We start from the raw sequence: 60,948 nt of genomic DNA on the forward strand, positions 1-60,948 counted from the left end.
CAATAATTCATTCCAGGGATCCATCCTAACTTGAGTGTAAAAAAGTTGAGAACAATCTGCATTTTTTTTTAAACAATTCTTCACCAGAACGTTCCTTCTTGCCATTAATGAGTCAACTAAAAGCAAACATGTTTTTTTTTAGTTTTGGATGGAGTGGAGAGTAATTAGAACCCCTGTCAGGATTGTATTACTGTCTGTGCCCCCATTAAGGAGATTTGCACTCTCAATGCGTGCTGGTTACCGTTATCGTAAAAGAATAAAAAAAATAAAATCCAAATGTTAGGTTGTCCCCCAAAGAGCAATAGAGGGGATATGTTCCAATGGGGACACTAGTTCTGGTGACCCTGAGGACAACCATGGATTCCCGTTTTGGCTATGGGACCGGAAGTGAAGTCTCCTCAATGAAACACAGATGGCAAAAAAAAACAAAAAAAACACAGGAGTTGTAATCCTCCCTTGCTCTAGGCCAGCGATGGAGAACCTCGGCACCCCAGATGTTTTGGAACTACATTTCCCATGATGCTCAACTACACTGCAGAGTGCATGAGCATCATGGGACATGTAGTTCCAAAACATCTGGGGTGCCAAGGTTCGCCATCCCTGCTCTAGGCAAAAAAAAATAAAAAATGTTGCAGTTGCATCCTCTTAAAGTGACTATATTCTATCATCTTCCGCAGACAAGCGACGCCGTGTCAAAGCAGGACTGGACCTCAGCAAGAAGATACTCCAGCAAAGCGTTCTTGTTTAATTTTTTGTCTCTGATATTTGGAGTCGTATGTTACATTGTCATCATCGTACTCAGATTAAGTTAACCATCGTCCTCCTTATAAACCTAAAAAATGGTTTCTTAAAAATTCAGAGGACCCCCTAAAAAATGGCTAACTTGCATCCTTCCGACCTGCTGTATTGATATGACCTTCAAAATGAGAAAAATAAATCGATACAATTTCATTTCTTCAGTCGTTGCAAGAATTCAAGATTGGATTAAACATTAAATGGAGTCGGTTAGTAGTGGTTGTAAACTCTGTTACACCGCTTTTACCTACATCCATGTCTTTATGGACCTTGCTTTGTGAATATAGTGTATGCCGATGTATGGTATCCTCCATTATCGTCCTGACAAATTGTAAGACCTCCTGTACGCTGTGCTTATTTTTTCCTGTTTTCTCTGAACACTGTATTGCGCTAAAATCTTCTACACGCAAAGACTGAATAAATAAAAAGAATAAAGCGAAATGTCTGGGGTGTGCGCATATACTATTAACAGGGACTTTTGAGGTCTATGATATTGCTAATGTTTAGGTTGTGGAAATATTTACAGATTGCATTAGCTCGGCACATGGCCAGCGAATTCCCCTTTCACCACGCCTGCTCAGCATGGACGGGAGGCAGCGATAAGAGAGTACGGTATACACGGCAGACAAGAGGCAAGTATTCGGCATTGACAAGGTCATGGCAGAGTTTGCACTGTAAATCGAAGAAAAAAAAAAAAACAGGACACCGCTGAAGGAAAAAGGTCAGTTTGGAGAACTAAACACTACCCGAGTACAGTGCCAGGAAAAAGTATTCATACCCCTTGAAATTTTCCACATTTGGTCATGTTACAACTAAAAACGTAAATGTATTTTACTTGGATTTTATGTGATAGACCAACACAAAGTGGCACATAATGGTGAAGTGGAAGGAAAATGATAAAAATCTTCAAAGATTTGTGGAGAGCATGACTAAGGCCGCGTACACACGCGCGGACTGTTCGCCCAACTTTGTCCGTCAAACAGTTTCGGCAAACAGTCCGCTCAAACTTAGCATGGACGGACATGGCCACACACGACGGACGAACAGTTTGCTGAAACCGTGCGCGATGACGTGAACGGCACGTACGACGGGACGAAAAATACGACGTCCTATACACTGCATTATAGCTTTCGGCGTGAAAATCCTTTCTGAGCATGCGCGGAACTTAGTTTGACGAACAAGCCTACACACGAGCGGGCTGTTCGCTGAAACAAGGTTTCAGCGGACAGTTTTTCGGAAATTCCGAAAAACCTTGTCCGTCCAACTGTCCGCTGAAACTGTCCGCTGAAAGCCCACACACGAGCGGACTGTCCGCCCAAACACTGTTCAGCGGACAAAGTTGGGCGAACAGTTCGCCCGTGTGTACGCGGCCTAATAGTTGTCCTGTGGACAGATTCTCCCCCCCTGAGCTGTGGATCTCTGCAGCTCCTCCAGAGTTACCATGGACCTCTTGGCTGCTTCTCTGATGAATGCTCTCCTTGCCCGGCCGGGTCAGTTTAGGTGGACGGCCATGTCTTGGTAGGTTTGCAGTTGTGCCCATACTCTTTCCATTTTCCAATGATGGATTGAACAGAGCTCTGTGAGATGTTCAAAGCTTGGGAGATTTGTGTATAACCTCACCCTGCTTTATACTTCTCCACAACTTTATCCTTGACCTGTCTGGTGTGTTCCTTGGCCTTCACGATGCTGTTTGTTCACTAAGGTTCTCTAACACACCTCTGAGGGCTTCACAGAACAGCTGTATTTATACTGAGATTAAATTAGACACAGGTGGACTCTATTTACTAATTAGGTGACTTCTGAAGGTAATTGGTTCCACTAGATTTTAGTTAGGGGGTATCAGAGTAAAAGGGGCTGAATACAAATGCCCCCCCCCCCCACCCCACACACTTTTCACATATTTATTTGTATCATTTATTATTTTCCTTCCACTTCACAATTATGTGCCACTTTGTGTTGGTCTATCACATAAAATCCCAATAAATTACATTTACGTTTTTGGTTGTAACATGACAAAATGTAGAAAATTTCAAAGGGGTATGAATACTTTTTCAAGGCACTTTATCAACAGTGCAAAGTTCAAAAAAAAGTCTGAGTTCTGTATCTAGACAGGCGGCCTATATCCCGAATGGCCTTAAAAAAAAAATAATCATAATGCAGTTTTAACCGATTGCTGTGCTGGATTGTTGGGGAAGAACGGGGACATGTTTGCCGGTTGGATCCTTTGCCTTTTTGATGAGCTTTATAAGAATTGTTGGGCGCCTCGTTCATTCCTTTCATCTAATGTAGAAGGACGAAGCATCTGCCTTTGCTCACCTTTCATACCAGCGGTGGTGTCCGGAGTACACTAGACACGTGCGGTTCGTTTCGTACCGAATCGAAATTCAGACACATTTTTCATTCTTCGGATATTCAGATGTATCCAAATCTCTGAACTGGAACAAATTTAAACAAATCCGAATTAATGAAACAAAAAATTTTGTAACAAATTTGAATAGTTATCGAATTCAAATTTCAGAAGAGATTAAAACCCCTGATCAGGGGTAAAAAAAATTACATAATTGGTGTCAGTGGAAGGGCTAGTACCCTATGATTGATTTTAGTGTTAGAAGTGGTTCCGCATCTTTGGTGTCAGTGGGAGGAATAGTACCCCATTGTTGGTGTCAGTGGGAGGACTAGTACCCCATTGTTGGTGTCAGTGGGAGGAATAGTACCCCATTGTTGGTGTCAGTGGGAGGACTAGTACCCTATGATTGATTTTAGTGTTAGAAGTGGTTCCGAATCTTTGGTGTCAGGGGGAGGAATAGTACCCCATTGTTGGTGTCAGTGGGAGGGCTAACACCCTATGATTGATTTTAGTGGGAGAGGTGGTTCCCCATTGTTGGTGTCAGTGGGAGGAATAGTACCCCATTGTTGGTGTCAGTGGGAGGGCTAGTACCCTATGATTGATTTTAGTGGGAGAGGTGGTTCCCCATTGTTGGTGTCAGTGGGAGGAATAGTACCCCATTGCTGGTGTCAGTGGGAGGGCTAGTACCCTATGATTGATTTTAGTGGGAGAGGTGGTTCTCCATCTTTGGTGTCAGTGGGAGGAATAGTACCCCATTGTTGGTGTCAGTGGGAGGAATAGTACCCTATGATTGATTTAAGTGAGAGAAGTGGTTCCCCATCTTTAGTGTCACTGGGAGGAATAGTACCCCATTGTTGGTGTCAGTGGGAGGACTAGTACCCCATTGTTGGTGTCAGTGGGAGGAATAGTACCCCATTGTTGGTGTCAGTGGGAGGACTAGTACCCTATGATTGATTTTAGTGTTAGAAGTGGTTCCGAATCTTTGGTGTCAGGGGGAGGAATAGTACCCCATTGTTGGTGTCAGTGGGAGGGCTAGTACCCTATGATTGATTTTAGTGGGAGAGGTGGTTCCCCATTGTTGGTGTCAGTGGGAGGAATAGTACCCCATTGTTGGTGTCAGTGGGAGGGCTAGTACCCTATGATTGATTTTAGTGGGAGAGGTGGTTCCCCATTGTTGGTGTCAGTGGGAGGAATAGTACCCCATTGCTGGTGTCAGTGGGAGGGCTAGTACCCTATGATTGATTTTAGTGGGAGAGGTGGTTCTCCATCTTTGGTGTCAGTGGGAGGAATAGTACCCCATTGTTGGTGTCAGTGGGAGGAATAGTACCCTATGATTGATTTAAGTGGGAGAAGTGGTTCCCCATCTTTAGTGTCACTGGGAGGAATAGTACCCCATTGTTGGTGTCAGTGGGAGGACTAGTACCCTATGATTGATTTTAGTGGGAGAAGTGGTTCCCCATCTTTAGTGTCACTGGGAGGAATAGTACCCCATTGTTGGTGTCAGTGGGAGGAATAGTACCGTATGATTGATTTTAGTGGGAGAAGTGGTTCCCCATCTTTAGTGTCACTGGGAGGAATAGTACCCCATTGTTGGTGTCAGTGGGAGGAATAGTACCCTATGATTGATTTTAGTGGGAGAAGTGGTTCCCCGTCTTTGGTGTCACTGGGAGGAATAGTACCCCATTGTTGGTGTCAGTGGGAGGAATAGTACCCTATGATTGATTTTAGTGGGAGAAGTGGTTCCCCATCTTTAGTGTCACTGGGAGGAATAGTACCCCATTGTTGGTGTCAGTGGGAGGAATAGTGCCCTATGATTGATTTTAGTGGGAGAAGTGGTTCCCCATCTTTAGTGTCACTGGGAGGAATAGTACCCCATTGTTGGTGTCAGTGGGAGGAATAGTACAATATGATTGATTTTAGTGGGAGAAGTGGTTCCCCGTCTTTGGTGTCAGTGGGAGGAATTGTGGATTCTGGGGCTCCTAACACACGACTGGACTTTTCGACGGACTAGGTCGGACGGTCTTCCCGGCGGACATTCAGCGGAGTTCCGACGGACTTTGCGAACGAACGGACTTGGACACTCACAATCACAGCAAAGTCCGACGGATTTGAACGTGATGACGTACAACTGGACTAGAATAAGGAAGCTCATAGCCAGTAGCCAATAGCTGCCCTAGCGTCGGTTTTTGTCCGTCGGACCAGCATACAGAAGAACGGATTTCTCCATAGGAACTGGGTCCGGCGGAGTTCTGGCCCGAAAAATTTGAAACATGTTCTATTTCTAAAGTCCGTCAGATTTTTGGACAGCAAAGGTCCGATGGAGCCCCCACACAGGATCGAATTGTCCGACGGATTCATTCCGTCGGACCTTTGCTGTGGAAAAGTCCGGTCGCGTGTTCGCGGCACTCGGCTCATGTGACGGAACGCGGAGGCAACACTGCCGACATGATGTACCAATCAGTCTTTAGAAAGGTTTCGTTTGGCACAGGTTTCCTTTATCTGGACTTTGGGACTGTTATGCTGCTTAGGTTTTGTGTGTTCAGCGTAATCTTCTTATTTACTATCCTGGCACATCATCAACATTCAGCAAAGTCTGAGCATTGCTCCTGTTTTGCTAACGGATAAGTCCTTTAACCACTTACTTACTGGGCACTTAAACCCCCCTCCTGCCCAGACCAACTTTCAGCTTTCAGCGCTGATGCACTTTGAATGACAATTACGTGGTCATACAACACTGTACCCAAATGACATTTTTATCATTTTTTTCCCACAAATAGAGCTTTCTTTTGGGGGTATTTAACCCCTTCCCGCCGAGCGTACGCAGATCTGCGTACTCGGCTTCCGGGGGGTATACCGGGATGATGCCCGCACCTGCAGGCATCATCCCGGTACCGTTTTTTACAGCGGGCGATTGGCTTTCCAGCCATAACAACCGATGCGGCTAAAAGCCGCTCGGCTGTTATGCCGGAAGAGCGGGAGGGGACGTCCCCCCCTCCCGCCGCCTCTCGCCGCTGTTACCGGTGCTCCCGCTCGATCGGGAGCACCGATCAGTGGTCCGACGCCTCCGGCTGCTGCGGAGGAACTGGAACGAAGCCGTAATCGGCTTCGTTCCAGTCTCCTCATCGTAAACACGGAAGCGACGTCATGACGTCACTTCCCGTTTACTCGGCTGCCAATGGCGCCGGTTTAAAAAAAATATTCGGTATTCAGAATCGCCGTTTTCGGCGATCTGAATACATTGAAGTGTAAAGGAGGGGTGGGGGGTCTTTTAGACCCCCGATCCCTCCATAAAGAGTACCTGTCACCACCTATTACTGTCACAAGGGATGTTTACATTCCTTGTGACAGCAATAAAAGTGATCAAATTTTTATTTATTTTTTTAAAACAATTTAGTCGTTTTAAAATAAATAAAAAAAAAAAATAAATAAAAAAAAAAAATTTCAAAGCGCCCGCCGTCCCCGCGAGCTCGCGAAGCAAAGAAAACGCATACGGAAGTCGCGCCCGCGTATGTAAACAGTGTTCAAATCACACATGTGAGGTATCGCCGCGATCGTCAGAGCGAGAGCAATAATTATAGCACTAGACCTCCTCTGTAACGCTAACCTGGTAACCGTAAAAAATTTTTAAAGCGTCGCCTATTGAGATTTTTAGGTACCGTACTTTGTCGTCAATCTACAAGTGCGCGCAATTATAAAGTGTGACATGTTTGGTATCTATTTACTCGGCGTAACATTATCTTTCACATTACGCAAAAAAATTGGGCTAATTTTACTGTTTTGTTTTTTTTTTATTCATGAAAGTGTCCCTTTTCCCAAAAAGTTGCGTTTAAAACACCACTGCGCAAATACCGTGTGACATAAAATATTGCAACAATCGCCGTTTTATTCTCTAGAGCCTCTGCTAAAAAAATATATATAATGTTTGGGGGTTCCAAGTAATTTTCTAGCAAAAAATATGGATTTTAACTTGTAAACACCAAATTCCAAAAATAGGCTTAGTCATGAAAGGGTTAACTTGTAAACACCAAATTCCAAAAATAGGCTTAGTCATGAAAGGGTTCATTACAGCTGGGAGTTCTATTTATTGCTAAACAAACAAAAAAAGATGCAAAATAAAAAAAATAAAAAAATCACGTTTAATAGTTTGTTTTGCAAACAGGTAATTTTCCTCCTTCATTGAAATGCGCTGATGAGGCGGCGCTGATGGGCACTGATAGGCGGCGCTGGTGGGCACTGATAGGCACAGTTAAGGTGGCACTAATAGGCACAGATAAAGTGGCACGATAGGCACAAATAAGGAAGTACTGATGGGCACAGATAAGGCAGCACTGATGGGCAAAGATGGGCACAGATAAGATGGCACGGATGGGTGGCACGGATGGGTGGCACGGATGGGCACTGATAGGTACCACTGATAGATGGGACTGATGGGCACTGATAGGCGGCACTGATAGGTGGCTCTGATAGGTGGCACTGCTGGGCACTGATGGGCGTCACTGATGGGCACTGGTACATGACATTGATGGGCACGGATATGTGGCACTAAGGTGCAGCACTGTGTGTGCAAGGCAGATTGTGGGCACTGATAGGTGGCACTGTGGGCACTGAAAGGGTGACACTGTGGGCACTGATGGGTGGCACTATGGGCACTGATGGGAGGCACTTTTTGTCATAGTTTAGGTGGCACTGGCAGGGGGCAGGTGGGCACTGATGAGCTGTCCCCAGCTCGCCATGATCGGGACTGATGTCAGCGCGAGGAGGAAAAATAGCCAATTACCGGCTCTGTTGTGATCACATGATTAGCTGTCATTGGCTGACAGCTGTTCACGTGATAAGGGGTCGGGATCGAGCACGTGCTCCGATCTGTGATCAGGTGAGTCTCATAGACTCGCTGATCACAGAGCGCGCCGCGCGCGCCCCTCAGGGGGCGCGCAGGCTGCTCGTGCACGGGACGACGTCAGTAGACGTCGTCCCGGCAAAGCAGGTCTGCGCTGTAGCCGTCATTCAGCTATAGCGCGGATCTCAAGAAGTTAATAGTCTCGCTGAATCCATAACTGAGAAATACTGTTCCTGAAAGTGAATTTAAAATGTTGGCAACTAGCATTTCCCTGTACAAAAGGAATTCAGTCATTATATTGGAAAATAAACAGCACAATAAATAAATAAATACATAAATAAATTCTAAATGTTTGTTAATAAATTACAGAGTAACAAAAAAAATAATGAGAAAAAATAATGAAAACAAAAATGAAAGAAGCCCTAACACCTCACAGCCATGGCAGTGTTTAACTCCTGAGGGCAGTGCACAGCAACGGGAGCACCAACGGGCATTTGAGATTTTTAGGCTTGCTTTATCATCTAAAGAGGGGACCAATGTGATTGGAACACAAGGATTTCTTTTTTACAATGTGTACACACTTTAGCGCATATTTGCCAAACACAAGGCCGGCGTTTGACAAATATGCGCTAAAGGCCTTGCCATGTAGCCCTCACATCAAGTTTGCAGACAGAACATGGCGGGACTCCATTTCTCCACCTCCGGGCTCTCACCCTCTACCAGCTTTCCCCAATGTCACTTGTCAACACAGAAGCTTTGCTGTCAGCGGCTCCCGGATCTAACAGATCCCTGCACACACTCATGGGGGGTTAGGGTTGCACACTGTGCATAGCGCACACTCACCCCCTATCTTGAGAGGGCACCCATGAACTTTGCACTCTGTACATAGCATACTTCTGAACTCTGCATTCTCTGCATAACGCACTCCTGAACCCTGCACTTTCTACATAGGACACCCCTGGAACTGTACTCTGTACATAGGGGACCCCTGGAACTGCACGCTGTACCTAGGGCACCCCTGGAACTGCACTCTGGACATAGGGCACCCCTGGAACTGCACTCTGGACATAGGGCACCCCTGAACCCTGCATTCTGTATGTAACATACTCATGGACTCTGCACTCTGTTCATAATGCAGTCCTGAACCCTACACTCTGTACATAGGGCACCCCTGGAACTGCACCCTGTACATAGGGCACCCCTGGAACTGCACCCTGTACATATGGCACCCCTGGAAATGCACCCTGTACATAGGGCACCCCTGGAACTGCACCCTGTACATAGGGCACCCCTGGAACTGCACCCTGTACATAGGGCACCCCTGGAACTGCACCCTGTACATAGGGCACCCCTGGAACTGCACCCTGTACATAGGGCACCCCTGGAACTGCACCCTGTACATAGGGCACCCCTGGAAATGCACCCTGTACATAGGGCACCCCTGGAACTGCACCCTGTACATAGGGCACCCCTGGAACTGCACCCTGTACATAGGGCACTCCTAGAATTGCACTCTGTACATATGGCACCCCTGGAACTGCACGCTGTACATAGGGTACCTCTGAACCCTGCATTCTGTATGTAACATACTCATGAACTGTAGGAAGCGCACCACAAACACAACCAGCCGTCGAAGGGCAACCATACTTCCGATGCAGCCCGCGGTGAAATTGAGCTTGACACCCCTGCTTTAGAGGGTCAGTTAAGTTTAGGGCAGTTGTGGGTAGGTGGCATCTTAGATCATCCGCACTAGTTCCTGAGTTCCTGGCTCCATCCACTATAAACTGTTCACTTGTGTTACTGACCACGGCTTGGACATCTGACCACGATTCCACCTTCTGACCCTGCATTTTACAAACTCCGGTCTCTGCCTGGCCTTGAACTTTAATTCGACCCTGCCCCTATCTGCCTGGTTGCTGCTGAACATAGCTTGTGACCCGGCTCCATACCGCTGCCCAGGGGTGGACTGACCATTGGGCCACTCGGGCACTGCCCGAGGGCCCCATGCCTCTAGGGGGCCCCATCAGGGTTGCCATCCTCAGTAAAACCAGGCACAGTATGTAAAAATCTGTGTTTTTTTTACATCCGTCTCTGAAATGACCCTTACCGACACCCTTTTGCTCTAAAAATCCAGAGATTATAGCTGCCCCACCTCTCCAGTACCTTCTCAGCCAATAGAAACATGTCTGTGTATGCTGTGTGATTGTATACTGTGTGTGTGTGTGTGTTTGTGTACACTGTGTGGCCCCATAATCTCTGATTGTCTTGGGGCCCTATAATCTCCTATTGCCTGGGGGCCCCATGAGTTGTCAGTCCACCCCTGCCGCTGCCAGTGACAGAACTACCAGGATCGTAAAGGTAGCACTTGCAAGGGGGGGCCCTGGCGTTCTGCCATCACGGGGGAGGGCCTGTTGTGGGATCATAAGGCTCAGTACCCGCTGCTGCGCCCCCCCAAACCCATGCAACTTGCTTGCAATTTCCTTGCAACTTGATTGCGATTTCCTTACGACTTTTGTGATTTAACATTGCAGTCTTGGTCACACTCCCCACCCTGCAGGTCTAGTGAACTTCCATAAAGCTGTATGGGCCCCTCATTGAACATACAGAGCCAGGACCCCCTACAGAAGGAATGCTGCTTTCCCCCTTATCAGCAGCCCTGAGTGCACGGGAGTGCTGGGTGGCCTTTCATTTACCTTTTTTTGTGTTTGCTCTTCAAGATTACACTGTTACTGTTTTCATATAGAGCTCTGCCATGTGTCCCTGATACGTTTGTATCCAAAAGACATACTGTAGATGACATTTTCTTGCGTCTGCGATGTTGAATTTCACGAAACAGGAGGTCAGGAAATGGTGGGGGGGTTTGGGGGGGCAGAAGCCACAGAAGTTCAAATACGCAGTGCAACTACAGTCAGATATTTTCCATCACTGTACAGCAAGTTGGGTTTTATATGCCGTACAGTATAATTAGACAAGACAGTTACTGATATTTCCGTTTTGTGTAGAACCTTGTAGACTAAAACACGGTTTCTATACTAAAAAGGTCCACATTTTCTGACCATCACATCGATATGTGCTTGCCGAACCTCCTATTCCAAAACCATGGCCATTGATAAGGAGTTGCTCATTTGTGGAGCTTCCTGGACCATCACACCTATATTGGACAACCCACTCCAAAACCATGGCTCTTAATCAGAGGTGTAACTAGAACCTTCAGGGCCCCGGTGAAAGAAAATCTAAAGGGCCCCCCCCTTAGCGACCCCAAGGTTGCATTAGCGATGCCGGTTATTGGGACGCCTGCCTTTACACACACATGAACTTTAATGGTATCCCAGTCTTAGTCCGTAGGGTTCACTATTGAGTTGGCTCCGCCCTTTGCAGCTACAATAGCTTCAACTCTTCTGGGAAGGCCGTCCACAAGGTTTAGGAGTGTGTCTATGGGAATGTTTGACCATTCTTCCAGAAGCGCATGTTTGAGGTCAGGCACTGATGTTGGACAAGAAGGTCTCTGTTTTAATTTATACCAAAGTTGTTCTATTGGGTTGAGGTCAGGCCAGTCAAGTTCCTCCAACCCTAACTCACTCACCCATGTCTTTATGGTCCTTGTTTTGTGCACTGGTGGGCAGTTATCGTGGAACAGGAAGGGGCCGTCCCTAAACTGTTCCCACAAAGTTGGGAGCATGAAAATGACCAAAATGTCTTGGTATGCTGACGCCTTAGGAGTTCCCTTCACTGGAACCAAGGGGCCAATACCAACCCCTGAAAAACAACCCCCCACCATAAACCCCCCTCCTCCAAATGATTTGGGCCAGTGCACAAAGCAAGGTCCATAAAGACATGGATGAGCGAGTTTGGGGTGGAGGAACTTGACTGGCCTGCACAGAGTTCTGACCTCAACCCGATAAAACAACTTTTGTATGGCTTAGAGCGGAGACAGAGAGCCAGACCTTCTCATCAGTGCCTGACCTCACAAATGCGCTTCTGGAAGAATGGTCCAACATTCCCATAGACACACTCCTAAACCTTGTGGACGGCCTTCCCAGAAGAGTTGAAGCTGTTATAACTGCAAAGGGTGGGCCCGGTGCAAGAAGCTCTAAAGGGCCCCCCCCTCCCCCCGGTCACATTAGCGACCCCAAGGTTGCACTTCAGTTACATGAACTTTAATGGCATCCCAGTGACTGCAGTGTCACTCCTGTCAGAAGGAGCCTCCAGCAGCAGCTTTCTTCTCCCTTCAGCCTGCATGGTGTGGAAAAAAGCCGCCGAGGAGACAGAACTGTCCTCAGTCTCTGTGCTGCTCTGCTGAGGAAGACGGGCGGACTGTGTCCTTCTCCTCTTCCCCTGTCATGTGACTTTGGGACACTTGATGTAAGGGGCAAGTTGATGGAGACATCTGGTGTAAAGGGGGACTCTACTGGGGATACCTGGTGTAAAGGGGGACTCTACTAGGGACATCTGGTGTAAAGGGGGACTCTACTGGGGACACCTGGTGTAAAGGGGGACTCTACTGGGGACACCTGGTGTAAAGGGGGACTCTACTGGGGACACCTGGTGTTAAGGGGACTCTACTGGGGACACCTGGTGTAAAGGGGGACTCTACTGGGGACACCTGGTGTAAAGGGGGACTCTACTGGGGACACCTGGTGTAAAGGGGACTCTACTGGGGACACCAGGTGTAAAGGTGGACTCCTTAATCCTGATGTAAAGGAAAACTCTACTGGGGACACTTGATTTAATGGGGGGGCTCTACTAGGGACACCTGATGTAAAGGGGGCACTCTACTGAGGACACCTGATGTAAAGGGGGGAATCTGATGGGGACACCTGATGTAAAGGGGACACTCTGATGGGGACACCTGATGTAAAGGGGACACTCTGATGGGGACACCTGATGTAAAGGGGCACTCTAATAGGGACTCTACTGGGAACACCTGATGTACAAAGGGATTCTATTTGGGACACCTGATTTTAAGGGGGCACTCTGATGAGGAAACCTGGTGTAAAGGGGGCACTCTGATGGAGACACCTGGTGTAAAGGGGGCACTCTGATGGAGACACTACTGGGGACAACTGGTGTAAAGGGGGACTCTACTGGAGACACCTGGTGAAAAGGGGGACTCTACTGGGGACACCTGGTGTAACGGGACACTACTGGGGACACCTGGTGCAAAGGGGACTCTACTGGGGACACCTGGTGTAAAGGGGGCACTCTGATGGGGACACCTGGTGTAAAGGGGGCACTCTTATGGGGACACTACTGGGGACACTTGGTGTAAATGGGGACTCTACTGGGGACATCTGGTGTAAAGGGGGACTCTACTGGGGACACCTGTTGTAAAGTGGGACTCTACTGGGGACACCTGTTGTAAAGTGGGACTCTACTGGGGACACCTGGTGTAAAGTGGGACTCTACTGGGGACACCTGATATAAAGGGTGCACTCTGTTGCGGACACCTGATGTGAAGGAGGACTTTACTGGGGACACCTAATGGAAAGGGAATTCTACTGGGGACTCTACCTAGCAGGGATGCGAAATTTGCCAACTTTGTATGGGCGCTGATTGTCCTTCTCCCGGCACTGGGTGGGCATAGCTGCTCTGTGTGCTTCTCTCCTCTGCCAGCCTGGGGTGTATCCTCCGGGAGTGCAGTAAACCTACCATATATAAGTAATAGCGGTAAGTCCGGGAGGTGACATGCACCTAATTGGACTGAACTCGTAGTGTGTCTGCACTGTTTGCAAAGTTGCTGAATTGCTGGCATTCGGCTCTAGTTCTGAAATAGGTTTTTATTTTTTAAATGATGCAAGAAAATCAGAACAGGACAAGCAAGCCATTGCATACTCTGCTCTTTGCAAGACACTGCGATGGGGAGAGAACGCCTGCGGTCATGGTGAGCTGTGAATCTCTGTGGTTCCTCTCTTACACGCCGCCAGCTCTGGAAGGAAGCTTTGACCTAGGTCTTTTTTTTTTTTACAAAGTGCAGACATCTCCGTCACTTACAAAAAAACAACAACATTTTTTTGCGTTCAGGAGAAAACCACGAGAGCCGTATTTTTTACTAAACCCTCATAAAAAAAGGCAAAAGTACTAGATATCACCGTTTGCTTCTTCTAGCAGCTAAAAGGTGGAGCCAGTACCCGACACCATTCCAGACCATGTGCATGTGCCCACCCCCCCCCCCCCTTTCACATCGCTATTGGTCCAATTTAAGTATCCATATTGCATACTTGTGAAAGTGCAGAATTGCTGTAGTAGTCCCTACTTTTAGGGCAATAGCGGGAGTCATCCACAGGGCTGGACTGCATTTTCAGTGTCCCATCAGCACTCCCTTACATCAGAGTGTCCCATGAGCAGCCCCCGTATATCAGAGTGTCCCATCAGCAGCCCCCTTACATCAGAGTGTCCCATCAGAAGCCCCCTTACATCAGAGTGTCTCATCAGAAGCCCCCTTACATCAGAGTGTCCCATCACCAGCCCCATTACATCAGAGTGGCCCACTGAGTCATCGGCCCACTGGGAAACTCCCGGTAGTCCCGATGGCCAGTACATGCCTGGTCATCCAGTTTCGGTTGCCAATGGCTGCCTATATCCATAGTGAACAGGGGGGGGGGGGGGTTCTGCTGCCATTCACAGATTTTTTCAATGAATGCAAGGCGTTCACTGATTGGATAAGGGGGGAAAGGTGACGCGGCGAGGTCACAATCACTAGCTTGCATGTGGAAGTGCAGAATCGCTGTAGCAGTCGCTGCTGGCAATAGCGGCAGTCGTCCAGTTCCAGTGCCAAGCGGCCGCCTATCCGTATAGTGAAAACGATACTTTGTGGTTCGATTTGCGTCAATTCAAAATAAATAGGCACAAAATCTCACTGAAAATAATGTGATGCAATTCCTGTCCAAATCGCATGTGATTTCCCCCACCACTGACATCAATCACTTTGCCCTATATTCACAGGGTCCTCTAGCCCTGTAAGCACCTACAGCAGCTGCGATTTGCTGTCATCGGCGGACCGGGACACCTATGAAGATTTTGCATATGGCCAGATATGCACTGTGAGTTCTAACCTTTTTAATAAACCGGCCACTAGATGGCGCTTTTCCCTTTCTATCGGTGGCAGCAGGTGTTATTTTTTTTTTCACCTGCACCTCCCCGCCCTGGTCGGTCGGTCACCAGGCCGCAACACTTACTCCGGGCTTCCCTCCGGGCCAACTGCTTCCCCTGCATCTCCTCTCCTTGCGTCTCCTCCCTACTCCTTCTGGCGTCCAATGTCGTTCCTCCTTTTGGCCAATTGGGTAATGGGTCTTAGGACCCGCTTACTGTTTGGCTGGGAGGAGAATTAGTGTGACAATAGCGAATATTCATTCGCTATTGTCAGACAACTGGGTGGGCTTCGGGTGCAGTGCAATGCGCCCCGAGCCCACCCTATTTTGAAGCCTATTAGAGCTTCTGGTTCTAATCACGTGCTCAAAAAAAAATCCCCCATTGGAATCTATGCGTCCGGCGCCCTGCATGTAGATTAGGGGGCTGGATGCATGAATGGGGGGGGCAGTGTCGGTGCGCCCCCTAATGGACTGGCCGCCACTGCTTTCTATATATACATGCAGTGTGGGGAAAATCGCATGCGTTTCGGACAGGAATCGCACCGCTTTCCTGTTAAAATCGATTGTGATTCATTACAGTGTGATGTGACCTGGTGTAGGGGGCACTCTGATGAAGATTCCTGGTGTAAAGGGGGACTCTGATGGAGACACCTGATGTAAAGGGGGACTCTACTGGGGACACTTGATTTAATGGGGGTGGGGCACTACTGGGGACACCTGATGTAAAGGGGGACTCTACTAGACTCTACATCCGGGACTCTACATCTGGGACACCAGATGTAAAGGGGGGCTCTCTGATGGGGACACCTGATGTAAAAGGGGCACTCTGATGGGGACACCTGATGTAAAGTGGGCACTCTGATGGGTACAACTGATGTAGAGGGAGCACTCTGATGGGTATACCTGATGTAAAGGGGGAACTCTGATGGGTACACCTGATGTAGAGGGGGCACTCTGATGGGTACACCTGATGTAGAGGGGGCACTCTGATGGGTACATCTGATGTAGAGGGGGCACTCTGATGGGTACACCTGATGTAGAGGGGGCACTCTGATGGGTACACCTGATGTAGAGGGGGCACTCTGATGGGTACACCTGATGTAGAGGGGGCACTCTGGTGGGTACACCTGATGTAAAGGGGGCACTCTACTAGGGACACACCTGTCATTCACAGAATGCCTTTTCTTTATTCAACAGTATTTTCTGATTGGGCAAGCTGGAGATTTTGATATCACCACCCCTCCTTTCTAAATCATCCAATCAGACAGCGCCTTGCATTCAATGAAAAAAATTGATGTCCTGGGAATGGCAGCAGTACCCCCCCGGGAGTATTGGGAGCATTTGCGCAAGTACCGATACTCACGCAAATGTTTGGTATTGGCACCAATGCCAGTATCGTTGCATTCCTAGTGGATGCCGGTATCGGTGCATTCCTAACAATATCGGCGCATTCCTAGTGGATAGTGAGCATTGTGGAACACGGTGTGACAGCAATAGATACGAAGCCCTGACCCACGAGGTGTGGGGGAAGACCCCCTACTACTGCACCCAGGGCAGCCGCCACTCCTGTCCACCTCTTGTCCGGGCCCTGAGTACAATAGCTGGGTCTTTGTAGGTGTAGCCTGCTGGTAGCCAGTCATTGATCTTGAGAATGTGATGAGGGGGCGACCCCCACTACCACTGCACCTGGGGCAGCCGCCCCTCCTGCCCACCCAGGGTCTTTGCAGGTGTGGAGATCTTTGAAGCTGAGCTCCTGCCAGTTTTTTATTTCTACGCACTGCACATGTTAACCGCTCATTTTTGTCTAGGGGAGAGGAGAATGGAGATAGACTTACCTAATCCTCCCATCCTACCAGCGCAAGACAAGTCTGGTACCCCCACGCTCCAGCGGCCTTGAATAGTGGACTGTTCCTGACATCATCACACCCAGAGCAGGCTTCATAGATCAGGTACAGTCTACCTCTCGACTGTGGGTGAGCGCTGAAGATGAGGATCTAATGATAGGGTAAGTATAATCCTTCTGCACACCCCTAGACAAAGAGAGAAGTTGACCCAAGCAGGGTGGGCACAGCCCCACTGCATGAGGAAAGACATTGCCTGGAGTTCAGCTTTAAAGACATTCACACCTGCAAAGACCAGGGGTGGGCAGGAGGGGGCGTCTGCCCCAGGGGCAGTGGTAGCTGTAAACAAAATTGGTAATTGATGATACTTATGGAACACTGAACAGTTGTATCATTTTACAGTTTATTTTTGCTATATCACTGTTCTAAAAGTTCTGAGACGTAAAGTGCTGAGCTGACCCTGGAGTCAATACACCACCGGCCATGGAACGTGAGGCTGAAGGACAGAAGAAGGAGTCTGTAACCTGCTTGTCCTTGTTTTATCACACAGCAGAGATTGGATCTGCCTTACAGACGTAAAGGGGCAGAGAGTGGAAGATGGGGGTGGTTGATGCACTCTGTGCTTCGGGGAGGGTCCAACTCTTGGACTTTATAAGTTGACTCAGGCGCGTGCCAAGACTTGTTGGCATCAACCATCAACCTGAAGAAATTCCCCTGACCACCAAACAAGCAAAATGGGGAAGAAGGTGAGTGAGAAAAAAAAAAAAATATATATATATATCTAATGTTAATTCAACAGAAGAATATCTAAAGTAGAAGGAAGAGAACGCTCTGCTCCTGGTCCTCTCTCTGCCTTCTAAATTAGGATCAAGCAGGCCAGTCAAGAAAGAAAAATGGTTGCCACCATTGCTGGTCTTTACAGAGCTTTTTTATTCTAGTTCTCTGACTGTAGTTTTTGTGGGCTTCATTTGTTTGTAAGTCAACGCTCCTACTTCAAGAGACTTGCTGATAAGTGAAGCCATAGGATGAAGATGACGACCAAGGAAACCAGTGACCTCTAAAATAAAGGTCTACAGTGGTAGGTCCTGGTCCTCTCTCTGCATTCTAAATGAAGATCAACCAGGCCCAGAGCCGTCTTTAATATTGATTGGACCCTGGGCAAAAAACTTTTCTTGCCCCCCCCCCCCCCCCCATGCAGTGCAGTTTTGCTCTCCGTCTGCTCTGAGACATACAATAAATAGCAGCTAGACTCAAAATGAGTTTACTGTATCAGATCAGGAAGCTATTGCGATTGGTTGCCAGAGGTTACAGTGTATCATTACCGCTCACTAACTGGTTTATAGAGGTTACAGCACACATTATGGTTCACTGATTAGTTGCTAGAGGTTACAGTGTATCATTACCACTCACTAACTGGTTTATAGAGGTTACAGCACACATTACGGTTCACTGATTAGTTGCTAGAGGTTACAGTGTATCATTACCACTCACTAACTGGTTTATAGAGGTTACAGCACACATTACGGCTCACTGATTAGTTGCTAGAGGTTACAGTGTATCATTACCACTCACTAACTGGTTTATAGAGGTTACAGCACACATTACGGTTCACTGATTAGTTGCTAGAGGTTACAGTGTATCATTACCACTCACTAACTGGTTTATAGAGGTTACAGCACACATTACGGCTCACTGATTAGTTGCTAGAGGTTACAGTGTATCATTACCACTCACTAACTGGTTTATAGAGGTTACAGCACACATTACGGCTCACTGATTAGTTGCTAGAGGTTACAGTGTATCATTACCACTCACTAACTGGTTTATAGAGGTTACAGCACACATTACGGATCACTGATTAGTTGCTAGAGGTTACAGTGTATCATTACCACTCACTAACTAGTTTATAGAGGTTACAGCACACATTACGGATCACTGATTAGTTGCTAGAGGTTACAGTGTATCATTACCACTCACTAACTGGTTTATAGAGGTTACAGCACACATTACGGCTCACTGATTAGTTGCTAGAGGTTACAGCACATGATTTCTGCTTGTTGATTGGTTGCTAGAGATTACTGTGGATATGACCTTAGGGGGGGGGGGCATGATATACATATCCATGCCGCCGGCCACCCCTATTTACATATGAATGCTGGTAATTTACATGTAAACACAGGGTCTGCAGGTGAGTCTTCTTTACACAACAATAGGGCAGAGCTGGGCAGAATTAGTAGCAGCACTTCACACTGAGATATCGGGACACAGCACGGGACTAAAACCTCAAGGGACAAGGGAATTTAAAGCAGGATAGTTGGCAAGTATGAGACAGCTGCTTTGGGCCCCACAACGACTGCCCCTTTTGCCCTGCCTTAAAAACGGCCCTGATCAGGCCAGTCAAGAAAGAAAAATGGTTGCTACCATTGCTGGTCTTTACAGAGGTTTTTATTCTACAAACCAGTCTATATTACTACATCTTGAAAATGACCTGGTTACACGGTGGCTTCTAGTGTTGTAGGTCTTTGACCTTGACAAATAAAAGGGTCAATCCCTCCAAATTAAAGGGTTAGTCCACCCAAAAGAGATATAGTCAGTTATAAACTTTGAGTTATAAGTTTGAGATTACAGCTACTACTGCTGAGTAGTTGGCAGTAGAAAATTGGTACTTTTAGCATCTTTTATTTATCTCTGTCCTCTTTGCAGCAGAGGCTCCATGGATTTGTGAGGCCCTGCTCTGTGGTAAGAAGGGACAGATATACAGTATAGTTTGTTAAATAGATAAAGTATATGTAACCCCTGAGTCTGCCTATGCCCCAAACAAATGTTTTTATGTGCAAATAAAGTGTATCTATAGCCAGATTTTTAAGTTTTGGATAGAGTAAGGACACAAGCAATGCATGAAATAAAAATGTTAATTTTTTTAGTATATGAGTTAGAACCTCTGGCAGGTTTTTGTTTTATTGCAGTCTGTTTTCCTGCTGAAGAGATTTCTCTTCTCTATTTTTTCCTGGTGTCACTGGAACAGGGATAAAAGGAAAATCCTTTAATGGGGACACCTGTTATCACCAACTATCTAAAAGCAGGATATTGAATGAATGAATGAATGAGTGACTTGTATAGCGCTACCTATGCAAACTGAATCGCCTCAGGGCGCTTTTTGCCGCTAGTGTCCATCTGCGGTATAGCCCGGTCCTTTTGCCCCACGGGGTCCCGACTCGCTTACAAACACATACAAATACAACATACACATATTTGGCCAATTTTTTCGACAGGATCTAATTCACCTACCAGCATGTCTTTGGAGACATTTGCTCTCATATCCTATGGCAGTGGTCTCCAAACTGCGGCCCAGGGGGTCAGATGTGGCCCTTTGCTTGCTTGCATCCAACCCTTGTGGCGCCATTTTATCCACTAACACCAATGAAGGGTAAAATTAAAGGGGCATTGCACCAGACAGAGATATTTCAGCGTTGGCTAGATCCTGGAGTGTTCGACCGAGTTACTCCTGTCTCATGTAGAGTCTATTGGTGAGATACCTGCACCAAGTTTCTGGGTCTGCACATGTGCTGTGCCCATTGTGAGGGGTTCCCACCATCCTTGTGCTGAGTTCCTGGGTTTGTACACCGGCTGTGCTCATTATGAGGGGTTCCCACCATCACTGTGCTGAGTTTCCCGGGTCTGTACACCTGCTGTGCCCAGTATGAGGGGTTCCCACCATCCCTGTGCTGAGTTCATGGGTCTGAACACCTGCTGCGCCCATTATAAGGGGCTCCCACCATCCCTGTGCTGAGTTCCCGGGTCTGTACAACTGCTGTGCCCATTACGAGGGGTCCCCACCATCCCTGTACTGGGTTCTCAGGTCTGTACACCTGCTGTGCCCAGTATGAGGGGTTCCCACCATCCCTGTGCTGAGTTCATGGGTCTGAACACCTGCTGTGCCCATTATAAGGGGCTCCCACCATCCCTGTGCTGAGTTCCCGGGTCTGTACACCTGCTGTGCCCATTATGAGGGGTTCCCACCATCCCTGTATTGGGTCCCCAGGTCTGTATACCTGCTGTGTCCATTATGAGGGGTTCCCACCATCCCTGTCTGAAGTTCCTGGGTCTGTACACCTGCTGTGCCCATTATGAGGGGTTCCCACCATCCCTGTAATGGGTCCCCAGGTCTGTATACCTGCTGTGTCCATTATGAGGGGTTCCCACCGTCCCTGTGCTGAGTTCCCGGGTCTGTACAACTGCTGTGCCCATTACGAGGGGTCCCCACCATCCCTGTACTGGGTTCTTAGGTCAGTATACTTGCTGTGCCCATTATGAGGGGTTCCCACCTTCCCTGTGCTGAGTTCCTGGGTCTGTACAACTGCTGTGCCCATTATGAGGGATCCCCACCATCCCTGTACTGGGTCCCCAGGTCTGTATACCTGCTGTGCCCATTATGAGGGGTTCCCACCATCCCTGCTTGCTTTTTATTTATTTTGTATTATGGAGAAATCAATGGGAGGAGCAGGGGCTCACAACGGGGGGTTAGGGAAACCAAAAACACATAGGAGTGAAGGAGCAGAGTTGGTAATTTTAGCATGGAGATCTCTGATCTGGTTGTTGGAGTAACCAGGCTTCACCTATGACTAAAATATCACTTTTTTGGGTGGACTGGTCCTTTAAATAAGAAGTCCTTGGTGTACATTATAACTGATTATATATTATGATTATATTTTATATATATATATATATATATATATATATACACACACACACATACATATACACACACACACTGTATACACATGCACATCTAGTCGCCTAGTGGGCTCCTCTCGATCTTGAATCTGGGGTAACCTGAAAGGCGATCTTATCGCATCACGTAAAACGTCGCGCAGCAATGAATGTGACCACAAGCCAACCTCAAGCGCAGCTGCTGCGATAACATATCTCCCTCTTATCCTGTAAAGGACAAATTATTTCTGTAACAACAACTGCGAATACACAGCGCGCTGTTTGCTTAGCACCTTGTACATGCGATACGCCATTGTCAGGCGCTATTAGTCCTGCCGGCCAGCCCAAGATTAGAGGAGAAAGTGTCCCCTTATCAGCCGAGGTTTATATAATCAAAAACAGCTTTAGGCGTTGAAGGGAATTAACACCTAAAAGGCCAATAAATGACATTCGCTGAAAGATTTACCAGTAAGATGAAGACATTTGACATTTCCGGAACTTTGATCCGGCCGCGAGCTGCCATGTTGGACATCAGGAAGGAATAAATTGATATCTAGAAATATATTAAACAGTAAACCAACATGTTTCGGGGCTCAAGACTCCCCTTCTTCAGGGCTTAAGCCAACACAATTTGGGGGATAAAGACTCCTCTACATCAGGGCTTAAAGCAGTAGTAAATCGCATCGTAAAAAAAAAAAAAAAACGAAAAAAAAAAACACCCCTTCAAAACAATGTCATAATGTGCTAGTATGCATCGCATACTAGCATATTATGCGGACTTACCTTAAAACAAAGCCCTGTCTCCGCTGACAAGGCTTCCATCTTCACCTGGTCTTCCTTATGGTTTCACGGCCTCCAGCTACACGAGTGGTCGGGGCCACGGATGACATCATGTCATCTCGGTTGCGGCATGACATCACCGGCTGCATGCAGTGTGAATATCTCCTGCAAATTTAGGTGATATTCACTGTATATGCTTTCCTGTAGGTAAAAGTGAAAAAACTGAGTTTACTTTAAGCCAACATGTTTCGTAGCTCAAGACTCCACGTCATTAGGGCTCAAGCCAACGCACTTCAGTGCTCAAGAATTCCCTTTACCAGGGCTTAAGCCAGCATATTTTGGGGGCTCAAGACTCCCCTTCATCAGGGCTTAAGCTAACACATTTCGGGGGCTCAAGACTCTCCTTTATCAAAGCTTAAGCTAAAAGGCTTTACAGCTCAAGACTGCCCTTTATCAGAGCTTAAACCAACATGTTTTGGGGCTCAAGACTCCTCTTCATAGGTCTCCAGCCAACACGTTTTGAGGGGCTCAAGACTCCCCTTCATCAGGGCCAAAGCCAACAAGTTTTGGGGCTGAAGACTTCCTTTCATCAAGGTTTTAAGCCAACATGTTTTGGGGCTCAAGACTCCTTTTTATTAGGGCCTAAGCTAACAGATTTTGAGGCTCAAGACTCCCCTTCATCAGGGCTTAAACCAGCACATTTGGGGGCTTAAGACTCCCCTTCATCAAGGCTAAAGCCAACAAATTTCAGGGCTGTAATCTTCCCTTCATCAGGGCTTAAGCCAACATATTTTGAGGCTCAAGACTCCCCTTTATCAGGGCTTAAGCCAACACATTTTGGGGCTCAAGACTCCCTTTCATCAGGGCTAAAGCCAACAAATTTTGGGGCTGAAGACTTCCCTTCATCAGGGCATAAGCCAATAAATTTCAGGGCTCAAGACTCCCCTTCATCAGGGCTTAAGCCAACATGTTTTTAAACTCAAGACTCCTTCACTTCATTAGAGCTTAGATGTTTGCAGTAAATGAAGTTATTACTGGACAACAAAAAGTATATACATAATACAGAATGTGTTTTGTTTTGTTTATTCAGTTTCGATTCAAATTTATTCTAGTCGAAATTTGAATTTCGGAAGACGGTTAAACATTTTCTGTTTTTTTCTAGTCAAGATTTTTCTATTCAATTCTAGTCTATTCGAATTCAAATTTATTCTATTCGAAATTCAAATATTGGAAGATGGTTATATTCTTTCTATTGTTTTTTTTTTCTAATCTATTTTTTTCTATTCTATTATTTTTTAATCCATTCTTTTCAAATTTATTCCACCATAAATTCGAATTTCGGAAGACAGTTAAATTCTCTTTTATTCTATTGTAATGAATTTTATTCAATTTTTTTCTATTCTTTTCTAATCTATTGGATTCAAATGTATTCTATTTGAAATTCAAATTTCAGAATACGGTTATATTCTTTTTTATTCTATTCTATTGTTTTTTATTCTGCTCATTTTCTTTTCTGTTTTAATCATTTTTTTTTCCTGTTCTGTTCTTTTCTTTTCTATTTTATTCTATTCTCCTCTATTCTATTACCTTATTTTCTTTCTTTTTTTTTCAAATTTATTCTACTAGAAATTCGATTTTCGGAAGACAGTTAAATTCACTTTTATTCTATTGTATTGAATTTTATTCAATTTTTTTCTATTCTTTTCTAATCTATTGGATTCAAATGTATTGTATTTGAAATTCAAATTTCAGAATACGGTTATATTCTTTTTTTATTCTATTCTATTGTTTTTTATTCTGCTAATTTTCTTTTCTGTTTTAATCATTTTTTTCCTGTTCTGTTCTTTTCTTTTCTATTTTATTCTCCTCTATTCTATTACCTTATTTTCTTTCTTTTTTTTTATTCTATTCTTTTATTTTTCTATTCTATTCTGTTTTACTCTATTCTATTCTTCCAATTCCTTTATTTTCTATTCTATTTTATTCTATTCTTGTTTTCTAATTCAATTTAGAATTTGAGTCGAATTCGATTCAAATTTTGGTCGAATTTCATTAAGTTATTTCAGATTTGTTTAAATGAGTTTTATTGTACTTCGGAAATTCAGATAGATCCGAATTTCCGAATAGCAAAAAGCTACTTCGAATTTTGATTCGGAATGAAACGAACCGCACAGGTCTAGTGTAAGCTGTAATCAGGGCTGTCTTTAAAATTGATTGGACCCTGGGCAAAAATTTTCTTGGCCCCCCCCCCCCCCCATGCAATTTCACTGTCCACCTGCTCTGAGACATACAATAAATAACAGCTAGACTTAAATTCAGTTTACTGTATCAGATCAGGCAGTAATTGTGATTGGTTGCCAGCGGTTACAGCATATCGTTACTGCTTAATGACTGGTTGCTAGAGGTTACAGCACACATTACGGCTCACTGATTAGTTGCTAGAGGTTACAGAAAATGATTTCTGCTTGTTCATTGGTTGCTAGAGATTACTGTACAGTAATACTGCTCACTGATTGGTTGCTAGAGGTTACAGCAAATCATCTCCTCACTTCAGGGGGGCATGATACACATATGAATGCCGCCTTTATTTACATATCAATGCTGCCGGCCACAGCTATTACTGCCGCTATTTACATACGGATGGCAGTCATTTACATGTAAACACAGGGTATGCAGGTGAGTCATCTGAACAATAGGGCAGAGCTGGGCAGCATTAGTAGCAGCACTTCACACTGAGATATCAGGACACAGCACAGGACTAAAACTTCAAGGGACAAGGGAATTTAAACCTTGGATAGTTGGCAAGTATGAGGCAGCTGCTTTTGGCCCCACAACAATGACAGGGCCCAGGGCAGCTGCCCCTTTTGCCCTGCCTTAAAGACGGCCCTGGCTGTAATATGTTAATGTAAATAAAAAAAATAAAATAAAGATATCCTTTAACTGGGAAATAGAGCTTTATATTTGAACTAATCAAATATTGTCTTTTTTTTTTTATCCCTTTAGGAAACGTATGACATGTACTCGGTGGAGGTGGAGAGAGAAGGCAAAGATGAGATGGACGTGAAAATTAAGAAGAAGGGAAAAGGGGGGAAGAAGGAAAAGATCGAGCAGATGAAGAAGGAGATGGACATAGTAAGTGCTGGGTTTCCAGATAATGACCGAAACCTGTATGAAGTAATAGGTTGTTAAAGTGGTTGTAAACCTTTACAACACGCTTTGACCTACGGGTAAGCCTAGATTAAGGCTTACCTGTAGGTCCAAGAAATATCTCCTAAACCTACACGGTTTAGGAGATATTTGCTGAAAGACAGGCACCGTAGACAGCGGCGCGCAGGCGCACTGAGCGCTGCACCGTGAACGGCGAAAATGCCGCGCGTGACGGCTCCTGTGCGCATGCGCGGGAGTAACGTCATCGCGGCTTCGCCGATTGACAGCGGCGGAGCAGCGAGACCCCACCGAGAAGATGGATGAGAGAGAAAGAGAGCAAGGAAAAAAAAAAAAGGGAGAAAGGAAGAAAGAAAGGAGCAAGAAAGAAAACACGCAATGCATTATAACAACGCATTACCAAGCATGTCAGCGCACATTCACAACATGCATAATGCACACAGTTCTGAATGCTGCGCAGGGTGAATGGGCCCGAAGGTCTAGCTACTGGGCAGATTCGGTGAGAAGGAAGCAGGTATTCAGGAAGCCGTGCCCGCCTATGTGATGAGCTCATACAATTGCCCCTCACTGTTTTTTTTTTTTAAGCGATACAGGCAAACAATATTTTTAATAGGGATATGATTAGGCCGTTGCTGATCTCTTTTACACGTATAAGAAAATAATTGATGAGAATAATTTATTATCTTCAGTTCCTCCATTGTTATCACTTTTCCTGAGCAGATGTTAGATGAACAATACAGACAACTCTGATACAACTACCTGAGCGGGCAATAATCTCTGCTGTTGCCAGGCAGACAGCAGGCCCCATATTTGCTTCCACCTACACAGCCGGCGGTGGACAGGGAGGCGGCTGATAAAATCTCAATTTAGGGGAACAAAAGGTTGTGACTTCCGTGTTATATAAAGAGAACCTCCCTAAAGGATCTCTTGTGAACTGTGCTCCCACTGGACAGGCATGCATGTACTATAAATGCCCTCCTAACTAAATCTATTAGGATTCATTATCTTTTCAAGCCTAAAGGTGTGAGACCACAAAGTGGCATCTTTTGGACATATACATAAACAAATTATACAGTTATGAAGTATCTCATATTGTGGTAGAATAGCTTTAGTTGGGTTAAATTGCTCAGTGTCTTCTCACATCCTTTGGGAACTCCAGGTGTAAGATTTTTGCATTGATGTTCCCATCTCCGCCCCCCTTCAAGGGGTCTTTAAAGAACCAGTCCAACCAGTACTGACATTTCAGTGTTTGGTTGAGATCTAAGTCCACTGGCAGTTTTATCCCCCTTTTTGGGGACTTTATTGGTGGGATGTCTGTTCTGCCTTCCCAGGTCTGTACACCTGCTGTGTCCATTATGAGGGGTTCCCACCATCCCTGTGCTGAGTTCCCGGGTCTGCACACCTGCTGTGCCCATTATGAGGGGTTCCACCATGCCTGTGCTGAGTTCCAGGATCTGTACACCTGCTGTACCCATTATGAGGGGTTCCCACCATCCCTGTGCTGAGTTCCCGGGTCTGCACACCTGCTGTGCCCATTATGAGGGGTTCCACCATGCCTGTGCTGAGTTCCAGGATCTGTACACCTGCTGTACCCATTATGAGGGGTTCCCACCATCCCTGTGCTGAGTTCCCGGGTCTGCACACCTGCTGTACCCATTATGAGGGATTCCACAATCCCTGTGCTGAGTTACCAGGTCTGAACACCTGCTGTGCCCATTATGAGGGGTTCCCACCATCCCTGTGCTGAGTTCCAGGATCTGTACACCTGCTGTGACCATTATGAGGGGTTTCCACCATGCCTGTGCTGAGTTCCCGGGTCTGTACACCTGCTGTGACCATTATGAGGGGTTCCCACCATCCCTGTGCTGAGTTCCCAGGTCTGCACACCTGCTGTGCCCATTATGAGGGGTTCCACACCATCCCTGTGCTGAGTTCCCGGGTCTGTACACCGGCTGTGCCCATTATGAGGGGTTCCACCATACCTGTGCTGAGTTCCCAGGTCTGAACACCTGCTGTACCCATTATGAGGGGTTCCACACCATCCCTGTGCTGAGTTTCCAGGTCTGCACAGCTGTCATGTCCATTATGAGGGGCTCTCACCATCCCTGCATTGAATTTCCAGATCTGTACATCTGCTGTGTCCAATATGAGGGGCTCCCAAGACCACTGTGTGGAGTTCCCAAGTTTGCACACCAACTGTTTCCATTATGAGGGGTTCGCCACATCCCTGTGCGGAGTTCCCAGGTTTGCACACTTGCTGTGCCCATTATGGATTGTGCAATATATTTACTATATATTATAGAAAATTTAACAGGAGGAGCTGTAAAGGATGGAGAGGGACACCTAAAACAACCAGCTTAACAGCAGAGTCTGGAATTGTGTGATGGAGGTTTGTTGTTGTATCCAGGACATACACCGGAAGAAGCTGGGATCGGCTCATCTACTGCATAACAAAAAAAATTTCAATCATTACGCCCATACAGATTTCAATCCAGCCATTCCATTATCCAATTGTTTCAATAGCCGAATTGCTTTCATGAAACATCAAAGCATGCATGGCACTTTTTTCCGTGTCCTTGTGTCAGTTTTTTAAAGCGGAGGTCCACCCTAAAATGGACCTTCCGCTCATCGGAATCCTCCACCCCTCCGGCGCCACAATTGGCACCTTTCAGGGGGAAGGGGGGTGCAGTTACCTGGATAATCCAGGTAACTGCACCCACTTCCAGGATAGCTCTCTGCGGAAAGGGGTGTAGATTACGCCCCTTTCCGCAAGTGCCCGCCCCCTTCCGCAAGTGCCCCGCTGCCTGCTGGGAAACACACAGATCCCAGAGGCAGCGGGGACCGTCCTTATTGCGCAGCGCAACTCGCGCATGCGCAGTAGGGAACCGGGAAATGAAGCCGAAAGGCTCCATTTCCTGATTCCCATACCCAAGATGGCGGCGGCAGCACCCGAGTGACGATCTACAGATCGGCTTCGGGTGCCGACATCGCGGGCGCGCTGGACAGGTAAGTGTCACTATTTTAAAAGTCAGCAGCTGCAGTATTTGTAGCTGCTGGCTTTAAAAAAAAAAAAAAAACGCGGAGTCCCGGCGGACTCCCGCTTTAAGGTTGAACAAAAACAGGGAACAATCGGAAGGGTTGGATATTTTTTCATTCATCTTCAATCATTTTCATTGTAGAAAAGCAGAACCCTTCCTGCAAATCCCCTTTATTTATTATATTGGAGAAGAGCCAGTTGATAATTGACAGTAACATAAGGCAAAGAGTGATGAAAGGCAAAAATGGTCATTATAAGGAGGCCAGTAATAGTACTCCGGGACTCATTATGTAGATGTTAAAATATTGTTTTGAAATTTGACATCCTCTTTTCCAGAATGACCACGAGATTACCATAGAGGAACTGGAACTGAAGTATCAAACAAGCGTCACAAAAGTAAGTTGTTTCTGGATGGGGGGGGGGGGGGCTGTAAAATCTATGATTGAGAGTAGCTCTAGACTGCTGAAGGAACATACTTTGTATAGACCTTGGTTGGGGTTGGCTGTAGGCCTCTGAAGGCACTGATTTTGTAAAGTCTGTAGCTGGGGTTAGCTGTAGGCTGCTAAAGGAACTGACTTTTCCTGGTCCTTGGCTGGGGTTGGCTGTAGGCCTCTAAAGGAACTAACTTTGACTTGTCCTTTGTTTGGCTTGGCTGTATGCTGCTAAAGGAACTGACTTTGCCTGGTCCTTGGTTGGGGTTGGCTGTAGGCCTCTAAAGGAACGGACCTTGCCTTGTCCTTGGTTGGCTCTAGGCACCTAAAGGAACAAACTCTGCCTTGTCCTTTGTTTGGGTTGGCTTTATGCTGCTAAAGGAACTGACTTTGCCTGGTCCTTGGTTGGGGTTGGCTGTAGGCCTCTAAAGGAACGGACTTTGCATTGTCCTTGGTTGGGGTTGGCTGTAGGCTTCTAAAGGAACTAACTTTGCCTTGTCCTTTGTTTGGCTTGGATGTATGCTGCTAAAGGAACTGACTTTGCCTGGTCCTTGGTTGGGGTTGGCTGTAGGCTCCTAAAGGAGCTAACTTTGCCTTGTCCTTTTTTGGGTTGGCTGTATGCTGCTAAAGGAACTGACTTTGCCTGGTCCTTGGCTGGGGTTGACTATAGGCCTCTAAAGGAATAGACTTTGTATAGTCTATACTTGGGTTTGGCTGTAAACCGAGGAAGGAACAAACTTTGTATAGTTCTTGGTTGGGGTTGGCTGTAGGCCTCTAAAGGAACAGATTATGTCTAGTCCTTGGTTAGGGTTAGCTATAGGACACTGAAAGAACTGACTTTCTATAGTCTGTGGTTGGGGTTGGCTGTAAACTGCTCAAGGAACAGACTTTGTATAGCTTGTGGTTGGGGATGGCTGTAGGTTTTCCATACCCAGGTATCACCTAAAATCTCTTTTACATTAAAAAGTAATGTCCTCCATTACCCAAAAAATATTTTTGTAAATGGCTACAACTCATTGATGACATCTCTAATGTATAGTATAGGTCACATGGCCCCCAGTGTAGCATGTGATTGGAAGACGGTGTGTTATTTGATATCTTCAGTGATATAATGGTGTCCTGTCTTCTGCAGGGTCTGAAGAGCAGTTTCGCATCAGAGGTATTGATCCGCGATGGACCTAACGAGCTCAAACCTCCAAAGGGCACCCCAGAATACGTAAAGTTTGCCCGTCAGCTGGCCGGAGGGCTGCAGTGCCTGATGTGGGTGGCAGCTGTCATCTGTCTTATTGCCTTTGGAATCCAGGAATCGCAGGGAGACCAGACCGCTGCGGATAATGTGAGTGATGACCACCAGCAGCGGCAAATTACTTTTGGCCTAATTTAGGATTATAGCATAAAGATCCATCCTTGGTCTTCTTCACCCTTATTTTACCACTGGAATTCACTGTTCACCTTAGAATGGTAATTGGTTGTTATAATATGTATGGCCTTATTAATGGGAAGAACAAGGAGAGAAAAATCCCATCCACCGCATACCATACAAGCCCAGTGTGTAAAAGGCGATAACAGCCTCAGCCTGACTTCAAGCCACTCCCCCCAACATGTTTCGTCCCACTCTCAGGGCTTAGTCATGGGTTAGTAAGGGGCAGGGGTCAAGTCCTGTGAAAAAAGTATGGGAACTCACCCAAGATCCTCCACCACCCCCCCCCACCTCCAAAAATACAAAATGTGTGTGTATATCGCCTTTACATCAGGGTCCGCAGAGTTCCCCCTTGCAGTGTAAAGGGGAATGTCGGGAACTCTGCCCCCTTCTGTTCTCTGTATGCTTCCCTCCCCCCCCCCCCCCAGTTATGTCCTTTGCCCCCTTCACCCCCCCCAGTAATGTCCTCTGCCCCCTTCACCCCCCAGTAATTTCCAGTTCCTGGAAGAGTGTGGGCTGGTGAGATCTCAACTGACCTGTCAGCGAGGTGATGAGCTGACAACAGTGTGGTGCTGTTCCTTCGTTGACCATGAGGTGGCAGCGGTGGCCCCGTAGAGCGGCTTAACTTCATCTTTCACATTATGCAAAAAAAAAATTTTTTAAAATGGGCTAAGTCTACTGTCCTTTTTTTTTTTTTTTTTTTAAAGCACAAAACAATTTTTTTTCTCCTATAAAAAAACGTGTTCGCAAAAATGGCTCCGCAAATAGGGAGATAAAAAGTTGCAACGACAGCCATTGTATTGTCTAGGGTCTTTGCTAGAAAAAAAAAAAAACATATATAATATTTGGGGGTTCTATGTAATTTTCAAGCTAAAAAAAAAAAAAGATGATTTTTACAATGTCAGAACTGGCCTGGGTGGCGAGGGGTTAACGAGAGTCCTAACGCCCACCATATGGTTCTATGTCTGACCCTATGTCTCCTTCCATCCTTGTCTAGCTGTACTTGGCCGTCGCTCTGATCGCTGTGGTCGTGGTCACCGGCTGCTTCGGCTACTACCAGGAATTCAAGAGCACCAACATCATCGCCAGTTTCAAGAACCTCGTACCCCAGGTAGGCAAGACTGATACAAAAATTTGAATGTTACTAGAATTAGAAAAAGGCAACTTAGTGATACAAGTGATCAAAAAAAACACTGAATATAAATAATTAGATCTTTGATTTTTGTCATCCTGTAGATCGTTCTACATTAATCAATATAGTAGTTTAAAAGGAGGCTGACACAGAATCCTCCTATAAATTCTTATTTTCTATGTTTGCAAACTCCATCTAGTGGCCATAATGGTGAATTTCGGCCAGCAAAAGATTGAGAGCAGGTTCTCAATTTTTTCGGTCGGAAAAAGTTCCTATCCGAAAACGCGTTGGTGTGTATGCAGTTTCCGACGCGCAAAAACTCACCCATGCTCAGATTCAGCTACGAGACGGAAGCTATTGGCTACTGGGTATTGAACTTCCTTTTTCTAGTCCCGTTGTACATGTTGTACGGCACCGCGTTCTTGGCGGTCGGAATTTGGGGTGACCGTGTGTAGGCAAGACAGCTTGAGCGAAATCCCGTCGGAATTCCGTCAGGGGAAACTATCAGAGCTTTTTCCGACCGAAATTCCGATCGTGTGTACGCGGCATTACAGGATGTTATGTGATCAGTCAGAGACAATGTAGCAAAATCCTTCCGTGAAAAAAAAAGTACATGATCATTGTGACACAATGTAGCAAAAAAATTGTCATGGGAATTTCTCCTAGAATTGCTGCGAGCATGATTGAAAACACAACATTGCACTGCTGTAGAACACTACTAGGTGCAAATAACTATATCCTGTGGTCATGAGAAAGTTCAAACTGAAAGTATAGGAATCCTTGAGAGGTATTATGATTGAATGGTACAATGGCTCCCCCTACAGGCAGAATACAATATTGCTGTACTGTATATACTATGTACTGTATAAATTGAAATGGTACTGCCCCAAAATTGACTTGGCAAATGTACAAAATGTTTCCCCAAAAATTTCTTGCTTGCTTTCTGAAAAAGTCTGCTTTTAGTAAGGCTTCCTTGCTGCTGGTATACATTTGGTTATTTAGCTTAAAATAAAATAATATAATATATAATATTTTTGATGGCTGATATAGAGTTAAAGCCTTGAGAGCCTCTTTTCCATCTCTAGGATTCTGTTGGTAAGATCTCTGCATACAGTCTGTGCCCATTATAAGGGGTTCCCATCATCTCTAAGCTAAGTTCCTGGGTCTGTACACCTGCTGTGTCCATTATGAGGGGTTCCCACCATCCCTGTCTGAAGTTCCTGGGTCTGTACACCAGCTGTGCCCGTTATGACGGGTTCCCCACCATCCCTGTGCTGAGTTCCCAGGTCTGTACACCTGCTGTGCCCATTATTAGGGGTTCCCACCATCCCTCTCTGAAGTTCCTGGGTCTGTACACCAGCTGTGCCCGTTATGACGGGTTCCCACCATCCCTGTGCTGAGTTCCCAGGTCTGTACACCTGCTGTGTCCATTATTAAGGGTTCCCACCATCCCTCTCTGAAGTTCCTGGGTCTGTACACCTGCTGTGCCCATTACGAGAGGTTCCCACCATCCCTGTGCTGAGTTCCTGGGTCTGTACACCAGCTGTGCCCATTATGACGGGTTCCCACCATCCCTGTGCTGAGTTCCCGGGTCTGTACATCCACTGTGTCCATTATGAGGGGTTCCCACCATTCCTGTGCTGAGTTTCCAGGTCTGTACACCTGCTGTGCCCATTATGAGGGGTTCCCACCATCCCTCTCTGAAGTTCCTGGGTCTGTACACCTGCTGTGCCCATTATGAGGGGTTCCCACCATCCCTGTGCTGAGTTTACAGGTCTGTACACCCGTTGTGCCCATTATGAGGGGTTCCCACCATCCCTGTGCTGAGTTCCCGGGTCTGTACACCCGCTGTGCCCATTATGAGGGGTTCCCACCATCCCTGTGCTGAGTTCCCAGGTCTGTACACCCGCTGTGCCCATTATGAGGGGTTCCCCACCATCCCTGCTGGATTTGTTTTGACTACGAAGGATGTAATAGAAGGATCTAGAACACACAAGGGTGTGCAGGTATAGAAACAGAAATTATAGGGAGATTTCTCTGTTTAGGAGCATTTAGAATGTCACTTTTGGTTGGACTGACACTGAACTAGGAAAAAAAATTAAACTGGTCCTCAAAGAAATCAATAATAAGCAATATAAACCTCCTGCCGCGCCATCTTACCCACCAAGATAAGAATAAAGGGGAACTATTTCATTGGAGACACTTACTCCAGAGACAACTAAGAGGAGGTTTACACTACTTTGGAGAGATTTCCTTGTACTACCTGTATGCGGGACAGGAAGTATAGGAAAATCTCCTCAATGGCTCATCATTGGCAAAAAAACTGAAAAAATAAAAAAAATTGATGTGGTTTTTATTTATTCTTGTGTCTAGCAAGCCACCGTTATACGAGATGGAGAGAAGTTTCAGATTAATGCCAACCAACTGGTGGTAGGAGACCTTGTGGAAATTAAGGGCGGAGACCGCGTCCCTGCTGATATTAGAATTATCAACGCACAAGGGTGTAAGGTGAGACTCTGCAGCTACTTTGGGCACCTGATCTGCCCATTAGATAAATGGCCACCGTGTTTGTGAAAGTCTGTCATGGACTTTGCTTTACAAAAAGTTGATAAAACTTGACCCTGTGGCCTTCTTTTAGGTGGACAATTCTTCTCTGACAGGGGAATCTGAGCCACAGACTCGATCACCAGAATATACCCATGAGAGCCCCCTGGAAACAAGAAACATCGCATTCTTCTCTACCATGTGTCTAGAAGGTAAGAAACTCTGTGGGTTGTCGAAAAAAGCAGGACAAAACTCTGGATAGCCGCACACTGGAAAAAGACTTGAAATCCCATCTTTAATTGAAACAACGTGGGTCACATCAAAACAGGATCAAAAAAATCGACAGCAAAAGGAATAACAGGGTACAGAAAAATCTGACACGTTTCGCACCGTAATCAGTGCTTACTCATGGCTTACTCATAGCTATGAGTAAGCGCTGATTGCGGTGCGAAACGCGTCAACATTTTCCTGTACCCTCTTATTCCTTTTGCTGTGGATTTTTTGATCCTGTTTTGATGTGACCCACGTTGTTTCAATTAAAGATGGGATTTCAAGTCTTTTTCCAGTGTGCGGCTATCCAGAGTTTTGTCCTGCTTGTTTGCTCAGTGTGTGTGTAATGGCCAGCACCTGGGGCTCATCAATAGGAGACAGAGCTTCAGTCCTCGAGGATTACCTTGGAGCGGTGGTTCATCCTTTCTATCAATTGTAATCTCTAAACTCTGTGGGTTGTCGAAAAAAGCCAGCATAGACTAATTATTTTCTATTTAATATAATATATATATATATATATATATATATATATATATATATATATATATATATATATATATATATATATATATATATATACACAGGTATAGCAAATTCTTGGAGCAACATCTACACACACGGTTTAATTTACATTGTCCCCTCTTATTCTCTATATGGACAATGGCACTGCATTTATTTAAAAATAAAAAAATATTTAATGTGTCACAGCCCTCCAGCCTGTGTCTTAGAATAACAGGGAGATGAAGCCTCCATCAATCTACAGGTAATATCCTGTCCCCACTGCGTTTGGAGGGGAGGGGAGGGGAGTGTCATTTACCACTGTGTATATGCCCACATGTGTGACTCTATAGTCACATGGGCTGCTCAAATGTGATATACTGAGCATTTCCTCCCTCACTGGAAACTGGGCATGTGCAGAGCTGCCAACACTTTCCTGCAAAATCCCTAGCTGAATTGGGGACATGGACAGAAGGTGGCGATAGAGAGCAGTAGGATCAACCAGGTTTTTTGCAGAATACAGAAAACGAATCTCATAGAGCAGTGATGGCAAACCTTGGCACCCCAGATGTTTTGGAACTACATTTCCCATGATGCTCATTGCACTCTGCAGTGTTGTTGAGCATCATGGGAAATGTAGTTCCAAAACATCTGGGGTTCCAAGGTTCGCCATCACTGTCATAGAGTATGAACAGCATGTAATACACCATTTATTGATAGTTTTTAGTGACATTTTAATGAATTTTTTGGACACTAAATTTTGTTGCATGTTTTTTTTTAGGTACAGCCACTGGAGTAATTATTAACACCGGTGACCGAACCATCATTGGCTGCATTGCCAGCTTGGCTTCTGGAGTGGGTAACGAGAAGACCCCCATTGCCATAGAGATTGAGCACTTTGTGGACATCATCGCGGGGCTGGCTATCTTCTTTGGGGGTACCTTCTTTATCGTTGCTATGGTTATCGGCTACCCCTTCCTCAGAGCTATGGTCTTCTTTATGGCTATCGTGGTGGCATACGTCCCTGAAGGTCTCTTGGCCACTGTCACAGTAAGAGGACTTGACATACTCAAAATAAAATGAAATATGAGATGAACAAGTGATGTACATTTCGTTTTTCACTTGCATAGTCATTCTCTTTTGCTTTGTTGGCCTCAAATAACCTGTTGGCCTCAAAACAGTTGAAAAAAGGTCAATGAGCTTGTGCTGTTTCCTATTCAGCTTTGGTGTCACTGACACTTCTCTATGCTCCATCAGGTGTGTCTGTCTCTCACGGCCAAACGACTTGCCAGAAAGAACTGTGTTGTGAAGAACCTTGAAGCTGTGGAGACTCTTGGATCCACATCGGTCATCTGCTCAGACAAGACGGGAACCTTGACCCAGAACCGGATGACCGTGTCTCACTTGTGGTTTGACAATCAGATCCATACAGCTGACACCACTGAAGATCAGTCAGGTAACCATCATAACCATTTTTCCTTGGCATCCTAAAAGTTGGCACTAGACATGGATACCTGTGGGCAAAGTGGTCGTTGAGTCTTAGCCCTTGTACACACGGTCGGAGAATCCGTCAGAATGTGTCCTATCGGACCGTGTCGTCGGATAATCTGACTGTGTGTGGTATGCATCGGACTGATTCCGTCGGGAATATCCGTCGGACCCAATTTTCCAACTTGTTGGAAATAATTCCCGACCAACTGGTTCGATTGGACATACTCCGATCATGTGTAGAGAATTTTGATCGGACCAAGTGCCACGCATGCTTAGATCAAATTCCTACATCAAAGCTATTGGCTATTAGCCTGAACGTAGTCCCATCGTAACGAAATTACGTCATCACGTTCTGAATGATTGGATTTTTCGACAGCTTAGTCCGACCGTGTGTATGCAACAGTTTCGGACAAGATCCGACGGACAAAATCCGACGGATTTGGTTGTCGGAATCTCCGACCGTGTGTACAAGGGCTTAGATATGAGGAGTCTTAACCATCAACATTCTGATTCAAGCTCAGATTGCACATGGTTTTGGCTATTAGTCAAATCATAGGTTACAAACATTTGTGGTCACCACAATGCTTCCTAGAGATCATTTTATTTTATGTTCTACATTTCAGGACAAAGCTTTGACCAAACATCGGATACATGGAGAGCTCTGAGTAAGGTGGTCACTCTTTGTAATCGTGCCTCTTTTAAGGGTGGACAAGATGGAGTACCTATACCCAAGGTGAGTATCAATGAGCTCTAAGGTATGAAATATCCTTCCAACCTTAATATTCGCCTACTTGGACCAATATACCAGAGTTTATTCTGGATATATCGACGACATAGCCCAACCTTTGCCAATGTTTTCAACACAGAGAAACCATTGAAATAACTTCTTGGAATCAGGGAACCACTACTAAAAATTACTATATCTACAACTCATGATATATTAGTGTGATGGTCAGTGGGAAGAATGCTTCTTACATTTGTGGTCATTGGAAAGACCTCTAAAAAGAACAATGGGTTCAGTGGGAACCTATCAAAAAGGCATAAATTGATCATTGCTCAAAGAACCCCTAGCAACCTTTGGAGGAACCCTAGGGTTCCATGGTTGAGAAACCCAAACGTACAGTAGACAGTAGTTGTGAACCAAACAGATACATAGGTTGTCAGTTCATTCAGAACTCATTATTAATTAGTGGTGTTTTGAGTTATGGGTACACAGGCCAAAAGTTGACTTGACATTCAATTTCCTGCTTATTCCGAAGTGGTGGACTTTATGAAAGAAAATGGCATTTTCCTAAGTTTCTGTTGGCTTTTGATGCTTTATTTTAAAACTCTTTCACATGGAAACAAATGTCAGACTAATATCTTTGAAATTTGAAGGTGAGATAGTTGGTGCTGAAGCCAGTCTATTACTCGAACCCCTACCTGGCATGTTATGTTGTTGATATATGAAAACTCGGACTGACCAACCCCTTTGCACTCTTCAGCGTATTGTGATTGGTGATGCCTCAGAGACCGCTCTGCTGAAATTCTCCGAGCTGACTGTTGGCAATGTCATGGAATACAGAGATCGCTTCAAGAAAGTGTCAGAGTTACCCTTCAACTCAACCAACAAGTTTCAGGTGAGTGGACCATATGCTGGCTATCCTTCTGGCTATCCTTCTCCCCATGAAGTGGATTAGTCTGTAGTTTGTGGGAATGATCTCAGTGCATTCAACTGTCCAATCCTTGGGTATGGGAAACCTAAAAAGTTTACCTAAAGGCATTGAAACAAATAATATCCTTCAAGTACAGAAGATCCTACATAACTTATAGAAATGAAACAAAGTCTAAGTCAGGGGTGTCAAACTCAATTTCGTATCAGCATTATGGTTGCCCTCAGAGGGCCAGTTGTATCTGTAAGACTTGATGTCCAGAGCACCGCTCCCCACCATCAGAAGATAAGAGTCCCCCACCCTCCCTCATATCACATGTGCTGCTGCTGGGAAAAAGTTGGGGGTGTTTCTTGGAAGCAGAAATTGCAGGGTCTGGAGGAGGACCAGAGAATGGCTGGAGTCAGATGCCGGAATCTGCTGAATGCTGAGACCAGGGAAAGTGGAGATGAGGGTGTGCTGCGACTACACAGAGAGAGATGCAGAATCTGTAGGAGGAGTTCTGTCCTCCTTTCTGCTGCTGACTGCCGAGACAAAGAAATGGCAGAGACAAGCCTCTCCACAGCTGCATGGAGAAGCGCAGGATGTGGCGGATGAGTTCTGTCCTCCTCTCTGCTGCTGACCACTGAGACAAGGTGGGCGCAAAGATGAGGAGGGTGCCGCAGATGCAGGAGAGGTGCGAGGGCCACATGAAATGATCTGGTGGGCTGGGTTCTGCCCACAGGCCTTGTGTTTGACACATGTGGTCTTGCAGGGTCTGGAGGAGGACCAGAGAATGGCTGGAGTCAGATGCCGGAGTCTGCTGAATGCTAAGACCAGGGAAAGTGGAGATGAGGGTGTGCTGCGACTACACAGAGAGAGATGCAGAATCTGTAGGAGGAGTTCTGTCCTCCTTTCTGCTGCTGACTGCCGAGACAAAGGAATGGCAGAGACAAGCTTCTCCACAGCTGCATGGAGAAGCGCAGGATCTGGCGGAGGAGTTCTGTCCTCCTCTCTGCTGCCTACCACTGAGACAAGGTGGGCGCAGAGATGAGGAGGGTGCAGATGCAGGAGAGGTGTGAGGGCCACATGAAATGGTCTGGCAGGCCGAATTCTGCCCATGGGTCAAACACCACATGTGGTCTAAGATCCCTATGCAGCAATGAAGGCTTTTAAGAGTCAGCTAGCATCAAATTGTGTCTAACATACACACAAGACTATTGCAAACAATCTTTAAAAATAAAATTAATAAAAACACTCCAAGGATTTTTACATTTCACCTCATTAAGTGAAAGCTTACAAACTATTAGGGGGAGGCAAGCGGTACAAAGAATAATAGTTGTGAAGGATATGCTGATGGAAGAATTAAAATGCTCAGGTGGAGGTGGGATAGGCTTCCCTGAAGAGATGAGTTTTCAGGGATCCCCTACAGGCAGCCAGAGTAGGAGATGAGGTAGAGAGTTCCAGAGGATGGGAGAGGCTCTTCGAGAAGTCCTGGATACGAGCATGGGAGGAGGAGACAAGAGAGCGGGAGGTCTTGGGAGAAGCTGAGAGGGTAGGCATTAAATAAAGTCCCTAATGCCTCCTAAACACCAAACATTTTCATTAATATCTCCAATTAATTTTTGATGCCAACTCATATCTGATTTTTTTTTAGTTGTAGACTGTTAATTTTGTAGAGTTCTTCAGTCAGTGGATGTTCTGTAGAAGATTATAGAAACAGAATAAGCATTGGCCAAAGAATTTCCATCTTTACTTGGCCAAGGTAAAAATACTTGGGTACAGATGGACAAACGCTGACATTCAAGGTCTGTTTGAGATTTAGAGTTCTTTCTCAGGTTCTTCTGTCCTTCTAATCTACTACTGACCTCTAGGCTTGTGCAATTCATTTCGTAACGAATCGAAATTCGGCCGAATTTTGCATCTTTCGGACATTCGGATGCAAAATCCGGATCCGAATTTTCCGAATTTTCCGAATAAAAAAATAACAAATTACAACGAATACGAAAGAAATATAACGAATAAATTTGAATGAATTCAACATGAGTCGAAATTATTTCAACCGCATTCGAAATTATTTCAACTGCATTCGAAATGATTTCAACATGATTCGACATTATTTCAACCACATTCGAAAATATTTTGTGACCCATCTTTAGGGCCATGTATCTCGGGGTCACTTGGTGCTAGACACTTCAATTTGGATATGTTGTAGTGCTAGTATTATTGTGTTTGCATACCAGATTTGGGGTTTCTAGCTATAAGTGTCCCCGAGATATGTGGCCCCAAAATCGGGTCGCAAAATGTTATTAGTTATTAGAGCAGAGAATGACATTTTGCAACCCGATTTTGGGGCCCCATATCTCGGGGTCACTTATAGCTAGAAACCCCAAATTTGGTATGCAAACACAATAGTACTAGCACTATAACATATCCAAATTTGGAGTTTTTAGCACTAAGTGACCCCGAGATACATGCCCCTAAAGTCGGGTCACAAAATATTTTCGAATGTGGTTGAAATAATGTCGAATCATGTTGAAATCATTTCGAATCCGGTAGAAATATTTTCGAATTTGGTTGAAATATTTTCGAATGTGGCCGATTTTTCGAATTCGGTAGAAAACTAAACGAAATCCGAAAACGAATTTAAGGAAGTTAACGAATATAACTAAAGGAAACTAATGAATTAACGAATTAAAACGAAACTAAACTAAACAAATTTTTTCCTTTTGCACATGTCTACTGACCTCCTCCTAAACACCATAAAGCTGCTTCAAGCTGCTTTTGGGCTCCAGATGACTTGTATGAAGTTCTGATATGTCCAGAACCATAGACACGAGCCATTAGAGCAAAAAGTAAAAAGAGAATTTTTCGTTGATAACTAAACTGAAATGTTTTCCTCTCCAGTTGTCCATCCATGAGCTCCAAGACCCTCTGGACCTGCGTTATCTTCTCGTCATGAAGGGAGCTCCAGAACGTATCTTGGAAAGGTGTTCCACCATCATGATCAAAGGACAGGAACTCCCTCTGGATGAACAATGGCAAGAAGCTTTCCAGACTGCTTACATGGACCTCGGAGGACTGGGAGAGAGAGTGCTGGGTAAGGAAAGAATGAGAAGCCAACATGATGGTCAATCATCCTAAAAAAACAGGGAGGAATAGACGGGTGCAACGCGTTTCGTTAAAAATCTAAATTCGGGCAAAATTTTTGTTATTCAGAGATACGGGTGTATCCAAATTTCTGAATGACAATAGTAATGAATTTCAACTGATCCAAAACAAAATATAACAAAACAAATTATCCAAATAGAAAATTATTGATAAATTCGACTCATGTGGAGCGGCATGTAATTGCCATCATCCCTGAACATACGTGTTAATTGAATACCTCAAAAATCGGGATTTTACAGGCAATATAAACCAAAAAAAAAAAAATTTAATTATTTATTATTACAAAAAAAGTAAAAAAATATTCATTATACACTAATCATGGTCATAGTGAGGCACTAAGCTATGTGGGAGGGTCTGCCCACTATTGTAGACATGTGCAGAACCCAAAAATGTTTGTTTTTTGTTTCGTTTTGTTATTTAAATAATTTTGTTTAGTTAAATTCCTTTATATTCGTTTTCTAAATTCAAATTTTCGGAAGAGGTGGGGAGGATTTTAGAATATAACGAATATAAAGGAATTTAACTAAACAAAATTATTTAAATAACAAAACAAAACAAAACAAAAATTTTTTGGTTCTGCACATGTCTACATGTGACAATAGTGGGCAGACCCTCCCACATAGCTCAGTGCCTCACCATGACCTCTCTCAGTACCTGCAGAATGGAAGCAGGTAAGAATCTGCAATTACATCTTGTAGAGATAACATGAAGGGGATTTTCTTCTTCTTTTTTCTTCTTCTTGAAAAATGTAAGTTTCACTTATAATTTTTTTACTTTATTTTTATTCTAGGATTCTGCCACCTCTACCTGAATGAGAAGGAGTTCCCTCGCGGATACAGCTTTGACACCGAAGAAATGAACTTCCCCACCAGCGGTCTCTGCTTCGCCGGACTCATCTCCATGATTGACCCCCCCAGGGCCACCGTACCCGATGCCGTCATGAAATGCCGAACTGCCGGAATCCGAGTAAGGAGGGAAAGAAAAAAATGGGACTAATTTATGAAAAATAGCTATGCTTTCCACAGCAGCCAATTAGAAATCCGTTTTCATCATCTAACCTGTTCTAGAAAACAAATGCAAAATCTGATTGGCTGCAATGGAAATTGAAATCTGACATGTAGCCGCTTGCTGTATTTTAATTATGTAGTTTTTTTTTTTTTATTCCTTTATGACTTTTGCTATTTTGTTTTGTAATTGCAAGGTATAGACTTTATAAATAATAATAACAAATAATAATAATACATTTGAAACTTAGGTCATCATGGTCACTGGAGATCATCCAATCACAGCCAAGGCCATCGCCGCCAGTGTGGGCATCATTTCCGAGGGCAGCGAGACGGTGGAGGACATTGCTGCCCGCTTGCGCATTCCCGTGGAGCAGGTCAACAAACGGTAAGGGCAGCAAGCCTTTCGTATTCTTGGCAACACGACTTCATTAATAAAGTGAACCGGTAATGACAGAAATATGGGAGGTTCCATTATCGGCTCATTTTTAATGGTGTCATCTCCAGAACTTTCATCCTTTCTTCACAGGTTAGTGAACCGAAACAAGCTAATGGATCAGTCCACCCAAAAGTGATATATTATATATTGGGAACTCCATAGACGTGACCTCTGCACTGTGCCCATTATGAGGGGTTCCCACCATCCCTGTGCTGAGTTTCTGGGTCTGTACACCTGCTCTGCCCATTATGAGGGGTTCCCACCATCCCTGTGCTGAGTTCCCAGGTCTGTACACCTGTTGTGCCCATTATGAGGGGTTCCCACCATCCCTGTGCTGAGTTCCTGGGTCTGTACACCTGCTCTGCCCATTATGAGGGGTTCCCACCATCCCTGTGCTCAGTTCCCAGGTCTGTACACCTGTTGTATCCATTATGAGGGGTTCTCACCATCCCTGTGCAGAGTTCCTGGGTCTGTACACTTGCTGTATCCATTATGAGGGGTTCTCACCAACCCTGTGCAGATTTCCTGGGTCTGTACACCTGCTGTGCCCATTATGAGGGGTTCCCACCATCCCTGTGCTGAGTTCCCAGGTCTGTACACCCGATGTGCCCATTATGAGGGGTTCCCACCATCCCTGTGCTGAGTTCCCAGGTCTGTACACCCGATGTGCCCATTATGAGGGGTTCCCACCATCCCTGTGCTGAGTTCCTGGGTCTGTACACCTGCTCTGCCCATTATGAGGGGTTCCCACCATCCCTGTGCTGAGTTCCCAGGTCTGTACACCCGATGTGCCCATTATGAGGGGTTCCCACCATCCCTGTGCTGAGTTCCTGGGTCTGTACACCTGCTCTGCCCATTATGAGGGGTTCCCACCATCCCTGTGCTGAGTTCCTGGGTCTGTACACCTGCTCTGCCCATTATGAGGGGTTCCCACCATCCCTGTGCTCAGTTCCCAGGTCTGTACACCTGTTGTATCCATTATGAGGGGTTCTCACCATCCCTGTGCAGAGTTCCTGGGTCTGTACACCTGCTGTGCCCATTATGAGGGGTTCCCACCATCCCTGTGCTCAGTTCCCAGGTCTGTACACCTGTTGTATCCATTATGAGGGGTTCTCACCAACCCTGTGCAGAGTTCCTGGGTCTGTACACCTGCTGTGCCCATTATGAGGGGTTCCCACCATCCCTGTGCTCAGTTCCCAGGTCTGTACACCTGTTGTATCCATTATGAGGGGTTCTCACCAACCCTGTGCAGAGTTCCTGGGTCTGTACACTTGCTGTGCCCATTATGAGGGGCTCCCACCATCCCTGTGCTGAGTTCCCAGGTCTGTACACTTGCTGTGCCCATTATGAGGGGCTCCCACCATCCCTGTGCTCAGTTCCCAGGTCTGTACACCTGTTGTATCCATTATGAGGGGTTCTCACCATCCCTGTACTGAGTTCCTGGGTCTGTACACCCGCTGTGTCCATCATGAGAGGTTCCCACCATCCCTACTAGATGTTTTATTTATATTTTATCACGCTGAAAGTAATAGGAGGATCTGGAACACACAAAGGGTGGGGACAACCATGACTCCCAGCTGTGCTGGAGCAGAGATGGGAAAATCAGCAGGGAGATCTCGCTGTTGGGCTACTGAAGACATCTAAGAAGCTGGGGGCTGACTCAATCCACTAGACTCAACCTATAATTATAATATCACTTTTGGGTGGAGTGACCCTTTAAGATCAAGAATACTAATAGAATGTGAAAAAAAAAAAAAAAAATCAGCATGATCCTTGTCTCCACAGTGACGCTCGGGCCTGTGTCATCAATGGCGGACAGCTGAAGGACATGTCCAGCGAGGAGCTGGTGGAGGCTCTTAAGCTGCACCCCGAGATGGTCTTCGCTCGGACCTCCCCCCAGCAGAAACTCATCATTGTGGAAAGTTGTCAGAAGCTGGTAAGTCACCACAGCCCACAATCTGTACATTGTTTTCTCTCTGTATTGTTAAATGTTACTGAATGGCGGGAAGGTTGAGACTTACACTCCACCGATTGGCCGACCTTCATTCTCCAAAACTAAAATTGTCTTCTATTCCAGGGAGCCATTGTGGCCGTGACAGGGGATGGTGTCAATGACTCCCCCGCCCTGAAGAAGGCGGACATCGGTGTTGCTATGGGAATTGCTGGATCGGACGCAGCAAAGAACGCAGCTGACATGATCTTATTGGACGATAACTTCGCCTCCATCGTCACAGGAGTAGAACAAGGTGAGAGGAGGATACAATGTATCCTGTATATAAAGTACATACAGTTTGTTCCCACAGCAGTGGCACAGGACCTTCATTGTATACTGAGTCATAGTTTTCTGAGCCCCCAGGTGTCCATGCGCCATTGGGAGCCCCCTAAATGCCAATGTGGCATAGCTCTGGTACTTCAAGTTTCATCATAAGATTGATCTGGGACCCCTAACTGTCTGTGTGACCTTGCTGTCAGCGAGTCATTGTAGGACCTCCAACTGTCAGCGAGTCATTGTTCTAGGACCTCCAACTGTCAGGAAGTCATTGTTCTAGGACCTCCAAGTGTCAGCGAGTCATTGTTCTAGGACCTCCAAGTGTCAGCGAGTCATTGTTCTAGGACCTCCAAGTGTCAGCGAGTCATTGTTCTAGGACCTCCAAGTGTCAGCGAGTCATTGTTCTAGGACCTCCAAGTGTCAGCGAGTCATTGTTCTAGGACCTCCAAGTGTCAGCGAGTCATTGTTCTAGGACCTCCAAGTGTCAGCGAGTCATTGTTCTAGGACCTCCAACTGTCAGCAAGTCATTGTTCTAGGACCTCCAAGTGTCAGTGAGTCATTGTTCTAGGACCTCCAAGTGTCAGCAGGTCATTGTTCTAGGACCTCCAAGTGTCAGCGAGTCATTGTTCTAGGACCTCCAAGTGTCAGCAGGTCATTGTTCTAGGACCTCCAAGTGTCAGCGAGTCATTGTTCTAGGACCTCCAAGTGTCAGCTAGTCAGTACTTTGAGACCCCTTTGTGGCAACATGTCCTTATCCTAGCAATCTAAGTTTCAGTTGTCACATTTACTAGGACCCCGAAGTGTGTGATAAGGTAATCTCAAGGATCAGTTCTCTATTAATCTGAGACCTCCACATCTCAGTCCTCTATTACTCTGAGAGCCCTATGTGTCATTCCTCCTGTCACAAATGTCACATCTACCCCAACGCAGGTGGTCAGACACTATAGCTGACTACTGTGCGCTTCCCCTACAGCAGCCCCCTTTCCCTTAAGACAAGCAGGTCTACCAGTACTTGGTTGTCCCCAGGACTTATACACAATGCTATAGTGTCTGGCCACCACGCCAAGGCGGATGCAAACTGAGCAAAGCAAACAGGTACTTGCAGTTTTACAGATAGCGTGGTTCAAAGACAGTTCAGGTAAAGGCAAGCTGAGTTCAGGGGATAATCCAGTCCAATCCGGGTCATACACAGGAGATCCAACAGCAAGCAAGGCAGACTAATGGGAGGCTTGATCTAGAACAATGCAGGTAAGTCTATCTCTATCATAAGCAAGGGATAGAGTGTTCAGTTTGCTTATATCAGGTGACTGACCAGATCAATCATCTAACAGGTGAACACAGACAGGGAGGAAAAGCAACAGCCGAAGAACAGGGGCACTAAGTGATCATGACACCTCCATTATTCTGAGACCTCCACATTTCAGTCATCCGTTACTCGGAGACCTCTATATCCTTCATTATTCTGAGATCTCAACATATCAGTTCTCTATTATGCTAAGATCTCTACAAATCAGTCCTCAATTACTCTGAGACCTCCACATATCAGTCCTCTATTACTCTGAGCCCTCCACATATCAGTCCTCTATTACTCCGAGACCCCCATATGTTAGTCCTCAATTAGTCTGAGCCCTCCACATATTAGTCCTCTATTACTCAGAGACCCCCATATGTTAGTCCTCAATTACTCTGAGACCTCCACATATCAGTCCTCTATTACTCTGAGACCCCCACATGTCAGTCCTCCATTACTCTGAGACCCCAACATCTCAGTCCTTCGTTATTGAGAACCTCAGCGCATCATTCCTCTATTACTCCACGATCTCCACATTTCAGTCCTGCATTACTCTGATGCCTTCACATTTCAGTCCTCTATTATTCTAAGATCTCCATGCATCAGTCCTCCATTACTCTGAGACCTCAACATGTCCGTCCTCCATTACTCTAATGCCCTGTACACACGGTTGGAAATTCCGACGGGAAAGGTCCGATCGGATTATATAGTCGGAAAATCCGATCGTGTGTGGGCTCTATCTGACTGTTTCTGTCGGAAGTTCAGACAGAAAAAATTTGAGAGCAGGATCTCAAATTTTCTGACAAAAAAAATCAGATCAGACTTTTTTGGATCGTTTGTAGAGAATTCCGATCGGACAAAGTACCACGCATGCTCAGATCAAATTACGAGACCAAAGCTATAAAACCCCTTTCACACCAGGGCATTTTGCAGGCGCTATAGCGTTAGAAATAGATAAATAGCCCTAAAGAAGCTGCACCATTGTCTGTAGTGTGAAAGCCCCGAGGGCTTTCACACTACAGCGGTGCGCTGGCAGGACGTCAGAAAAAAGTCCTGCCAGCAGCTTCTTTGGAGCGGTGAAGGAGCGGTGTGTTTGCCGCTCCTCCACTGCTGCTCCCCATTGAAATCAAGGGGGCAGCGCTGTATCACCGCCGGCAAAACGCCGCTATTGCGGCGTATTGCCGGCGGTTTTAACCCTTTCGCGGCCGCTAGCGGGGGTAAAAGCGCCCCGCTAGCGGCCGAAATGCGCCGCAAATCCGCCGCAAATCCAGCGGTAAAACGCTGCTAAAAATAGCGGCGTTTTACCGCCCACGCTATCGGCGGTGTGGTGTGAAAGGGGTCTAAACGTAGTCCCGTCGTAACGAACGAACATCATCACGTTCAGAATGATCGGATTTACCGACAACTTTGTTCCGACTGTGTGTGTGCAACACCAGTTTAGGACAAAATCCATCGAAAAAAATCAGAAGGATTTTGTGGTCCGAATGTCCGACTTAGACCGGGCTTAGACCTCAACGTATCAGTCCTCCATTATTCTGAGATCCCAATGTGTCAGACCTCCATTATTCTGAGACCTCCATGTATCAGTCCTGCATTACTCTGAGACCTCCACATGTCAGTCCTCCATTATTCTGAGATCTCTATGTTTCAGTCCGCTTTTTCTTTGACACCTCCATGTTTGAGTCCTCCATTACTCTGAAACCCCACATGTCAGTTCTTCATTACTCTTGAGACTTCCATGTATCAGTCCTCTGTTACACTGTAACCCCCATGTGTCAGTCCTCCAATATTCTGAGACCCCCATGTGTCAGTCCTCCAATATCCTGAGACCCCCATGTGTCAGTCCTCCAATATTCTGAGACCCCCATGTGTCAGTCCTCCAATATTCTGAGACCCCCATGTGTCAACCCTCCATTATTCTGAGACCTCCATGTATCAGTCCTCCATTACTTTGATACCTACACACGTCAGTCCTCCATTATTCTGAGACCCCATGTGTCAATCTTCCAAGACCTCTATGTGTCAGTATACTGTAACTCTGCCCCCCCCCAAGCACCAATGTGTCATTGTTCTGGACCCCCCCAAGTGTCAGTCTTTTGTACATTCTGCACAGCATTAAGTAAAATGCAGGAAATATTTTTTTTTTAATTGAACAAACAACCTCTCTGGTTCCTCCAGGACGTCTGATCTTTGACAATCTGAAGAAGTCCATTGCCTACACTCTGACCAAGAACATCCCGGAACTGGCCCCCTATCTCATCTACATCACAGCCAGTGTCCCTCTACCTCTGGGCTGCATCACCATCCTCTTCATTGAGCTTTGTACTGATATCGTGAGTATTGTCTGGTACCATACACTGCATCACATCCCCACTAATCCTCTGCCATATGTCTGTAATCTCTAAGACCGAGACTAAGAGAGGGATCCAGCAGAAGGGCTTCATCAGCATGGCGAGGATTACATGCCTGGAATATTCTCAGGTTGTCTGTGCCACGCTCGATGTACCTAAAGTGATTCCAGCAATCTGAGCATCGCACCTCACAACCTTGGAGTGGTAGATTGATGGGTTATTTCCTCTTTAATTCCCTGCAAAGGTAAAGCATAATGGACTACTATGCATCGCATCGCATCGCATCGCATAGTAGTCCATTATGTGTCATTTACCTGATACAGGAGCCAGCAAAGTCACCGCTGTCCCCTGTAGTCCAGCGCATCCATCTTCTCGGTGGGTCTCGCTGCTCCGCTGCTGTCATTCGGCGAAGCCGCGATGACGTCACTCCCACGCATGCGCACGGGAGCCGCCACGCGCGGAATATTGCCGTTGAAGGAGGCGCGCTCAGTGCGCCTGCGCGCCTCTGTCTAGCGGTGCCTGTCTTTCGGAAAATATCTCCTAAACCGTGTAGGTTTAGGAGATATTTCTTGGACCTACAGGTAAGCCTTAATCTAGGCTTACCTGTAGGTCAAAGTTGGTTGTAAGGGTTTACAACCACTTTAACTAGATATACTTCAGTACTATTGGGCAGAAACGTTTTGATGGTGTCCCCGATGGGGCATTTAGGTGATAGATGGGCTGCTCTCATGTACCAAGGGACTGAAAGGCAGCAACCGTGGACTATAAAAGATACAACAGTCTGGAAATCAAAGCTCCACACCAAGGTGTTGTGTTGGAGACCATATGAGATTTTATCCCAAATGCAGCCTTTACGCATTTTAGGAGACCACACATTGTTCCCCTTCATCAGAGATTAAAACGTACAAAATCATTTCCCTCTGATCAGTTGTTTAAACTCCTTATTGGGAGAACTCGGCAAAAATCAGCAGTTGATGGGAACGGGTTGCTGGCAGCGGGTTGTATGTTCCTGTGCCTTCCAGGTGTCGAAATGCGCCTATTTTTTTTTATGCCATATGGACCAAAAAGCACCAGTGGGCATGAGGCCTATTGAGGGGGCATTTTTTGGCACAAGAACAGGCACAGAAGAGTTAATAAAAGGATCATCCTCATCCCTTAGGAGTCAACTGAAGATTTAGGGTTCATTTATTCTTGCTTCGACTTTAACGCACATTAAAGTGCCTACTACCACTTCAACAGGCTTTTTGATGTGTTATTGATGCTTCTGTGATGCTTTTTTGAAGCTTTATTAAAGCTTGGCAAATGCCCTGTGTGTGTTGATTTTTTAATTGTTTTCCAGAGGCCCAGTAGAACCCCAGCTCAGTAGCACCCCCACTCAGCAGATCCCCAGCTCATTGGTACCCCTGTTCAACAGATCCCCAGGTTATTAGTACCCTTTTTCAGCAGGTTCCCTGCTCAGTAGTACCCCCAGCTCTGCTGATGCCCCACTTAGTAGTACCCCCAGCTTTGCTGTTTACCTGCTCAGTAGTAACCCCCAGCTCTGCTGATCCCCCTGCTCAGTAGTAACCCCCATCTCTGCTGATTCCCCTGCTCAGTAGTAACCCCCATCTCTGCTGATTCCCTTGTTCAGTAGTAATCCCCAGATCTGCTGATTCCCCTGCTCAATAGTAACCTCCAGCTTTGCTGATTACCTGCTCAGTAGTAACGCCAGCTCTGCTGATCCCCCTGCTCAGTAGTAACCCCCATCTCTGCTGATTCCGCTGCGCAGTAGTAACCCCCATCTCTGCTGATTCCCTTGTTCAGTAGTAATCTCCAGCTCTGCTGATTCCCCTGCTCAGTAGTAACCCCCATCTTTGCTGATTCCCTTGTTCAGTAGTAACCCCCAGCTCTGCTGATTCCCCGCTAAGTAGTAACCTCCAGCTCTGCTGATTACCTGCTCAGTAGTAATGCCAGCTCTGCTGATCCCCCTGCTCAGTAGTAACCCCCATCTCTGCTGATCCCCCTGCTCAGTAGTAACCCCCATCTCTGCTGATTCCCCTGCGCAGTAGTAACCCCCATCTCTGCTGATTCCCTTGTTCAGTAGTAATCCCCAGCTCTGCTGATTCCCCAGCTCAGTAGCAACCCCCATCTCTGCTGATTTCCTTGTTCAGTAGTAACCCCCAGCTCTGCTAATTCCCCTGCTCAATAGTAACCCCCAGCTCTGCTGATTTCCCACTCAGTAGCAACCCCCAGCTCTGTTTCTTCCCCACTCAGTAGTAACCCCTAGCTCTGCTGATGCCCTGCTCAGTAGTAACCCCATCTCTGCTGATTCCCCTGCTCAGTAGTAACCCCCATCTCTGCTGATCCCCCTGCTCAGTAGTAACCCCCATCTCTGCTGATTCCCCTGCGCAGTAGTAACCCCCATCTCTGCTGATTCCCTTGTTCAGTAGTAATCCCCAGCTCTGCTGATTCCCCAGCTCAGTAGCAACCCCCATCTCTGCTGATTTCCTTGTTCAGTAGTAACCCCCAGCTCTGCTAATTCCCCTGCTCAATAGTAACCCCCAGCTCTGCTGATTTCCCACTCAGTAGCAACCCCCAGCTCTGTTTCTTCCCCACTCAGTAGTAACCCCTAGCTCTGCTGATGCCCTGCTCAGTAGTAACCCCATCTCTGCTGATTCCCCTGCTCAGTAGTAACCCCCTTCTCTGCTGATTCCACTGCTCAGTAGTAACCCCCATCTCTGCTGATTCCCCTGCGCAGTAGTAACCCCCATCTCTGCTGATTCCCTTGTTCAGTAGTAATCCCCAGCTCTGCTGATTCCCCAGCTCAGTAGCAACCCCCATCTCTGCTGATTTCCTTGTTCAGTAGTAACCCCCAGCTCTGCTAATTCCCCTGCTCAATAGTAACCCCCAGCTCTGCTGATTTCCCACTCAGTAGCAACCCCCAGCTCTGTTTCTTCCCCACTCAGTAGTAACCCCTAGCTCTGCTGATGCCCTGCTCAGTAGTAACCCCCATCTCTGCTGATTCCCCTGCTCAGTAGTAACCCCATCTCTGCTGATTCCCCTGCTCAGTAGTAACCCCCTTCTCTGCTGATTCCCCTGCTCAGTAGTAACCCCCATCTCTGCTGATTCCCCTGCTCAGTATTACCCCCCCCCTTCTCTGCTGATTCCCCTGCTCAGTAGTAACCCCCCATCTCTGCTGATTCCCCTGTTCAGTAGTAACCCCCATCTCTGCTGATTCCCCTGCTCAATAGTAACCCCCATCTCTGCTGATTCCCCTGCTCAGTAGTAACCCCCATCTCTGCTGATTCCCTTGTTCGGTAGTAACCCCCAGCTCTGCTGATTCCCCTGCTCAATAGCAACCATCAGCTCTGCTGATTCCCCTACTCAGTAGCAGGAATCGGTAGGGGAATTTTATTTAGTGACAGGGGCTTTCATTGGCATTCAGAGTGCTTTAGAAAAGCGTTTCCAATGCCATATTTTGAGGCAAGTGCAAATGAGGCCTTAAAGTTACCAAAAGCCACCTTCATTTTGCGCCTTCCTCATTGACTCCAATGCATTTATCCAAAATTTTGCTGAAATATCCAGATTTTTACCAAGATTTCAGAGGAGCAAAATCTCTGAATGTTGCTCATCCCTCAACTGCAATCTTTTTCACGAGTGGCTGGATAACACAAACTGGTTGGGTTGCCCGTCGGTTAGAAAGAAACGACGTGCAATCAACGCCAATGAAAATCCCTCGTGGCCCCACATGCGAAGCCTCTGGCAATGCATTGTGGGAAATTCAATTGCTTGCTGAATGTTTTCTGGTTTTAAGGCTTAAAAATTCCATGAATCAATCAACCAAAGGAAATGCTCTCCTCTCCCTCTAGTTCCCCTCGGTGTCTCTGGCCTATGAGAAAGCGGAGAGTGACATCATGCATCTCAAACCAAGGAACCCGCGCCAGGACCGTCTGGTGAATGAGGCTCTGGCCGCCTACTCCTATTTCCAGATCGGTGAGTTTGTGGGGGGGGGGGGGGGCTAGAGAGACAGCGGGAGGGTCCAAGGTTTATGGAGGCTCCAAGAGTGCGGCCGATCTATGAATGGCCATAAGATGCCACCAAACTAGTCCTGGTGATTGGATGGTAGAGGAATGAAAACTTGGGTTAGAACCTATGTGAGAGTTTAAATGTGTCCCCATAGAGGAGATTTATCTTCTCTTCCTGTTCTGTATTAAACAGCATCACCTGGACAGGACAACCCCTTAACCCCTTCTGCCCAGCCTATTGTAATATGGCGGCTGGGCGGGAGCCCGATTGTCCTGAGAGGACGTCATATGACATCCTCCCAAGATCAGGCCCCACGGGCCACGATCTACCACCCGCTGTGTCCACCGGACAAAGCCAAGGACAGATCACTGTACCGGCCCGCTGTGAGTACCAACCAGATCAACCACAGCAGATCACATGGCAATTGTACACGATGAAAGGCTTTGATTCATTCATGCCATTCATTGTGATGAGCTCTGTGATTGGTCACAGTGATCACATGGTATACAGACAGGGCCAATCACAGCCCATCTTTACTATGTGATTAGCTGTGGCCAATCACAGCTAATCACAGTAGAAAAGCTCTAAAATTTCTAAATGAATAGTCTTAATTCAGAAAAAAATGGTTGCTTATAACTGTCAAATTCAGTTATAAGCAATCATAGTGTGTAAATAAAAAATCCCGATCACCTCCCTAGAGTAATAAAGTGTTACTATGGTAAATTAAAAAAAATACAAAATAATTTAGAAACATTTTTTTAAACGTTGTTTTACTATGGTAACACTTTACTGCTGCGGTCACTGTATGTAAAAATAAATTGTAAAAAATTAAAAGTAATAAAAAAAATGTAACAAAATAATTTAGAAACATTTTTTAAATGTTGTTTTACTATGGTAACACTTTACTGTTATGGTCACTGTATGTAAAAATAAATTGAAAAAAATTAAAAATAATACAAAAAAAAATTTAACAAATTACAAAATAATTCAGAAACATTTTTTAAATGTTGTTTTACTATGGTAACACTTTACTGTTATGGTCACTGTATGTAAAAATAAATTGAAAAAAAATTAAAAATAATAATAAAAAAAAAATTAAACAAATTACAAAATAATTTAGAAACATTTTTTAACCACATGGCGCCCACACTACGTCTATTGACATCATGGGCTTTCGGGGGTTATATCTGAATGATGCCTGAGGCCACAGACATCAATCAGATATCGGCGTTTTCAGCCGGCGATCCCCTGCACCATAAGAACGATCATAGCGGCTGTTCCGCCGCTTGATCGTTCTTACGGGTGGCGGGAGGGGACGCCCCCCCCTCCCGCCGCCCTCCGGTGCTTCTACCGACTCACTGCTTACATCGGTGAGTCGGTGACAAGATCCGCCGGCCCCCGCCAGTTACCATAGAGATTTCCGGCGGACCAGATCGTCCCCGGAGTCTCTATGATCGTTCGGAGGCCGGGTGCGATGTTATGACGTCACGCCCGGCCTCTGCATTCAAATTAACGGCGCCGATTTGGCAGGGAAGCCAGGATCGTTTTTTTTTTTTTTTTTTTTTTCCCAGCCTAGAGGTGAGATATGGGGTCTTATTGACCCCCCATATCTCACTGTAAATATGTCCGATCGTGCCATATTCCTATTACAAGGGATGTTTACATTCCTTGTAATAGGAATAAAAGTCATCAATTTATTTATTTTTTTAAGTGTCAAACTAAAAAAATTAAAATAAAATTAACAATAATAAAAAAAAAAATGTAAAGCTCCCCTGTCCCCGTGAGCTCGCACACAGAAGCGAACGCATACGTAAGTCCCGCCCACATATGAAAACGGTGTTTAAACCACACATGTGAGGTATTGCCGCGAACGTAAGAGCGAGAGCAATAATTCTAGCTCTAGACCTCCTCTGTACCCCAAAACATGTAACCAGTAAAAAAAATTAAAGCGTCGCCTATGGGGATTTTTAAATACCAAAGTTTGGCGCCATTCCACGAGTGCGTGCAATTTTGAAGCGTGACATGTTGGGTATCTATTTACTCGGCGTATCCTCCTCTTTCACATTATGCAAAAAAATTGGGCTAACTTTACGTTTTTTGTTTTTTTTTTATGCATGAAACAGTTTTTTTTTCTGAAAAAAACATGTTTGAAAAATTGCTGGGCAAATACCGTGCGAGATAAAAAGTTGCAACGACCGCCATTGTATTCTCTAGGGTCTTTGCTAAAAAAAAACATATATAATGTTTGGGGGTTCTATGTAATTTTCTAGCAAAAAAATTAGGAATTTTACATGTAGGAGAGAAATGTCAGAATTGGCCTGGGCGCGAAGTGGTTAAACGTTGTTTTACTATGGTAACACTTTACTGTTATGGTCACTGTATGTAAAAATAAATTGAAAAAAATTAAAAATAATAATAAAAAAAAATTAAACAAATTACAAAATAATTTAGAAACATTTTTTAAATGTTGTATAATTTTGTCATCATTCAGTGTCCCTGATCGCCAGTCGCATCAGTTAAATGAGACACTGTACAGCACTGGTGACAGACAGTATGTAAAAAAAATTTAAAAATTGTAAAAAAAAAAAAAACGTTTTTTTTTTTTAAACCTCTTCGTTTTCAGAAAAAATTGTGACAAATAGCCACTTATATCTTATATCATATATCTATATGTATATCTATATCTATATGTATATCTATATGTATATGTATATATATATATATATATATATATATATATATATATATATATACACACTAAATATCTTGGACTATCTACTTTCCAAAAAAGGGGTCATTTAATTTGTACTGTCCTGGCATTTTCAGGCCTCAAGAAACGAGATGAGCCGTCAATACATCAGGATTGATCAATTTTCAAATACCATAGTCTGTGGACTCTATAACCTTCCTGCAGACTAAATAATATACACTGATTTGGGTTATGTTCACATAAGAAATGTAGCAGAATACACTTTGACCCACATTTTTGAAGAAAGATTATTTATCTGCTAAATTTTATAATGGAAACAAAGAAAAACGCATTTTTTTTTCTTCCAAATTTTTGGTCTTTTTTGTTTATTTTGCAAAAAACAATTAAAAAAAAAATGAAAAAAAAAAAAAAAACAGTGGTGATCAAATACCACCAAAAGAAATCTCTATTTGTCTTTAAAAAAAAAAAAAGATAAAATGTCAGTTTGGGTGCAGTGTTGCATGACTGCGCAATTATCATTCAAAGTGCGACAGCGCTGAAAATTGGCCTGGGCAGGAAGGGGGTGAAAGTGTCCGGTATTGAAGGGGTTTAAAAAAAAAGCATAATAACTAAATAATAGATATATGACAGGTAAACAACCATAAAAACATTTTCTCTCCCTTACCGTTTCCTCTCCCGGCAGGCGTCATTCAGTCCTTTGCAGGATTTGTGGACTATTTCACCGTCATGGCTCAGGAAGGTTGGTTCCCGGCATACTGCCTGGGTCTGCGTGGCCAATGGGAGGATGAGCACCTACAGGACTTAGAAGACAGCTACGGGCAACAATGGGTAAGGTGAAATGCATTAAAAAAAAAAAAAAAAAAATGTTTTATATACTATTACTATATATTATATGTGTATATATATCTATATCTATATCTATATATATATATATATATATATATACACAAATTAATAAGAAAATAATAACACAAACAAACTATATATATATATATATATATATATATATATATTTTTATTATTATTATTATTTTTTATTCATTTGTAAATATATATATATATAGTTACAAATTAATAAATTATATATATATATATATATATACACAAATTAATTCATCAGGACTGGATGGACAGGAATAAAGACTCTTTGGTATATAAAACATCCCTCTTATCCCTTTTTACCTTTCAGACCTTTGGCCAGCGACTCTACCAACAGTACAACTGCTACACCGTCTTCTTCATCAGTATTGAAGTGTGTCAGATCGCTGATGTGCTCATCAGGAAAACCCGACGTCTGTCCGTCATCCAGCAAGGATTTTTCAGGTAGAAGTCGCCGTCCTCTGTACTAACCCCACATGCAGCCAAAGCTCTTTTATCCTATTCAGGGTGGATTGGGGAAGCGATAAAAACCTCTGCCAGGTGTCCCCACCGGGGAGATTTCCCTTCACTTCCTGTCACAGTGATAGAAAATCTCTCCAGAGGGACCACATGGCTGCAATCACATTTATTTTTCACTAAATTGGGGTTGGAAACCCAGTGAGGTTATTATCAAAGACTGCATCTTCCTTCCTTTCATTCCTTGTCCTGTTGTCACAGAAACAGGAAGTGAGATAAGATCTCCCCAACGGGGTCACAGGCGGGGCTTTCTTTCAGTGGGAATGCAGGGGGGGGGGTGGGGGGGTGCAGTTTTGGCACCTCCAGCACTGAATGTAAAGGCAAAGGGGTGCGCTGGACAGTCTATTGTTCCTGGAAGAGATCTATTTTGTATGGCAGTCTATTGTTGATGGGGCAGTCTACTGTTGCTGGTGGGGGATCTATTGGGGGACTTATGTTTCTGGGAGGTCAATTGTTGCTGAAAGGGATCTACTGTTGAGGGAGGGGCCTAGTGTTGCTGGCTGCTGGGGGATCTTTTGTTGCTGGGGAGCTTCTATTTTTGCGTAGCAGTCTATTGATGCTGGGGAGATCTATTGTTGCTGGTGGGTGATCTATTGTGAGCCTGTGCTTCTGTACATGGGAGGAGTCTGTGATACTTGTGTACATGGGAGGAGTCTGTGATACTTATGTACATGGGAGGAGTCTGTGATACTTTTGTACATGGGAGGAGTCTGTGATACTTGTGTACATGGGAGGAGTCTGTGATACTTATGTACATGGGAGGAGTCTGTGATACTTTTGTACATGGGAGGAGTCTGTGATACTTGTGTACATGGGCGGAGTCTGTGATACTTATGTACATGGGCGGAGTCTGTGATACTTATGTACATGGGCGGAGCCTGTGATACTTATGTACATGGGCGGAGTCTGTGATACTTATGTACATGGGAGGAGCCTGTGATGCTTATGTACATGGGCGGAGTCTGTGATACTTATGTACATGGGCGGAGCCTGTGATACTTATGTACATGGGAGGAGCCTGTGATACTTATGTACATGGGAGGAGCCTGTGATACTTATGTACATGGGTGGAGTCTGTGATACTTATGTACATGGGAGGAGCCTGTGATACTTATGTACATGGGTGGAGTCTGTGATACTTATGTACATGGGAGGATCCTGTGATACTTATGTACATGGGAGGAGCCTGTGATACTTATGTACATAGGTGGAGTCTGTGATACTTATGTACTTGGGAGGAGCCTGTGATTCTTCTGTACATAGGAGGAGCCTGTGATACTTCTGTACATGGGATTTTTAAATTTTTTTAATTTTTAATAAATCTGCTTAGATTTCAAACAAATTTCTTTCATGTTGTCATTATGGCGGATTGCTTGTAGAATTTTGAGGAAAATAATGAATTTAATCAATTTTGGAATAAGGCTGTAACATAACAAAATGTGGAAAAAGTGAAGCGCTGTGAATACTTTCTGGGTGCTCTGTATGTTGCTCAGGGTTACAGATAATCATTCCTCCATATTCTCTCCTAGGAACAAAGTTTTGGTGATCGCCATCGTCTTCCAGCTGATCCTGGGTAACTTCCTCTGCTACTGCCCGGGAATGCCCAACATTTTCAACTTTATGCCCATCCGGTAAGAGAATGGGTTGTTTGGGTCAAAATATAGACACAGAGGGGTCGATTTATTAAGGCGCCGTTCACACCTGAGCGTTTATGCCATCATTTCCAGAATTTGCGTCTACACGTGGGAAGCGTTTGTGATGCCATTATTTCTTAACGGCACCCCAAACGCGGTGTGCGATTTTCCTGCGATTGTTGAGCGATGAAACACGCTACATTCGCTGCAAAAATCGCACCGCCAAGAGCTCCTGGTTTTGTACATCTACCTGCCTGGACTTCCTCCCACACTCCATAGACATGTTGGGAGATTATTTGGATGGCTCCGATCTAAATTGTCCCTATTATGTGCATGTATGAATGTGAGTTAGAGAACCTTAGATTGTAAGCTCCTTGAGGGCAGAGACTGATGTGAATGTATAATATATATGTAAAGCACTATATAAGTACCTGTAAAAAAAAAAAAAAAAAATATATATATATATATATATATATATATATATATATACACACACGCAAATTAATAAAAAAAACTAATATATATATATATTTACAAATTAATAAAAAAATGAATAAATATATATATATATATATATATATATATATATATATATATATATATATTAGTTATTAATTTTTCTTATTAATTTCTATATATATATATATATATATATATATATATATATATTTGCAAATGAATAAAAAAAAAAAAAATATATATATATATATATATATATATATATATATATTAATAAAAGAATTCCTGCGTTGACTCATTTCTATTCTATGAGCACAGCTAAAACTAGCTTCTTGCATAGAGCTACATGTCATATAGAGATATAGAGGGAGAATAAATTCTGTAATCTGATTTTTGTATGTCTTTTAGGTGGCAGTGGTGGTTTGTTCCTCTTCCATTTGGAATCTTGATTTTTGTCTATGATGAAATCCGTAAACTTGGAGTCCGCAGACATCCCGGAAGTGAGTACAGCAGACTGAACTTTAGGCAGGACTACAGCCAATCATTTTTAAGCTTTGGGTAGCATGTGGAAGGGTTAGGACTATTTTGGGACCAGTGACTTTTATACAGCGATCAGAGCAAAAAAATAGCCACTGATTACTGTGTAAATGTCACTGGCAGGGAGGGGTTAACACTAGGGGACGATCAAGGGGTTAAACATGTTCCCTTAGCATGTTCTAACTGTGTGGGGGATGGGCTACCTAAGACATGACAGAGATCACTGCTCCCGGTGACAGGAAGCAGTAGATCCCTTGTTTACCTGATCACGGGCCACCGGCAGACATCGAGTTAGTGGGACCCGCGGGCACACTCTCGCAGCATGTGCGCGCCCCAGGATTGCGAACGGACGTACTGGTACGCCCTTTTGCACAACCGTGCCATTCTGCCAACGTACATCGCATGCGGCGGTCGGGAAGCGGTTAATGCGCTTCTTCTTGAGCCACTCCTTTGTTGCCTTGGCCGTGTGTTTTGGGTCGTTTTCAAGCTGGAAGACCTATCCACGACCCATTTTCAATGCCCTTGGCTGAGGGAAGGGGGTTCTCGCCCAAGAATATTTTAGATTCCCAGATTACTCAGACACAAAAAAACGTAATTTTGACGTTCTGTTTTTTTTTTTTCTCCCCAGGTTGGTGGGACAAGGAGCTGTACTATTAGACGTTTTCCGGGCCGCATCCTACACCCTCTGCAGGTAAAGGCACAGGAAAGCCGGGCCTGTCTCGCATGGAGCCTGTTCTGGATTTTCACCGTTGATTTTTATATCTGACTATATAGAACGAAAAAAAAAAAATCAGTAAAAATCTCCTGTATATATATAGTGAGAGATCTGGGAAGATGATTTCAGGAGCGGCACGGCCTGGTGTGCTTTTCTGCCTGAGCTGCAGTCCTGATCCGTCCAATAAGAGGTGTCCAGCACTGGCAACCATCCCGAGTGGGGTGCAATCAGTCACCCATTGTACATGGTAACCCCTCCTCTATTCTGCTGACCCCGCCTATTGCCCCCCTCCTTATAGGAAAAGGATGGTGGGGGGGGAGAGAAGTTATATTTTAAGTGACATTAATGTGCTGTATAATGAATGTTACAAGGTATTCAAATAAATTATTACACGAAAAATCTGGTCTGTTTCTTTGAATTTTTCAACTACTGTCAGTGCTTTTTTTTTTTGTGGGTGGTGGGGGAGGGGGGGATTTTAATTACTTTTGTGTAACTTTCTTTTTTTAATGCTTTTATTTTTTTAGGGTTGCACCAACTCCGGTATTGGTGCCGATACCCGTGGAAATGCTCCAATACCTTAAACTGATCATTTCCGGCTCGGTTCTTGCAGCTGTCAGCGGGATTCCCCCCACTGACAGTTGAAATGTAAAAAAAATGTAAAAAAAAAAAAAAAAAAGCTGGCACTTACTGGTTGTTAAGGAGAGAGGCTGCCGTGTCCTTAACAGCCAATGATTTATTCAGCTGTCAGTGGGGTTCCCCTGTTGACAGCTGAAGTGTAAGCAAAGTCCTGGCAATTGGAGCTGTCAAAAAAAAAAAAAAAGAAAAGAAAAAAAAACAGCCAGGTAATATTTAACAACAGTGCTCAGGTTGAAACAGGAAGATAAAAAGAAACATTGTTTCTTTTTTTTTTGTATCTTTCTACTTATTCAGCTACAGATCAAAGGAATGAACTTC

General features: G+C 45.0%; 1 protein-coding gene and 1 long non-coding RNA gene across 2 annotated transcripts in view; both read left to right on the forward strand.

Annotated features, from left to right (window-relative positions):
* The window catches only part of LOC143933502 (uncharacterized), a 5,695-nt gene extending 4,459 nt beyond the window's left edge, over positions 1-1,236 (forward strand). Inside the window, exon 2 of the long non-coding RNA XR_013263105.1 lies at positions 678-1,236. This is a non-coding gene — a long non-coding RNA (uncharacterized LOC143933502). The remainder of the gene's footprint in view (positions 1-677) is intronic.
* A 16,261-nt stretch (positions 1,237-17,497) lies between these two features.
* On the forward strand, positions 17,498-60,393 carry ATP4A (ATPase H+/K+ transporting subunit alpha). Its single transcript, XM_077456415.1, has 23 exons — positions 17,498-17,654; positions 25,402-25,530; positions 28,937-28,996; positions 30,164-30,367; positions 31,449-31,562; positions 33,957-34,091; positions 34,222-34,339; positions 35,677-35,945; positions 36,153-36,351; positions 37,010-37,119; positions 37,871-38,005; positions 40,922-41,114; positions 41,976-42,151; positions 42,441-42,577; positions 44,414-44,564; positions 44,706-44,874; positions 48,367-48,521; positions 52,388-52,511; positions 55,937-56,082; positions 56,444-56,577; positions 58,179-58,280; positions 59,151-59,242; positions 59,908-60,393. Exons 1-23 carry the CDS (start codon positions 17,643-17,645, stop codon positions 59,934-59,936), a joined length of 3,093 nt encoding a protein of 1,030 aa, XP_077312541.1. The 5' UTR covers positions 17,498-17,642; the 3' UTR covers positions 59,937-60,393.
* The last annotated feature ends 555 nt before the right edge of the window (positions 60,394-60,948 follow it).

This window comes from Lithobates pipiens, unplaced genomic scaffold (assembly GCF_037356315.1).
Source record: "Lithobates pipiens isolate NorthernLeopardFrog02 unplaced genomic scaffold, aLitPip1_a1.2 Scaffold_27, whole genome shotgun sequence".
NCBI lineage: Eukaryota > Metazoa > Chordata > Amphibia > Anura > Ranidae > Lithobates > Lithobates pipiens.

Coding starts and splice junctions, on each gene's coding strand:
- ATP4A (XM_077456415.1), top strand. Junction 31,563..33,956: donor TCAAGAACCTCGTACCCCAG/GTAGGCAAGACT, acceptor TCTTGTGTCTAG/CAAGCCACCGTTATACGAGA. Junction 36,352..37,009: donor CACCACTGAAGATCAGTCAG/GTAACCATCATA, acceptor TCTACATTTCAG/GACAAAGCTTTGACCAAACA.